General features: G+C 35.1%; 1 pseudogene; it reads left to right on the forward strand.

The window, feature by feature from the left end:
- The first annotated feature begins 14,891 nt into the window (after nucleotides 1-14,891).
- LOC149552154 (serine--tRNA ligase, chloroplastic/mitochondrial-like) lies at nucleotides 14,892-35,517 on the forward strand (annotated as a pseudogene).
- The last annotated feature ends 36,572 nt before the right edge of the window (nucleotides 35,518-72,089 follow it).

The following is a 72,089-nucleotide window of genomic DNA, read 5'->3' on the forward strand; positions in this document are numbered from 1 at the left end:
GTAGAAGTAAGTGTGATGATGAGAGGATAGGCCTACAAGGATGTAACATGCAAATTTATGTTGTAGAAAACATGTGCTAAAAAGAGAGTGTGAATAACTATGTTGTCTACATGACAACTTAGTGAATGATGCAAAATCCAGTGTTGTAGACATTGTGTGCTAAATTAGAGTTGTGTACTTCTGTGTTGTCAACATGACAACTCATAAAGGTACACAAACTCTTCAAGTGTCTCACAAAATAAATAATAAAATAATGCATTAACCTAAGTAAACTTAGTAAAGTGTAAATAGTAAATACATATTTACACCAGCACCCCCCCTTAAGTGCAACTTAGGGGAATTCCCTTAAGCTTACGAAAACTAGGATGAAATGCATGATGGGTCCCGGCTACTAGGCCATGTTAGGTACCCATGTACATAATGAAAATGTAATCTCTCATAAAGCAGAGAAAGAGGGAAAACCTCATGGAAAAAACCCTCCCCCAAAAAGAGAGATGAAAAATAAGATGCATGGATGGATGGAGTAATCAAGACCCCCCCATTACGACATACATCAAGTATATACAATAGTGAAGAATGAGAAGAACAAGACCTCATAAGAGGAAAAAGTTCCCCCTCCATAAGAAAGAAGAGGAAGAGAGACAAGGTAGTCCCCCCTAGTGAAGAATGCCAACCAGTGATTGCTACTCCAAGGAAGAAGTTGGTCCATGAGTGTTGAATGATGTTCCTCCCCTTTGGAAGAAACAATGGCAAAGGTGCAATCCTAAAGATGTATGTTGGTCCTGAAACTTGCTCAAGTATCCCTGTGTTGATGTTGATGGTCATCCCTTTCAATTGTGTTAAAAAGAATGAATGCAGATCTATCAAGGATGTCTATTGAACCTATCCCAATGAACCATTTGTCTCCTCAACTGATAAAGAGACCTCTAACAATTGTTGTTCATAAGGATCCACAATCATGCCAACCTATGAAGATTGATCATGTAGAGAATGGACATGAGGGTCAAAGTGAGCCATCACAACAACTATAGAAGGATCATCTTCATCAAAGAGAAGATGTAAATCATCAAGGCTATCTCCCAAATCTATGGTGTGTGACTCCATGAACAAACCTGCAATGTCTGCCAAGAAGTCATCAACTGGAGCTGCAACTAGAAGACAACATGTACCCTATTGTGTTGAACCTATCACTATGGAAATTTATGCATGTGGACTATACTAATGATGTGAGCTTTCATTGTAACTGTCAATAGAACCTCACGTGTCTGAGCCTATTAAAGCACTATCGCTTGTGTCACTATCAGTTTCCACTATGTATGAAGTGCGTAGAGGATTAGAGGATAAGCTAGGTGAACTTTCCTCAAAGTGTACATCCTTCTCCACAAAAATATCATGAGTCTCTGGATCCATAAGTCTATAAGCCTTAACACTATCTTCATACCCAATGAAAGTACAAGGCCTAGGTGCTTGTGCCTTGCATTCTCTCGAAGATAAGTTTGCCCATGCTAGACAACCAAAGACTCTAAAGTGACTCACAACTAGTTTTTTGTTGCACCATGCCTCAAAAGGTGTCTTCTCATCTAGGGCATTTGAGGAGACCTGTTAAGTATGTGAGTAGCACTGGTAATGGCTTCAACTTTAAGTGTTGGATCAAGAGACTTGGCTTTTATCATGCAACTTGCCATGGTTTTGAGAGTTGTAATCCTCATAGCTGCAACATTTATTTTGTGTGGACTAAATGCTAGTGGATTATGAAGATCAATCCCCTCAAGTTTGCAAAAGTTCTTAAGTCTTCTATCCACATTTCTATTTTCATTGTCCATCTGTAGAACCTTGATGGCTTTCCTTGATTTGTGTTAAACATGATTCTTAAAGGCTTGAAGCTTATGAACAACTTCACTCTTATGATGAAGGAAGTAGACCCATGTGAAGCATGAAAATTCATCAACAAAGGTAAGGATGTAGCAGCCTTGTCTGACTAATGTCACTGCAAAAGGTCCTGCTAAAACCATGCAAACCAACTGAAGAACCACTGGTGCTCATGAAGACTTCCCTTTATCATACTTCTCCTCGAGATGCATATCCATTGAACATGATGAACATTCACCCTTAGAAAATTTGATGTTAGGTAGACCTTTGACCATGTGTTTCGAGCAAAGTTGTTGAAGATAGTGAAAAGCAAGATGACCAAACCGCTCATGCCATAGATTGATGTGTGAATGTGAGTGAGTTAACAAGGCTTGAGAAAGAGACTTAGGCACAAAGTGGGAGAAGGAATAAATTCTCTTGTTATGATTTACTTTCCCCACTACAACCAATGAATCATCTCTAAGACTGTGCACCATCACTGAATCTGGAAGGAACTCAACTTTATGACTATCTCCAAGGTGAGTGATTTGGTAAATTGAGAGGAGATTGGAGCTAAGGTTTGGAACATAAAGAACATCTTTGAATTCCTCATTGTCCATTTCCACATGTTATTTCCCTTCAACTTCCATTTTAGTATCATCTGCCATGAAGATGTGTGGTACCTGTGACTATTTCAATGAAGAAAAGTCTCCCTTTGAAGAACCCATATGATAGGAGGCACCTGAGTCAAGAATCCATTCCAAAGAAGAACTTGTGTTGGCCATAAGTTCTTGTAATTTTCCCTTTGAAGAGGTTGGAGTTGAATCCTTAGAAGTACCTAGCACTTGAATTTTGTTCTTCTTGAGCAGGTTTTCCAACTCATCAATTCTTTTAGTCTTGCAATGATGCTCATCATGATTTGGCTTTTTTCAATATGGACAAAAAAGTTTGTCCTTATTTTCATTACTTCCCTTCTTGTTAGAAGAAGAATTTCCTTGCTGTGAGGAGGATTGTTGTGTCTCAGATTTTGATTTCTACTTCCACTGCTTCTTCTTCTTCTTCTTCTTGTTAGAACTTCTTCCTCCTTGACTTGATTGGTGCTCATCACTAGCCACCAATGCTTTGGTCTTTGATGTAGTGAGAAGTCCTAAATCTATCAAGTGAGATTGTTCAACAATCAACATCTTTGCAAATGCATCAAATGTAGGCTTCTGGTAAGCACTTCCCATGGTCAACCTATGAGTATTATAACTTGAAACAAATGAAGCATACTTTGAAGGTAACCTCTTCAGGATGTGATGAATCAACTTGTCATCCTTCATGGGATTTCCACAATCTTTAAGTAGTGCCCTATACTCATTGGCTTTGTTGATGTAATCTTGAATTGTGTCAAAGTTCTTTGGATCCAAAAGAAGTAGATTGTCCTCAATCTGAAAACCCTTTTTCTCATCCACCTTACCATACAATGCTTCAAGTTTGTCCCATGCAAGTTTGGATTCCTTGAAACTAGAAATGTGGAAGAAGAGATCTATATGTACACAACTCCTTATAATTCCTAAAGTCTGTCGGTCTTGTTTTTGCAAATCAACGAGTTCTTTAGCATCAGTGGTTTGGGTATTGTACCATCAACATAAAAACTATAACCTTTTTCCATTAATCTACTCCATGTAATATCTTTCCATGTAGAATAATTATGTGAAATTAGAAGTGGACATTTAGGTGAACCCATGATGTAAAAAATGAAGAGAGCACACAAGAGAGACATGAGAACATAGTACACATCCCCCCTTTCAATCAATCAAAAGACCCCCCCCAAAAAAGATGCTCTTGGCACTTTATATATAGTGCATGTACAATGGGCCACTTATCAAAATGAACAAAGTGGACTTCTAATTTTTCATTTTACAATTTCCTTTTGAGGCCCAAATTTGTTACTAAGCACTGTAACTTAGATGTTCAACAATTATGAAAAGTAATCAAAGCATTACAATGCAAAAAAAAAGCCCTAATTCTAAAAGTGAGATTTTTAACCACATAACCCTAGAATCTGACTACAGATCTTGAAAGTAGATGAAAAATAATGCACTTTTTTTTAAAATGGAACCTATTTTCATGTCCAACTAAGCCTGTATGGAGCGTTTGAAGTTGCAAAATGCAGGATTGAACAAGTACAATCACTAAAAAATGAAAATTCTAAAAAATCCTTGCACCAAAACTAGAAAAGACCACCACCACTAGAAAGTTCAAGAAATTCTATCCAATTTCAAAAAAAATTGTACTTAAATTGGAGTCTGGATGTCCGAGTTATGGCCTCGCAAATTCAAGTTGCCAAATCAAAAAGTAATCTGGAGAGGGGTCTAGAAGGAAATTTGTGTGCTTAAATTTGATGGTCAAATGACTATCATAGTAGTTATAAAAAGCCTAGTTTTGATGGTCAGACGACTGTCAAATTTAACCTCGTGAAATATTGACACAAGCAAAAATTTAATGCTCTTGGTATTGTGGCAGATGACTGAATCGTGCAGATGTGACATGTGGTAGTACAGATGTGTCTTCTCCAAGCTGGTATCTTGTGCTAACATGGGCCTTCTATGCTATGTGTGCAGAAAAAGTTTGTCTTTGTCGGGAAAAATAGATAGGTGTCGATAAAAGAAACATTGATCACTGGGAATGTCTAAAGACAGTGTCAGGAGTAGTAGATGCTACCAGAGATTTCGCTGAAATCTTTACATGGGCCGGAGATGTGGGATGGACCTTCACCATGTTTAAAATGCAAAGCAAGAGGAAAATAAAACAAAGCCCACCAGTGATGGAGATTGGCTGCCGATTGAGGGTTCATTCCTAGTTTCCCTTAGCCAGATTTTGAGTATGCTTGGCTGGTAATTGTTGGTCATGGTAATATAAAATGTGCCTGCTGGAAAGATAAGATGCCCGCTATGAAATGAATGAATATTCCTGCAAAATAATTATGAATATTCCTACTTGTAGGGCTGGGGTGTCACTGCTCGGTTCTGCAAAAAAAAATTCTCTACAAGGTCCCCTGGCCTAATTTTTTTTTGAAATTCTATTCGAAAAAAATAGAGAAATAATCAAATCTAAAAATTAAAATAGATCTAAAAGACCATACCTGAACTTGCAAATTGGGGACTCTAGGTGCCGATTTGCAAAAAAAAATGCCTCAGGATTGACTTTGGCTAGGGTAGCCGAATTTATAGTTGATTTGCACTGAATCAGTGTTCCAGATGCAATGACAAGGTTAGATATGGCTCTAGACACTCCCAATTTCTGCAATACTTTAGATTCAGGCTGAGGTGTTGAAGCAACAATGGTCTCGAACAGTTATGTGAAGAGAAATCCTCCAAGATCTAATACCATGTAAGAATTTGCCTTGGGGAAAAATTTACCCAAGAACTAGGAACTCAAACACAAGCACAACTATAGACCAGAAAGGAGTATGATCAGAATAACAATGTATTAAATTCAATATGCATAAAAGTACACTAGGAGTGCCTATATATAAAGGCCTCTGAGATGCATCTAGAATGCTTAAGAATCAACTACATGATAAGTCATACAACTAGGCACATATCCACCAGATATGGGTTATCCTCCATTAAGCACGAAAGTAAGTGCGATGATGAGAGGATAAGCCTACAAGGGTGTAACATGCAAATTTATGTTGTAGACAACATGTGCTAAAAAGGGAGTGTGAATAACTGTGTTGTCTACATGACAACTCAATGAATGATGCAAACTCTAGTGTTGTAGACACCATGTGTTGAATTAGAGTTGCATACTTCTATGTTGTCAACATAACAACTCATAAAGGTACGCAAACTACTAAGTGTCTCACAAAATAAATAAGAAAATAATGCAATATAATAAAATAATGCATTAAACTAAGTAAACTTAAGTAAAGTATAAATAGTAAATACATATTTACACCAACAGATATAAATGTAATATGAAATTTGTATGTGTTGAAATAAATATATTAATTCCACATAAATTTAATATTAAATTTGTATGTTTTTGAAATAAATATAAATTATTCCTACAACAATAATGAATCCAGTAAAGCAATCAACAGATCAAGTAGAGCCAAAGCATGAAAAAGTCACTAAAAGCTGATAAAGCTCAACATTTTAACACTTTTCATGTTTATATAGATCTCTAAAATTAGAAACATCTTCCTTTACTTCTGACATAAAAAAGTTAGACAATCCAGACCCCATATCAATCAAAGATTTAAATACCAAAAAAGCAAGAGCCACTTTCAAGGGTGACATGTTATATGTACAAAGTAGTGCTAGATAGAGCAAATGAGATGTGTAAAGTCCTATACGCAGACTTGATAGATGATAAAGGAAAAAATACTATAACACTAAATGTAAGTGGCAACCTTATATCCATCAACCTGAAAACAAAAAAAATCATAGGCATGGGACTAGAACTAAGAATCTTTAAAACTGCACCAAAATAGATTATGATCATAGAGATAATGGTGCTATTATGTTTTTAAAAGAATCCAACACAATTGAGACAACACCAACTCTTTTGCATGACTACAAGTTCATCTGGGGTACAACTACGAAACAACTTCTCACAAGCATAGTCGAATTCCCAATCAAAATAATTTTATTGTTGTAGAAACAAACAAAAAAGGCACTCAACACAAACTTGATATAACGGATGGGTTCACTCGTATGGACAAAGCATCAGTAAACATACTCACTTAAATTCTGAGCTCAACTATTTCAAACTTTTCTCTCTTTCTTTATTTATTATTTCAAGTTAAATTTTATGGTGTCCAATTCTAAACTAACTTTATTACTAAAATAGTTATACTTGCATCCAAAATTCCCTCAACAATACTTTTATATTCAACAACAGTTAGAAAAAATTAAAATTATGGCATTGTTCAAAATCATTGCTAAAAAGATTGATTACAAACATGCCCTTTAGACAAGTCTCTTGACACTTATTTACCAATTAAATGATATGAGAGTAGGGAAAGACTCTATGGAGTGTTGCAACATCATTTGAGGTGACTTATTCAAAATTACTTCTCTCTTTATTTCATTGTTAGTTTTCTTTCACTACACACTAATAATTACACATTTTCTATAGGTTCTTGGAATTTTAACAATGGAAAATGCATATTCTAATCCATTTTATGCATTTTTCCCTAAATGCAACTAAATATTTGAGAGCTATGGTGCACTAGATGATAAAATCACACATTGCAATAAATGTGATGAAGACATCTCATACACATACTCTCTGCATATGAAGATAATTATCATGAACAAATAATACATTATTCTGCATGAAAGAGTATTGTTCAACAATTGTTACTAGAACTCAAAAACATGATGTATCAATAATACATCAATAATAAATTAGTGTTATATCCATGCTATTAGATTTTATAATAAATAGTAGGTTCACTCTCAACCAAAACAACATTATATTGGAATACTTTAGAATAACTAAGAGGGGGGTGAGTTAGTTATCCAAGGTCCAAATGTACAAATAAAACTTTCTAGTACTGCAACTTATTCTTATGCATGCATTGACCATTCAATATCTTAAACATATGCATATTATTGTCCTATGTCAAAATAGCTTTGCAAAAATATAAACATGCAATACCACAAAATCAATCACACATTTTGACATAAGAATTTTACGTGGAAACCCAATTTGGGAAAAACCACTAGTAACATACTACCAATTTACACTCTTTTGAAGTGAGCCCTATGAGGAGCCAACCTTGTTAAAGGTTACAATGCACACTGTTAAATATGACTTGGTTAAAGGATTTCAATCACCATGTTAGGAGTGAGCCTTATTAAAGAACTTTAGAACATTCCATTAGAATGTCACCCTATTAAAGGATTTACTAATGAATGTTAGGTCAAACTTAGTCCAAAGGATTTATCCAAACTAATACAATTGTTAGAGAGTAACAACATGACTTGATCTGATAACAATAACAATTCATTTATAGATTACAAGTCTCACATTTAGTCCTCCATTCTGCTTGGCATTCATCCTCTTCATCTATGACAACTTTTTCATCCTTCAAGCCTTCATCACCTTAAGCCTTCCTACTTTGTATGCCAACTATAGACTCTTCTATTTGGTCACTATATGAAGCAACACCCTAGACTTGTTGTCTTCCTTAGGTTCTCGCACATGACAATAATTTCTTCTAGCCTGTTATCTCTATAAATAGAGAACTTAGATCTTTTTTCGCTTAACCATAATCGTTCATTCTAGGGTTAGGTAAGATTTAATGACTCTACCCATCTTTCCATTTTATTCCCTTCTAGAAACTTTCTCTAGAATCCTCTGTTGAATTTGCCTCAAAATGATTTATCTTGAATTATGTGCCACCAACTCATTGTAGTAATCTTTCACACACTTCACAAAATTCAAGAAACCAACTTTGTCAACTTAAATTTATAAATATTTGATCTAACTCATTTTACTGGCACTTGGTAATAAAACTTTGTTTTCTCAAGAAACACTAGGTTGCTCGACATCCACTAAGTCTATACCAGTGCTTGGAATATATTAACTTTCTTCATTCAGAACCAACTATATTTATCTTGCTCAACTCATACTAAACTTACTACTTGACTTCAACTAATTTTTTGTTTGGCCTATACTAACTTTTCTTAGCTTGCACTATTTGCTCGGTCAGGCTTGGTAGACACATTTCTTTACTTAGCCTTCTTCTAGTCTTCGCTCAAATATCCTTTCATTATAGCCTTAAGTAGATAAGGAATACACTATATCATCAATGTCTTACTTGGTCTTAGTGCTCCTTTTATACACCATATAACTCAACCTTTTTCTAGGTTCTCTTGTTATCCTTTCTTTTCAAATCCTCTTCATCAATCAATCAATTGATAGCATTCAGAGCAAAGTAAGTGCCTTACCAAAATGTAGTAGTTTTGACATTAGTGATAAAATAATGGTTGTTCCATGACAGATTTCATCAATCTTCTTCACTTCACCAATCTCCTTTCAACACATTATCACACATGTCATTCTAATAGAGGATTAAATATAAAAACTGCAACAACAAAGGTAACTACAAACTCATTTATAGTAATAGAATTAAAAATTGTGTTGTTGACATGGTAAGCAAGAGGGTGACTGGTGCTCATTTATGAACAATGTGATTGGAAGCATTGATATTTGTCGTCATTTCTATTTTTTATATTTTTTTGATATATTTTGGATGCTTTGGTATTTTGCAAATGATTTGGATGTTTGTGGAATTTTTGGGAATATTTGATGTTTTGGCATTTTTGAAGATATTTGGATTTTTTGGAATTTGTGCAAATATTTGGAAGGTTGTCAATATACCTCAAAGCAAGAATGAAGGGAGATTTAGAGAAAGATTAACCTTCACTTGTGTGTGGCAAGAAAATGTCAATGTGGGCTCTTAATGAAAGATGAGTACAAACTTGTGTAACATTTTAAGAGAAGTAGTGCACAAGGTGGAAAAAGCAGGAAGTGTTAAACCACAAATTGCAAAGCACAATGGAAGTGTAAAATTTTGTATATATTGATAGCCTTTATAGACAAGTTGAGGGCCAAAGTTGGCATTTTTCTCTAGTTGTGTTCTGAGACAAATATTCATGATGCCTATGAAAAGGCCTTTGAGCCTATACACTAGTACATTTGAGGTCATTTTTCGAACATTATTGGTCAAATTTTTGACCCAATTTTTGACCAAATCTTGACCAAGTTCGACCAACCCATTGGTCAAAAATTTTCTGATCAAAATTTTGACCAACCTACTAGTTGGTCAAAATTTTGACCAATATGTTGGTCGTAACCTTTCAAAAATATTGGCACAAGTTCTGCCAAGAATTGGTCGAAATTTTGACCAATGCTTGGTCAAAAACTGCCAAGTATTGGTCGAAATTTCAACCAATGATTGGTCAAAAATAGCCATGCATTGGTCAAAATTTTGACCAATGCTTGGTAGAAAACTGCTAGGCATTGGTCAAAATTTCAACCAATGCTTGGTCAAATTTTTTTTGAGGTTCACACTTGTTGAGGTCCACTTTAACAATGGCCCTTCCTATGAAATTGTTCTGTAAAACATTTCTAATGAAATAATATCCTATGAGCTCTTCATCAGTGGGATGGAACATGAATCCAGGAGGCAGTTGTGCATCACCCATATCATGACTGTAACTAAAGTTAAGAGCCTCTATTATTGAATTCTCTTAACTTTAGTTACAGTCATGATATGGGTGATGCACAACTGCCTCCTAGATTCACATTCCATCCCACTGATGAAGAGCTCATAACACATTATCTCATTAGAAAGGTTTTACACAACAATTCCACAAGAAGGGCCATTGCTGAAGTGGACCTCAACAAGTGTGAGCCTCAGTGAGGATTCAATTTCCTCCTTTATTATTCACTATGCGTATAATCCCACACACCCATTTGATCTCGAATGATGATATGTACTAAATGCTAAGTGTCTATGCTAAGTGCTCCAAAATGATCCATTTCATGCCTTCATCTGTACACAATGTCTTTCTAGTTTCTTTCTACTCGCACATCCATTTCATTTCATATGATCATCTAAAAATTGTGTCACTCTAAGCTCTCAATTGTTTCCTCTTGATTGATCATCTCATAATTTTTGAATGAGAGCTTTGGGATAAGCTATAGGCATCCATAAAAGAATAAAGGATTTTCTCAGATGATGTAGATGAAGTAGTAGCATTTTCCCTTGGGGACATGCTTGCAAAATGGAAGCATAGATAAGTCATGTGAACTATTTGACAGGATGCTTGAACGTAATGTGGTCATCAAAAGCCATGGTTGTTGGATATGCACAAAATAGATATATTGAGAGAATATATTTGTTTAAGTTGCAACTGCCCTGGTAGACATGCATGAAAAATGTGGAATCATAGGTAAGGCATTTGAACTATTTTATTGATTGCCTTCATGAAATATTGTCTAAGGCAAGCTCTCCATGTTCTCTACACCCTACAAGTAAATCTACTCTAATAAAAGAGGTAATCAAAAACTAGTTCACTTTGCATTTGTAACCTTGGGCAGGTTCTTAGCAACATGCTCGAATTGAACCTTTGACGTAAAGGAGAAATAGACAAGCTCACAACCCTCAGGAAGGCTTTCTTAGATAAGAAGTTTCTGAGCAAACACAAATCCTCACTAATAATGCTACTGCAATTTTCTTGTTTAAATCCAAACAAAGTTGTATTATCTTGGGCAGAGGAGACTATTGTTGTTTGTGGTTAAGGATCCTTTAGGTCAGTAGAATCACATGCAAACTAGATATGACATTACAGTAAGAAAACTGTAATAAGAGCTAGGAGCTTGCCTAGTGATTAGGGCTTGAGACTGGACACTGCATGAAGCATTTGTAGGCATTTGAGTCTGAAGCATCACTAGCATAAAATCAAACTGAAAAGGAAACTTGGCAAATAAAACTAAATAAAAATAGTCCTCTTGAGTAAATATCAACATTGTATGAACAATACCATTACAGTGCACTATAGTTGGTACAAATATATTGTTGGTTGAGTCCCATGACATAATGCCAATTCCTAGGTACATCAATATGCCTACTTATCCAGGTATATCATTTTCATATAGATAAAGGACAATCTACTGAAAAAATAAAAGACCACTCTTTACAAATTCACACAAGTATAAACCCATTCATCTCTGAAGGTAATGCTCTTACTACTATTTCACCCCCAATAAATTTGTTGTAAGTTCCCAAGTGACAATAGTTGTAGCATTAACAGGGAAAGCTCTCACCAATGTAGGCCCCAAGACAGCATATAATCCTCTAAAATCGAGTTCTCTATAAATTTGTCAAACATAGAATTGGGAAATGGTTTCATGTTCATTAATATGAGCACTTCTTGCTTTTAAATTCATCTATTGGTTATCTAAGACTAGTTAGTAGAATAGATCCTAGACGTAAAGGTAGAAGCTAAGTCCCATAGTATTTGAATATTTAAATTTTAATCTTTTAACCCAATTCAATAATCCAACCATCAATCCTAATAGATATCCTAATTGTTGTCATAAGAATCCAACAGCCTTGTAAAAGCCTAATCAAAATCTTTACTAAAAATTAATTTAAAAACCTTTTTTCTAGAGTGGAGTCCATGTAAAAATGAAATTTTATGTCCTACCATCCTAATTGTGTGTATAGGATTTCTGCTAGCATTAATATTTGGAGCTGTTTGAATATGGGTTTTTGCAACATCGAGAGGCAAAACAGCTGAGAAAAGGGAATTGTTACATTAAGTACCATGGTAGATTCAAAAAGAAAAACAACATCAAACATACCTTTCTTCTTGTGGCATTCCAGAATGAATGCAAATTGATGGAAGGTTTCACTCCACAGGAAGCTTGTTCAGCTCTACAACTCTGTTAACACTCTTGACAAATATCACAACTTGATTGAAGTCCAGTGCATCAAGCAGATCATTCAGCTTCCTGTTCTTCTCTAGCTCGCTCAGTTTGATGTAGTACTGGAAGAATCTGAAGACATAAATACCAAACACAACAAAAGAGAGAATTGTTACTATTTTATCAAACATTATTAAACTCAAATAAATTCAACATATATCTCCATAGGCTGTAAATAGAAACAAATGTGTGTAACATTAGGTGGTGTGATCGCCATCAAGAGCCAACAGTGCTATAATAATCCACCTCATATTTGTACCACGAAAAAGAACTAAACATAGCTAGTGCAATTATCATCAAAACTTCCATAGTTCAAGACATGATTTGTGCCCTCAACGAATGGTTTATCTAGTGAACCTATCAAGATAATTATAGAGAAACTAAAGAGGGCACTTATATCTTCAACAAATGAGGTTTCCATATGACACTTTATTCACAAAGCTAAAGAAAATCTAGTTAGAAGATGCAAATATGAGTTAAGTCGTGACTATCCATTTGAGTTAGGTGACAATGAGATGCTGCAAAACATACCAAATTAGAGTTACCAATAAATAATGTTTTCAATTCACACAAGTATATTTATTATTTACAATTTATAGACTTATTTTGCCAAAAGTATTAAATAAGAGAAACCAGTGAGCAATATTGTGTTGTCTCTTGCACATAATATTAAGTTCTAGCTAAATTGATAATATTTTTTTGTTTAAATTTATTTACTACTAATCTGAGCATTCCATTTATCTATCTCAATTCCAAACCTTAAAGTAGATGGTCATTTAGCTCTTCCAACTCATATTTATTGTGCCCAGGTGGCTGTGTACCTAATTACTATTATTTTTTTAGAAATAGACTTTCCCAACTCTTGCAATGCAGTCACCCATGCAAGGGAAACTCTGGACTTCTAATCCTGCATCATATCTTAAGGATGGATCTCATACATAGTGTTGTCCAAGAACATTTTTTCAAAATGTTATGAACCATGGAAACTAAATATCTTTAAAAGTAGGCATTGTATGACTGGAAAACAAAATAGCCAAAAGGATATTGAGAATAAAATTTGGCACAAAGTGCAAGCTTTTTCAATCTTCGTTGTTCTTCTGCAGACTTCAAATTTTTACTGTCCTCCAGGCTATCATTAGCTTCATCTCCATATTTCTCTCCCATCTCCAACTCTTCAAAATCTCCATAGGTAGAGTCATTATCTTCATCACTCTCATCCATTGCTTCACCTCGGCGAGCAACCTTTGACCAGTCACTAGTAACAAAGTGGTCATGAATGCTTTCAATTACATCTTGATTTAACCAATCACTTAATTGTGAATCATCTACCTATGGCTTAGTATAGTCATTAGCATTAGGATCTTCAACATTGAGATGCACATCATGTTTTTTCTGTCAAAGTACAAGCAGAAAAATATTAAGTCTGTGATGTAAATAATTGCTTACAGAATAGAAAACATGCAAAAAAAATAGCAAATGGTTTTCCATCGCAAAATTTGCTTGCTCCATAGTAATTGTGACCTAATTGGAGGAAAAGAATGAATGTGGACAGGTTTCAATAAACAATAAAGAATTACAATACATATAAATATCATATCAGTCAACACAGTGTCTGAGGTGGGAATACCGATAAATCATCAAACACTTCCAAGCTGAACCTAGCTTATATCTGCACACCAAAACCTTGAATCTAGTAGCCATGAGAACAAGTTTGGGAGGGTAGAGAAAACTAAGACAAGCTACAACTTCCAAAAAATTGTAGGAACATAAGTTTTAAGCGAGTGCATCCCCTTTTTGATTTTTCTACATCAAACCTTTTCTCTGCTACAATGCCTATTTTTGTATCTTGAATATTCACCAAAATGCTCTACATAAAAATTAGGGAAGCAATAACATGATATTAGTATCAATACTGTTAAGGAACAAGATAGCTAAATATCATCACCTAAAAGGTTAGGTATCTAAATATCATCACCTAAAACTTATGCAACTTTGATGGTTATTAATTAGGTTTTCCACTTGTTAGTTGTGCTTGTTATATATTATGTACTTTAAGCTCTTCTCATTGCCTCTTCACTTCTTATTCTTTGGTTTCTTATTTGAGATTTGATAAGAGATCCCATGTAATAGGGAAGCATCCATATGGGAAACTTTTTCATTGCAAAATCCAAAATCCAAAGATGTTACTATTTTTTAACCTTAAGCTTTGTAACTTGATGTTTTATTGTTTCAAATTGCATTTATGTGCTACCCTGCATCCTTAGTAATGGGGGTTTCATTTTAATTTTTGAATAAGATTAGGCTGAGACTCGTTAAGATCTTTGAGTAATTTCATAGCAGATATCAATATAACTAAAGATGAATTCTATTCTTGATTAGTGTAAGAAATTGTTTTAGATTGTTCATTGTAGTTTGTGTTTTCTATTGCTATGGTTACTCATTGATGTGTGAATGTTCATATTCTTTTTGTCATGGTTTGTATTAATTACTCAAAGAATGAGCATTGTGAATTGTCCAACACTAATTTAGCATTAATTTATAATAGAATGCTCCATGTGCAGGGAATTATAGTTTTTGCTTCAGTTATGGTTACATTGGAACTGCAGATCGTGTTAGAGTCTATTCGACAACTTGTTTCAAAGGTAAATTCTCCATTCAAGGATATACCTTTAAGAACAAGATATCTATTTCACCCTAATGGTTCTCATGATGATTTGAACATGGAAGATATATTATATGCTTTTTTGGTCACTTGTTTAGCTTTGTATCCTATTACTACAAATACAGTATATTTTATTGGACATAATTACAACCATAGATACAATTTTGTGCTCATGATTTAAATCCTTTAAACAACATGGTTTTGCTAAGTTAAAATAATATTCAAGTGTTGGAGGCCATATGTATGTTCTTAAATACAACATCATCAGGTGAGTGTTAATATTTTGGATTAGTAAACCCCCTTCACCATTTTTGAAGGAATTGCATGGTATAAGTGGCTTGAGCTCTGGCTTTCTATTTTTTCCAAAAAAATTTAAGTGGCTACAAATGAAAATACTCATAGAAATCCTTGATGTTGAGTTTTACTTGGCCTGATTTACATGGTTTGCCAGTGATGCAAAAGTGAACAAAATGAAGGCATACTTCCTTGTCCTAAAAGTTGAGTTTTATACTTGTTTATTCTGAACATTATTTTGGAGCTGTAAAATATTGAGCTTAAATGTGATATGGAGTATGCTTTTGTTCTGCACCAAATATTCTACTTTTTTTCTACTCTTTTCCATCCATTCCATCATTAGTGTATTGTCTTTTAAATGAGCTACTTTTTCATATTACATATAAGTAATACTCTTACACCAACTCCATTCCTAAATTATGCAGAATCGAGGTGTATTGTTTGAAGGAGATAGGTGGTTCTAGGTTGTTAGAATTATGGTTTCAGTTACTGTTATGAAGTTGATCCTTGTAATCTATTGCTAGACTTTTACAAATGAGATAGTAAAGGCATATGCCCAAGATCATTTCTTTGATGTCATCATCAATTCAATTGGTCTCACCACTACAGTTCTTGGAAGTAAATTTTATTGGTGGATTGATTCAGCTGGAGAAATAGTGGTAAGCACTTCTATGACCTTTTACTTTACACCGTAACATAGGATACATCACATTTTGATTTTCTACAATAATGCCTACGTAGTTAATAAAGCCAAATAATGTCTATATATGTGCTCCTAGCTAACTTGTATAACCCATATCAAACATAGAATATTTATCCACTTTCCACTAATTAGTAGTTGTTTTAAAGAGTTCAAGTAGATGTGACCATTTGCATTACTTGATTCTAGAGATCTTATTTGTTTAGAACAGTATTGGGGTTTCATTTCCTCACAGACGATAGTAACGACTACTGCAAGGCATATGTATGTATACAATATATTTAGAACACATGACTACAAATAATACCAGTTGGTTCCTTCAGGATTACCATATCTAACCTCTCTTTGTATGTACATATAGGGATACAGACTTTTGTCTTTATAGATGGTAACATTGATAACAATCATTTAGAATGCTAGTGAGTAATAACAGCCGCAGGCATGCACAATAACGAAGAGGACGTATTCTTTTTTATTTAAACGTGATCATTAGTGTCTATCAAGTTATTTGTGTGGTGGTGGTAGCAAGAAGGATGTATAATCTTATAATCTTATTTTAGGTGATCACATTTTCCCCTCTTTGACTAATGTGTGATCGATCTGGGAACACATTATGTCAAAGAAAATAGAAAGCCAAGTAGGTGGTGATAGATATAGATATCTAATTTTGAAGAACGAAATGTAGAAAAAGATAGCAAGTCCTAAATGTATAGCCTGATAGTGGTAGTACTGAACACTAGGAAAAGATGATGTTAGAATTCAAGAAGAATGCTAACACTTAGAAAAGAAGATAGAGTGAGAGCAAGTGAGAAGATCAAACAAATGCTCCTAAGCAGTGATGGAGTATTTCTGCCCCCTCAGGATCAAAATCAAAATGAGGTAAGGGGACGTAGAAACAAGCTAGATATGAGAAAATCAGAATATAGAAATTTCCAAGATGATAGATAGATGATTAGAACCCAAGAATGAATATTAAAGAGACTAGTAAAATGCCCCAGTTTGACTAGAATTGACCATGAAGGATATAGTGTAAAATTAGGTCAAATCTAGTAGAAAGATGATTTTAGACATGAAAAGGTTGAATTTAAGTAGATATGAAGTATGGAAATGATGAATACATGAAGAAATGAAGATGCCCCAGTGATGATTTGGAGATTGGACCTCAAAAGGTCAGCTAACTGCTCAGAAGAAAGTAGAATTTTAAAAGACAATTTTGACCATCAAGATGAACTCGAATTTGGATTTCGATCCCAAAAATGAATCCAAGACGTTGAAATTATTTAAGAGGTCAAAACTTTATATAATGTGATGGTAAGATAGAAAAGAGATGAAGCAAAATATTAAGAAGGTGAAAAGACATGAACAAGAAGAAAGTAAAGAATATATGAAAGGAGTTAGCTGATATGTCTGCGAAAAGATGAAGAGGGAGCTCTCCCCATATGCAAGAATGCAAGAATAAGCTAGAAAATGAACCTAAAATGCAAGCTAATATGAAAAGTGGTTTACCAAAAAGAAGTGCATAACATTTAGACTCTTAATTTCATCATTGAGCATTTATTAGGGACATCATGAGATCATACAACCATCACTAGTATAACTATGAGGATATGAATATGATCGATATCAGATAGGTATGTGGAAATCCAATCTAAGCATCAAAGACATGTAAGTCAAGATAACTACGCGATTAGATTCCCTAAGCTTAATTTAGCAAGATTACACCTGTATCAAGGCATAAGCGCCAGGATAAACTCAAAGTGTGGTCTTGCGAAACAGTCAAGGATGATACATTTGTAAGTCAAAATGTTGAATAGGTCAAGCATAAATGCTTACAACACTATATACAAACAAAGTATACCCACAAGAAGAAATCAAGAAAACATGCTCCATGCCCCCAATCTTCTAGTCAATGACATCTTTGAAAGACTATTAGTGATGGAACATATAGTAAAAAATTCATCATAGACAACACACAAAGTAGTTAAAGATCAGCATAGCTCAATTGTATGAGTTTTCAAAGAAAACCTAATGCACAAGAATACCTCAATAGGCTAAGTAGCTATGCCCCTAAGACGAGGACAAGAAACAATTCCAAGCTAGGAAATGTGTAGTGAAATGGATGATTGAGATTGATAGACATAGGTTCAAGGGTTTCAAGTAGTGTCTGTTTCTAGGTTTTCACCACTTGATAGATTTTTTCAGGACTTTTTTTCAATTTTTTTTGTATTTTTTTATTTTTGATTTTTTTAGTGATACATCAAAGCACCTATTGCTAGGTTTTAACTAAGATGATCATTTTTTCAGGACATTTTCTGATTTTTAAGATTTTTTCAGCATCATTTATTATTTTTTAGATTTTTTAGAAGGTTTTAGAGATCACTAGTTCTCAAGCAAGATCACATCATTTTCTCCCAATGTCTAGCAAGGTATAGGACACGATGGAGAAACAAGCTAGTGGATAAGCAGAGATGGATAAGAAAGGAGTATGAAGCAAGTGAAAGTGATCCTCAAGGACTGATTCCTCAAGAGTACCCAAGCTAGGGAAAGAGGTGAAATAGTCATATGAAGCATGTTTTGGATAAGCAATGGAAGTAATGAGCAAGATAGTATGTAGGATAAACGGTGAAGCCAACAAGTGTGATAGCATATAAGATAAGCGATGGAAGCCAATGAGTAAGATATCATGAAAGAATGCAATCCAAGAGAGTAGACATGTCAAGAGGCCTATGAGAACCATGTTTTATTTATTGTGATCAAGACTCGGGAGTCAACTAGATAGAATAGTAATGGGATAGAGCAATAAAAATAAAGCTCAAGATGGAGGCTATGAGGGAATGAGAAAGCACAAATAAAGAATCTCATGGATAAGATAACCAATATGCAAAGATAGCTTAGCATTGTGAAGATCAAAGAGAGAAGAGGGGATAGATGGATGGTGGAAGAATTATGCATGATGCTTGTTTACCAGGTTTTCATCATGGTACTTATCCAAGGTACCACAAGATGTAGTTTTCACCATAGGATAAATTTATTTCTCTTTACTTTTGCTACCAAGGTGCCACAAGAAGTGGTTTTCACCAAGACACATTTTCATTTTTTCTATTTTTTCTTTTTTTTTGAATTTTTAGAAAGAGCTCAACCTTTTTGAATGTAGATAGTGCTCCTATAGGAAAGATAAGTCATGATAAGACAAGACCATAGAAAGGTATGCTCAAAGATGTTGATAGGGTGATGAAAGAGAAATGGTAGTAGGAAGAATATATTGAGGATAAGAGTTCATGTATAGGAAGTAAGTGTAAGCTTTAGAGGATTTCATGAGGGTAGTTGAAATATTGGACAAGATCAACGTTGACACACACCTTGAAGGGTATTGGAATGATGGAGGAATCATAGATAAAATAGCTTGAGAGTTAGATGTATGAGGTGGTAGAAGAGATTTGGAAAAAAGTGGAGTGGAAGGCTTTGGAATATTTTTAGGAACATTTTTGGAAGAAGATGGAATGGAAGCCTTTGGAAGCTTGAATGTCAACTTTGAAGTATTTTCAATATTCAAGTCTTCTAAAATAGACTTGGGAATCCATATAGCTTTAGATTTTCCTTTGGATACTTCAAAACACATTTCTTCAATAATGGGTTTAGGAACCCATATTTTCTTTGATTTAGTTTTTTTAATAGTGGACCTTTGCGATCTCTTTTGTGCATTCTCCTTCTTAGCATTCACATGTCGATTAGATGGGACATAGTAATCTTTCTTTTTCAATGGATTCTTATGTTTATTCTCACTTCCAAAGGACTTGGGATTTGTGGATGAATAAGGATGATATGATTGGTTCAGATGTATAGATGGGTGAAAATTCATCAAGGATGAGTGTGTTTGTTGATCTTGAGGTATTATAGGAGAGCTAGAGAATGAGCTAGGAGCGAATGTAGGAGATGGAGGAACATAAGGCCCCAATATGGATGGAAGGTTTGAATGCTTTAGCTTAGATGGATAAGGACCAAGGATAGATTTAGAAGATGCAAAGAGATAGTGGGAAGGGATATCAACATATTTAGAGTGAGCAACATGGTCAAAGCCATCAATAGACTCATGAGTACCTTTCATAGGAACAACATTTTTAATGAAGCACTTGAAGCTTGATCACAATTTTGAAGTGGATGTGGAGAAGTAGAACATGAGGGGATGCTTTGATCTTGACAAGTAGCTTTGGATAGCATATGAAGAGAACTTTTATCATAATTTTCAGTAAGCTCAAGTGAGATAATAGAAGTGGTATATTCATCATACTTAGGAGGTGGAAAAGATATAGGATATGGAGGGGGGAAATCTTGAAAGAGATGAAAGGGTGCTTGATCTTGATCTTTCTTGACATTTATAGATTTTTCTTTTTGAGAGTCCTCTTGACATGGAGCCACTTCTAAGGACAAGGGAGAATGAAGAGTGAATGGAGTAGTACTTGGATTAGGAATAGTAGTGCATGAAGGTTGAGGATGTTTAGGATTAGTATCATGGAAAAGGTTTGTAGCCAAGTGAAGGTTAGCTTGAGTTTCTTTTAGAGGTAGCCCTTGAGGATACATATAGTCAATGTGGAAAGCATTAGGTTCTTTATTTGATGGAGGCATGTTGGAAAGCTTTGAAGTGTTGGGAGATGCACGAGTGTTAGAAGAAGTGGAGGTATCAAGGAAACCATCACTAGACATAGGTTCATTAATATGATCTTTCTCAAGAAAAGAATCCTCATCACATGAATCATTAGAGGTATCAATAATTCCATTATCAATAAGATCTTGGATTTTATGTTTTAGCTCAATGAAATCCAAAGTACTATGCTCATTATGTTGATGATAAGCACAATAGATATCCAAGAATGGGTTTCCATATGAGCTAGACTTAGGTAACATGATGATCTTATTGCCAAGAAGTTTTTGCAAAGTGTCATCATAAGAATCTTCCAAGGGAGCAAAAGTTCTATTAGAAGTATGTCTAGAGTCCTTTTGTTGTTTCTCAAGTGAATGGTATGCATCCATGTCTTCATCATTATATTGGTCAAATATAGGTCCATCATGAAATTTTAGCATAGGCTCAAAGGAGGTATCACTTGCTTGTTCTCTAAAGAGGTCTTTAGATCTAGAAGATGAAGACATTTGATGTCTTGAAGTAGAGCATGTAGACCTAGAAGAAGAGGATGACCTCAAAGAAGGTGACTCACATGCATGTAAAGACCTTAATTAAGATTCATGTAATGATGCAATCTTCTCTTCTAACCTTTTCTCAAGTTTAGACTTCATTTATGCCATGCGCTTAGAGAGATGAAGGTAAGAAAGATCATTTGTCTCTTCTAGTTCATTGTATTGCACATATAGATCTTGAAACTCTTTAGTGACATGGAGGATATCATGATCATCTAGATTTGGTTGAGGTTTGGTAGCACAAGCTTTGAATTCCATAGTGGTAGATAGATAATCAAGCATGAAGGAGACTAGAGGAAGCTAATAAGGTGACACAAGATAACTTGATGTCCAAACTAGAGAGGTAGATTATTCACGTGCTAATATAGTCAAGATAGAGCAAAGTGACTTGTCAAGAAAGTGTCCAAGTTACTTATGACACTAGTGACTCAAGTCAAGAGCTAGGCAAGAAGCCAATAGCCAAGTAGATAGAGCAAGTGAGGTGACAAGTGAACAACTTTCCCAACCTAAGAGTGTAGTCAAGAAATCAAGGTACCCATTTTAGCAAAAGGATAACTAGCAAGCAAACATAGACCATGAAGACAAAAAGACCAAGAGCACTAAGACCAAAGAGCCACTTTAAGCATGTTTAAGCACTAGAGACATAACAAATCATAGCCAAATGATGAAACCCCCTTAGTAAGTAACACAAGAAATTTTTTTCCCTTGATGTTTTGACTTGGTTGACAAAGTTTGGCAATAATTGATAGCATAGAAAATTTGATGTTCAAAAGCAATTTCTTTCCAAGCAAGATAGTGACACGTGGAGTAGTCTTCAAAAAAGCAAGCAAGGGACAAAGCAACCTTGCATGATACAAGCATATGTGAGGTCTTAAAAGAAATACCTAGAACTATCGTCATGTGTATGTTCAAAAGATCTTCATAGGTCTAGCACATTCGAGAACACGTCAAACAATATCTACCTAGAAGACATGGTTCATTACTCAACAACTTGGCCCACGCTTGATTCTCCTTCACCTCAGACCAAGTGGTTGCCCACAAGAGATATTGACTTTGTCATGGAAATTCCATAAGCATAACCAAGGGAACAGAGATGGTGAGTGTAAAATCTTGGGGTGATCTGGGTAGTCCACTAGGATCCATCCTTGCACCAAGAAGTTGAGCGGCTAAAAAAGGTAGTTACTAACTTAGGGTGTTTAGATAAGGCTTTTGTTCATAGTGTTCATCTTTCTCTCAATTACGGGACACCTCACCTTGCAATGAGTAACCGATCTCGCGACCACAAGAGTACCTGAAGCATTCTTGCCTAGTGATCTCCCTATGGTCGAAATCCCATAAGCGATCACACTAGGCAAAGAAAAATACTATATCTACTGAGTTTTTGTGTCCTTGATAGCCTTGAGTTTATAATGAGTTGGAAGAGCCAGGTAATCTGCTTGTCCTCACTTGGGTCATTCCTCTCAGGTTGTCCGAGAGCAAGCCTGCTAAAAGGATCCTAACTAAACATGGAGCATATCAACTCTTGGAGGTCAAGATTTATGATTCACCTCAAGGGTGAAGAGCATACTCTCCTATTCTAATCATGTCACACAAACACACCAAGAAGAGTAAATTAGCCACTTGCTTTCAAAATTCAAAGGTGGGTCAAGATTTATGATTCACCACAAGGGTGAAGAGCATACTCTCCTATCACCAATGGACCCCAATTAAAAGTTTTAATGTGCCTAAAAAAAAAATGAACTATTATATGCCACACATAAAATAAAAAGAACAAGAAAGTTTTGGTTTTTATGCTTTGGGCAGCCCTGCAAACAATTATTAATAGCCCTTATGCATTTGAAGCTTTGACATGCATTCTTTTTATGCAATGTTTCAATTTTTTCACAAGGATGGCAACCTGAAATCACAACTTGTTAGCACCAAAAGTTAGTGTAAAATAACATATCTACAATAAAAATTGGTTAGTTTCCTCAAAGATCTAATTTATCTTCCAATCAAATGTATGCAAAGAAAGTGCAAACTAATCACAAATGCTCTCATTTTTACCCTTTGCTTTTGACCTAGTCAACACAATTAGACTTTTTTGCTATGATTTTGGATCCAAAAATAGAAATGAAAAGAAAATACCCATACTAAAAACTAGAGAGCTTTCCAAAAATGCAAGAAATTCAAAAAAATCTCTTCATTTGTGCCCTAGAGACCCATTTTGTCAAAATAGACTAGATTTATTAATTCGGATTTTTGATCCTTAATATGACCTCAAAAGTCAAAACACAAAGAAGTTACCCCCCTCAAAATTCAAAAAAAATTCTGAAAATATAAGTTTTTTCGAAAAATACACTGATTTGTGATGAGAAACAACCTTTTATAAAAAAAATAAAGAAAAAATCATAACTCCCAAAAATTACGTCAAAATTTTCTAAAAATTGGACTAAGACATTTTGGACACATACCCAACCTGAAAAAAAAATTCAGAACCAAAATCCAAGCGGTTTAAAAGATATGATCAAATCTTTAAACCAACTAGATTTTTGGCCTTCAAACCAATCTACTTATGAGGTGGCCTTAAAACCAACGTGATAATTCTACAAAAGCACTTGATTAGATCCAATATGCTGCTATAAAAAGCCAAAGCTGAAAAATAAAAGCAAATGGAGCTAGAAACTTGATTCAAGCCCCACGGTGGGCACCAAAAATGTACACTCGAATTGTGTCACACTCTAAACCCTTCTATCCAAATGATTTCATGAGTTCGGAATGTTTGAATGACGGCTTAGAGCTCCCTATCCATGGAGTGTAAGAAGGTATGTTTCAAGTTTGAAGGCTCTCAGATGAACCTTAGAGATACTCTTCTTGCTAGTAAACCATGCAATGGGAGGTTCCAAAGACAAGATTCAAAAATGCAAATGTCCCAAGGAGTTCCTCAAGGATGCAATGCAAATAAAGATTAAGCTAGAATGAATATGAAAAGTGTAGCTATTTTAAGCATGGATGAGAGTATTACAATTCAACTATTAGACTATATGATTTAAGCTATATGTAAAAATGAAAGCTAAGCTAAGCTAGAATGCCATGGATGAGAGAATGTAGACAAGAAAGAGAAGTTCTCCACAAAGCTCTAAAGAAACATGTTAGAAAACCTAGAGCATTTAACAATACTCAAAAGATGGATGCTTTGAGGGGGAAAGTTCTCTCCCTTTTAAATTCGTACGGACGATAGAGATCAAGATGAAGATGGTGGATGATCAACGGTGGAATTTGAAAAGAGGAGTGATCCATGTGCACACATAAGTCAACCAATAGAATATAAGTTGACTTGTCATATAAGACAAAAGTCACAAAGCCTTTACTTTTAATTGCAAAATAGAAAAAGGACTTTATGTGTGCACTTTAAGTGGGTTAGAAGAATGGGGTCTTTTTATTTAATTAAAAGGGGACATGTTCTTTTAATCAAATAATGAACTTAGGATAGCATAGTCAAACTATAGGTTATAATCAAATAAATTGATTATTAGCAATTTGGTCTAGGTAAATGATTAAATTAATTTAGCCAAAATGTTGAAAAGGGAGCTAATAGTCTAGATGACCATTTTTAGGTGAATACAGGTACACCCACTCAAATGGATGGTAAAGGGCCACATGAGGCCACAAGGGATGGTATCCACTCTTGGGCCTTAGGTAGAGGAATGATTGGATATGGATTTTTCACTAGGTACACCGACTTGTATGGATGGCAACGGCCATAGGAAACCAAGAGTGATGGCATTTTCTCTTGGACCTAGGGTAGATGATTGATTAAGGCGCCCTAATATGCCCCTTATCCTAACTCTCTTATAGTTGAACTCCACTAACAAATTTAGTATTCCATATAATTAAATTAACCGTCCTAATCCCATTTGGAATGATATATGCTTTAATATCACAAATAAGGAAGATCTATTTGTGGATTGTGTGTCAAAGATTTCCTAAAATGTTGCAGGACCAAGTACATGATGTTACGCATTCTATTCCACTTCTTGTTCTACTTGGAATCTTTGATTTAGAGCAAATACTCAAGCATTTACAGAAAGGGTACATTACATACAACAACCATATAAATCAAAGTCTTCCTAAGAAAGTAGCACTATGAAAAGTATATGAAAGCTTTCTGTATAACATTAGCTACATGTGTAGTATAAAATATTTTAACTAGTCATTACAATAAATGTAAACAAGAAAAGATCATTTTTCATAAGGATTTGATACCTCTCAGAACATATTAGATCCAGAAGATGGATATGTGCAAGTTACTTGTTTTGTGACTAGCAGTCATACATAATTTGAAAGCCTACCAAACAACCCAATCATAATATATCTACACACCACTACAAAAAGCACATTTATAACAAAATAAATGTAGCATATCTGATTCATAAAAATGTATCGCACCTGTTCCTTAAAGTAGGCAACAACATATTTTGTGCACATTTCAAGGCTTTCACCATTTGGGGGAGGAATGTCATAACTGCGACACCATTCATGAACTTTCTCCTTTCCATATCTATCAGTTGTTTCCTGTTTGTTGAGGCCTTACAATTCTCCATACCTACATTATAGTAAACATTTATGGAGTAATCATTATAAACTTATATTATACACAGTGTGAAACTATTAATATCCAAGAATTGTTAACATTAAGCTTTTAAATGCGCTCATTGAGTTGCCAAGCTATTATGATTGGAATAGAGTGTTTTTGAGTATCTTCACTGAATATCCTGCTTTATGCCTTAGCCTACTCACTCTCGTTATGAATTATTATTGGTACCTGCATCACACAGAATTCAACTTCAAGCTTTAGTCCTATTTAACAAGTCATTATATAAATGTTGACATCCAAACCTAATCACTCATATTATAGATGTGCTACTGAAACCACAATAATAAATTTGAATTTAAGAACTAGAATGACATCCTAAACACCTTAGCCTACTTGGGATAGTCATTTCACAATTGCCTCCAAAGAAATGAATCTAATATTTTATTCTTGGTTTCATTAAAAGGACCTTTAAATTTATACAAATTGTATAATCATCATTTTTTTAAACAATAAACACACAGCTTTGAGATGATACTCAAGATCAAGTCTATCATGGCAATTGACCAGCAAATTGTGAACATAGGGTGATTATAGAAGGATGTAATTATATTAACCAAATGCATATTCCAAATAAAATGGGAAAATCTTGACATTATTCAAGAAATTTTAAGATGAACAAATCACATTGAACCAGGTGTTGGGTGAATCCCATGTAAGCACACAGTTTTCTAGCTTCCATAAATGAGGTGTCATTCTTCGTGGCCTTGATGATGTCTCTTCTTTCCCATTGAAAAGATGTTTTTCGACAATTTGATACCTATGATTATTGTGGAGAAAGTGTCTAAACTCATCAAACACCTACTTTCCTAAACTTCTCGAATGAAGAAATTTCATCTTCGGACCACAAACTGGACATGCAAATTTTCCCTTTGTTTGAAGACCTAAAAGATCATATATAATTGGATCATGTACAATTATCATGCACAACTTAAGCATTTGATAGTAATGTGTAAGCACTATAACAGACCAAAAATATGTGATCTTAACAATATAATATACCGCAAAAATGAGTTAGCCCAGGGGCATCATGTATTGTCCATACAAGCATTGCATGGAATTGAAATTATCGATGTCCTATCGGTCTAGAGATGTCATACATAGTGATGCCATTCCATAACTTCAACAACTCGTCAATTAGGGGCTCAATATACATGTTCATATCTTTAACTTGGTATTTACCTAGCAATTGAATGAATATAAACATTATGTAATTATTATAACCATTTTCATGCACTATTTATAAATTAATTTAGATAACTATAAAATAAAAAAATACCTAGCACAATCATTGACAACATTATGTGCTCCCTCTTTATGGACATCCAAGGAGGAATGTTATTGTTAATAACAAAAATAGGCCATACTAAGTAAACAGATCTCATATCTCCATATGGATTGACACCGTTCACCACCAATGAAAGTTTCAGATTACGAGGTTCTTCTTTTAAAGTGTGACCATGTTTCTTCTGTCTCTTTAAATGTAGAACCATCGACAGGCATTCGCATAATGTCATCCTGACCTCTATTGCGTGTATGGTAATCCATAAATTGTACCAAGCTAGCGCACCTGAATAACCATTCAAGATGTGGAATAATGGGAATGTACCGAAGAACCTTTTGAAGCACTTTTTTTTTTATTTGATCTGATCGATATTTACTAACATAATAATCAGGGCATTCTATTGCAAATTCATGTTGTTTATGATATAGAATGTGATCATTGGGACATGCATGTATTGTCTGATACTTCATTCCAATCTGATCCATAATGTTAGATAATTTTCAGTATGAACAAGGCAAAATGTTTGATGGTGGTAACAAAAACTCACTAATCAACCTACAACAACAAATATACATTGTTAATATAATGAATAGTAATTGTATGCTAACATTGAAGATGAAAAAAAAGCCATACCTTAGCATACGTGACATTGCTACATTAGATATACTATTCATAACCTTTAAGTTCACCAACAACACTATAGTTGAGAGTAGAGTTGTTTGGGAGCCTTTTTATAAGGGCTCATGTGCCTTCTCAAGTAAAGGTATATCAAGACCATCATCATCATTATTATCAAATTCGCTAGTACCATCATTGTGAGCATCTTCATCACCTGCCCCTATACCATCTTCTTCAATCATGTCCTCTGGCACATTATCATCTTCTTCCATGGGAGTGTTATCCTCAGCTTGGATATTCACACCTCCATGTTCCTCTAGTAGGAAATCCACATTCAGCAATGGACGAAAATCGTGGCCCCCTTCAACATGACCATATTGCCTACAATGACTCTGGGCTATTGTGATTAGAATTCTTTGATTCTTTAAGCCCTTACACTTTTTGCAAGGAAAATAACATTTATTAGATTTTCTTCAGAACTGAGCCCACAATGCAGCCATTGTCTCATTATTTTGTTCTGGGTTCATATTGTCATGTGTGGTCTTTCTTCACAAGAAAATATACCTGCGAATAAATTGGACATGTTGTAGTTAATTTTTATATCTACGCATATGGAAATTGTTGATTAATGTTTTCAAATGTAACTAAAATGATCCTATAATTTCTAGAAGGCCTAGATGTTTGCAAAATGTGGATTTATAGACAATGTATTTTAGTTATTTGCAAAATGCCTCAAAGAGATGTCACAAGCTGAAAGTTACTTAGGTGCTAACAGCGGCATGCCATGACTAATCCCGATAGCAATGACTAGTTTGATTAATGCATCAACTAATGAAGATGACTAAAAGATTGAAACATATTAATGCAATCTTCAATCAAGAACATATGATCTCAAAAGATGGGTAAATCTCAAAAACTTATGAGCCTGAGATCATTACAATTTCAGCCATGAAATAATTGCAATTGAAATTTGTTAAAAAATAGGCCTAAGTGGGTTGGCCTAAGGTCAAAAGAAGAATTCAGAATTCACTTAATTACAAATCAATTAGCTTATGCAAGTTTGGCCTCATGGTGGTTGTACAATTTTTAAAAACTTTAAAAGTTTGGCCTCATGGTGGTTGCACACAATCATATCAAATAGGTGCATAATAAATTAGCAACCCCTCTTCCATGAGTTACATATACAATAGAGCAGTGGGAGGGGTCGAATTCATTAAGTTTGCCTCAGACAATCAAGTTCTATCACCGTTGTTAGGGATAATCAGATAACCGTTGTTCTTTATAGTTATACTTGGAGAGCATTGATAGGATTGAATGGCAATGAACATATAGACCCTGCTCAGTTGAGTATTATAAACATTAACCGCCACCATGAGAATTCAAATAGGGCATCTTGAGTTTTGAAGCCTTCTTTGTTAATTTCATTCATTAAGATTCTGAATGAGAAAATTTTCAATAAAGCAATAGAGTCTAACAATCTTGCTTGTTAGGCATGTAGGTAGGTAGTTAAATCAGCAATAGAAGAGGAAAAGCAATCTAGATAGTACATAAATGGTTAGAAAAGCTATTAAATTATCAAATAAAACCAAAATATATGTTCTTTCAAATCTTGAGAGTGATACAATTTGTATAACTTGTAGATAACATGCAAGATAAAGTTATTCATATTTTAGATTCTGCACATCTGTTTTTATCTTTCTTTTATCCCATATATCCTACGCACTCTTTAGATTCTGATGTTGATTGAATTATTTTCAAATATCCATTGATGGATTCATTGATGATGGGCTTACAAACAAGAGTTTTTTCCATGTTCACAGGAAACAAATGATGAATCCTCAATACCTAATGAGGATGATCAAGGAGTCTCATTTGAAAACAGTGATTATGAGTCTCAAGAAAAGAAAGCAAAGGAAAATGTTGATGAAACTGAGACAAGTGAATCAGCAAATGGTAAAAAGAGCAACTAAGGCAGCATTCCTGATAAAGTGATGCCCAGAAAACCTGACAAGCTTCTCCCATGTCCAAGGTGTGATAGTTTGGAGACCAAGTTTTGTTATTACAACAACTACAATGTCAATCAACCAAGGCATTTTTGTAAGAATTGACAAAGGTATTGGACTGCTGGAGGAAATCTAAGAAATGTTCCTGTAGGGGTAGGTAGGAGGAAGAACAAGCACAGCACAAATAACACTACTGCTACATAAACCTTGATCAACTCTCATGGCTCTTTGTTAGTAGGTAAACACTAAAACATTAATTATTTTAAGCAAACCTTATAAAAAATTTACAATATGGGTTAGTATGTTCCCAGTACACAAGTCCAAATATGTACCGACTCTATATGTTTACCAGATTTTCTATTCAAGTCTAATACACTTCACATTAAATGTAAGTAAAGTGTGAGATGTCAAAAATGAAATCACTTTCTATTAAGGATGAAAACTTCAAAAGTGTGTGTATATATATCATTTTGCACTTGTTGGAATCTCAAACCATCTTCCAATCTACCTTAACCTTTTAATTGGAATGAAATCACCTTCCCCATTTTCCATTGTGACCAATCCATTGAATTGACTAAAATTTGTAAGGCTTAATTTAGTCAGTAACAATTCTACATCCTCTTGTACAACAAGGAACTCTATAGAAGGATATACTTTCACACTATTTTATATATTCAATGTATGAACAAACCATTTAAAAGTTGATCTTATCAGACAAATTAAATATTCATACATTTCTATAAGCTCAATATGTCACCCAATATATAGATAAACTAGAGAGCATTAAAATAGAGATGAGATTGTGAACATAAGCTTATAATAAGTTCACATCAATGATCATTCTTCTAAATGGATCAATCTGCAATTTGGTATTAAACTTTGATGAATGAAAAGAAGACATTCAATATCATCAAAGAAAACTTATTCCCTTGTGAAGTTAATCAGTTATCAGGAAATTTGTATCGATAAATGAAAGCCTCTGCTATGGATCTTGCTTTAAGCCATGTCTTCTAAGATTTTTGAAAGCCCTCTTTGTACTTATGCTCTACTGTATGGTCTTAACTTTTTGAATAGAAATAATAATCTTGGTAGTTTCTCCTTTGGCTAGTGTGAAACTTTAACAAAATTATGCTCATTGTGCAAGTTCTTTAGAAAACATCATCCTCTTTTCCTAATCCTCTGGGTGGCTCTCTTGACTCATTGCATTTTGTACCATTTTGGAGGTTTGGAGGTTTTTGAGGTGTTATTGTCACTGAAAAAATAACTTGTTGCCCCATTGAACTAGATTCTAAGCGACCAAATTTGAGTTAGGTAGGGTACACTGGTATGTCTGTATGATAAATGTAAAAGTTATAAATACATACTAATATTATAGTAATACAAATAAATAATATGAATGTAGTAAAATGTTAACAATTGAATATTGTTTTATTCTGTGAAATAATAAATGTAACTAAATAGTAAATATACACATTTAACCATTATTTAGTGATTCTATTAATATTAATCTATATTAAAATATAATAATATAAAGAAATTGTAAATATTTGCAGACTTTGGAATAACAAGACGTATGGTGAAGATTTACCATCCTAAAGCCATGCTTTTGGTGATTCAAATTTGGTTTATTAAATCTTATACTCTTTCTTCTCCAGTCATGATTCAAAGGTGGTATATTATGTATTTTTGTTCGTTGTTGTTAAAATAAAGCTCCATGGTCGATTGCTTGCCACAACTAGTTTGGATTGTTAAATAATGAATATTTCTTAAAATAGATTAAGTTTTCAGAAAAATTTTGGTGTTGAATACTGGAACTTTCTTTGGGGAAAGTGATTGTTGGTGTGGTACAGAAGATTTGTGTATCAATTGTGGAGTGGTGTAATGGGCCATGCCGCTATAGGATATGGCATCATTCTATACTAGAGGTGAATCAAAGTTTAGATAAGGTGGCATATATGCTATTTGAGTTGGTGATATTTATTATTTTCCATATGTTATCCTTCACTATTAAAGAAAAACAAAAAATAGAAAACAATGTTGTTGTTAGGGTTTTGCAAGGGTCAAAGACTCAAAAAGTCAAACAAACATGCTTCTAAATCATTAAACTCTTGAATTCTGTGCTCTAGATTTGTCTAATTTTGTTATGCAATGATTCCAAATTTTTCAAAGGAGAAAACTCCAAACCTTCTTTGGATCTGTAGACAATTCAAATCAGATTCTGAATTTGGACAAATTGTACCTAAAATCAACATGAAAACTTGCTAATTTGGCAACCTAGGTTAGGTTTAAAACTGTAATAAGGGTTCTGAAAAGATTGCTTGAACCAACATGTAATTATGTGATGTTTTATCAAGATTTTTAATCATGTAGTTTCGAATATGAGTGGTTAAGAATACCCATCTCTCACAAGCCTGAATAATCCACTTAGCACTCACTGCATCTAGGTGATGCTCACAGAAATGAAACATTATAACTTCTTGAGAGCTCAACTATGATAGTGCTACTCTGATTCAAGTGCAATTAACAAGCCAACTTAGCTTGTTTCCTCATTTGCTAAACCTTCATAAAGTGTTGTGTCCTATGAAACATTGATTTTAGAGTTTCTCAGATCATACATTAACAAGTAGGTGGGTTTTTAAGCTTGTAATTTTCAAATCCCTCAAATATCTAGCAATAGCTCAGAAAGAAAATGGAACTTTTGTTGACCATGTATTTATGGTGCAGGTTAGTGGCTCAAAGTTCTATTACCTAAAAAATGAGGCTATTTTATTGGAGATGGGACTCATTAACTGGGCTCTATCAGAACTCACAAGAAGAGGATATGTACCTTTGAGTACCCCTGATATTGTTCGGGGATCTGTTCTTGAAAAGTGTGGCTTTCAACCCCAAGCAAAGAATACCTAGGTGTTAAGTCCTTTTATGATACAAAATTTGATTGACAGAACAATTTCTATCATTAATAATTTATTGTCTTAGTTGTCCTTTTTATATGTTCCAAGGTTCAAGTCATAAATCATTGGAGTTACAAGAAGATCAAAAGTTTAAAGATAAGATGGTGCATTTGAAAATTTGAACCACCATGATATAGATATACTAATTTTGTTTTGAACAGGTATATTCTATATATGGAACGGACCAGTGTCTAGCAGGAACCTCAGAGATCCCAGTAGAGGGAATGTACATGGATTGCAATTGTAGCTAACATGCTCTTGCCAATAAAACATGTTGCTTTTTCACATTGCTTTCACATAGAGGTTGGTGTTGCAGGCTATGCAACAAGGTATGATTGCATTTTTTTTATGGAAGTGTCACTCTCTTGAGTAAATGGAAGTGCACATTTTTTTTGCTATATTAATTTTTATTGCATTACATCAACATTGGAAACTATGATTGCATTAAATAAAAGGTAATCTATTCCATCCAACATACGTTTCTTGAAATATGAAAAAATTGTTCAACTGAACAAAATGTCTGTAACTTGTATGCACTCCATACTAATAAAAAATGTGGTTTGAGGTTCTTGAAAGGGCCAATGTTTAGATTTAGTATGTTACAAGATACTCATTAATGCTGCTTAGGATTGATAATGCTATGTGGAATGGTGTGCAAAATATTTGGTAAAATCATTATTATCTACATAATGGAGACCATTAAACATGTAAAATCAACAATTTCTTAAGTACTTTGATTTGTATAATACCACATAAAATGTATGGTCAGATTATATTCTACTAATATCTTGCAACTATGTCAACTTGAAAACAAATGCATGCTCAAAAGAAACTATATTTCATGTTGGAAAATAGAACATGCTTTCAAGTTAGTAAATGTAATAAAACTCCATAGCTGAAGGTCTGATCTCTCTTCGCAGGATAGGTTGAGGTCCCTAGTTCTTGTAAGGGACTTGATTGCCTCCTCATGAACCCTTACATGTATACTTTAATGGAGGTTGGTAGTACTTTTGGATGAGTGTCAATAATCTTTGTTTTCAAGTTAAGCTTTGGGCTCATTATTTGGGGAGTATATCCCTCTGATGTGTGTATTTCATTGGTCATTAAGGTTGTCAAAAATATTCACTCAATTTCAAAAGTGACCTTTGTTATGTTATTACATGTTGTGCTGACTAGTTTTATTATTTTAATTGTTGGCTAAGGTATTTTATCAAATGACTATACATTTTTAAATGCAATGGTTAGATTTTAATTGACAACTATTGGTCCTTAAAAAGGTACTAATGTTGTCACAGAAAGGGCACATTTATGAAAGACCCTCCCTGTATCACTTCCATTGTAAATGGAAACTTCTGGAATAAGGCATTAATTGTTATATACTAATGCAATCATTTTGGTCTAAATTGTTATTCTTTTTTTTCTACCATGACTTATTATCTTGTAGTGGGGTAGGATTTTTTATGGTTACATCATTGTGTGCATGTCATTGTGAGCTCATCCCCCATACATGGTTCCCCCCGTAGCTTCTTTAATGTGTGGAAAAAGGAAATGGAAATGGATTCTTAGCCTGTGAAGTGAAACTTCTTGATTCCATTCACTTGCCTCTACTCCACTAGACTAAAATAGTAGTGCTTGGAGGAGAGCACCAATGTGTTCCAACTCTCTTATAGCTACATGGAAGGTGCATTCATTGAGTTTGAACCCGATCCTCTCTTGTAATTATAGCTAGTTAAAAGTGCAAGAGGATTTCTTCATTCATCACTTTCCCTTAACCTGTTTGGATATATGAGTCATTCAATTTTAGGGAAAATAATTATTTTTGCAATCCGACATACCTATGTTTTATGCCTTCATTCTTATTTCTTTATATACTAAGTTGTGCCCACTATCCACAAATAGAATATTGGTGACAGATGATTGAGACTCCAAGCCATAATGATGAAAAGATACCATGGCTGCACACTGCTTTGTTGTTTGAAATGCTTCATAACTGACAATAATGGATTTATGTTATATAGATTCCTCAGCTCCTTCTGGTGAGTGCTTAGTGAACTAAGTTTTTTTTGAATTTCTATTGCCTAAAGTATAGCTATTTTTTCTGGGTTGTTGGGCAAGGGTTTGTACCATGTCCATCAGTTCAGTAAGGTTGAAACGTATGTGATATGTCATCCAAAGGAAAGTGAATTATTCCTTGAGGAGCTAATTAGCATTGAGGAAGATATCTTTTCTTCACTTGGATTACACTTCAAGTGAGTTGGAAATCTTTGGCTATTTAATTGATTATACAGCATAATTTTTTTGTTTTTTTGTTTTACAATTTTTGATTTTTTGCAGGAGTCTAGACATGCCTTCTGAAGACTTGGGTGCACCATTATACCACAAGTATGATGTGGAGGCATGGATTCTAAGTCTAGGGTGGTATGGTGAGGTATACCCTGAACTGTAATGCCATTCAGCAAGGATAATATTTGATTGGTAGATAGGGAAAAAATATATGCCTCTACAAATATCTGTGTAATAATTATACAAATTTTCTTATTTTCAGATATCCAGTGCATCAAACTACACAAATTACCAAAGTCGTTGACTTAATATTTGATTTCGACCTGTAAGTGCAGAATCAACTCTTTCAGTGGCTATCAAGCCCAAGAAAGGGAAAACCCCATTGCCACCATTGTAGTTTGTACATACGTTAAATGCAATAGCTTGTGTTGTACCTAGAATGATTATATCCATACTTGAAAATTTTTAGCAGGAAGATGGGTCTATAATTGTTCCAGAAGTTTTGAAACCATTCATGGGTGGTGTTGAAGTCATATATCCGAAGTTGAAATAATAAAGCATTTTCCTAGATGTGAAGATAATTTTGTGACAGTTTTTTTAACCATAGTTTTTGAGCAGGACCTCAGATTTAGCTACTAAGTGTATGAAATTTTTTCCACCTCATACATTTTAGTACTCATCTTTCTTGACCTTAGTAATCCTCAAATGGTAGGTTGACTACACATTTATTGGGATAAGTTGTAGGTAGGTGTCTTAAATGCATTTCTGAATCGCTTACTTGATCCCTTGGTAACTTAAAGATCCAAAAAAGTATAAAACAATTTTCTTTGAACATTCATTTTGTTCTAATGAAATTTAGAGGGGATATTATCCCAATACTACAGACTATAAATAAGAGAAGATGTAAATACAATATGTTGTCTACTACATCACACTTTGCAAAGGGAGGGAATTCTTCTTCAAAAGGTCATGTTGATAATGATATAGCAAATCACACAGACAACATGAGGATATTTAACAGTAGCAAGTTGTCATTTTTTTATTTTTTTATTTTACATGGGGGTGTCCTTGTGACCTTAGCCCAATGATGACCAGTGGCCGGTGCGAGCTTAGGGTGAGACTAGTCCCCCATGGGTGCAGACCAACCACAGGCAAGCCACTCTTGCCATTTGAACCTAGAGGCAGAATCAAACTCAATACCATGAGGGTGACCTATGACTTCAAGCCTATCCATCTACCATGTGTGCTAGGGGTCACCCCCTACAAGTTCTCATTTATTATGAAGAAAGTTAGCAGATTGCTTCCATAAATATTCTTGATTCATATGGAAGGAAAAATACTTTGAGGAGGCCATCTTACTGCAATAGTTGTTTGTTGGGTAAGAAATAATTATAGTTTGAGACAAAATAATTTGAAACAAGATCAAGGGAGAGTTGGTAGTATTTTTGTTAAAGAGTCTTGTGACAATGCCAAGAATCCTAATAATGTCAAAATGATGGAAGTGAAAGACAACAAAATGTCCAAAGGTGCAATCAAATAATGTCAAATCAAAATAGAAAATTGCTCCTGGAATAAGAGGCAATCCTGTGAATAACACTATATTTGCAAGAATAATGCAAGTGCACATATGTTAAATTCACATTGGAATGGTTAGGATTTTATTTGTGATCTTGATAGTAATTTTTAACAATGGAGTTTAAGAGATTGGACTATCCATTCTCTATTTAGTATGCACTATTCTCAAGAACTGGTCAAGTTATTTATCAAGGAAGCTTACAAAAAGTCCATTTCTTGTTAAATGTTCAAAGAATGACTGTTGAGTGACCTTAATAGTTAATTTCTTTCATGTTTGCTAACTGCAAAAAGGGTGATTATCAATACCAACACATGTTATCAGAGGGTCTAGAAGAACAATATGATAAGAATATGTTTGAAATGAGCTAGATACGTATTTGAAACATTGATAAAAGCAACTAACAACTATTTGGTATAATGCTAGTGTTTAGGAAATGTATAAAAAAGTATATTTACAAACTATGTTATAGGATGGTATGTTCACTTGATTATGCAGTTGTAATTAATATGGATGACTGAAGGAAATCATAAATCAGAAAGTATAAAAAGAGCTCCTTGTCTTCCAATGGTACATACCTTATCCAACAAGCCCATGCCGAAGCCTCGCTTGTTTTATGTTGAATAATGATCTTTGATGGCTCACGAATGCTTAACTAGGTCAGTAAGAGTCGTGTACCCTGAAAATGCAAAATTTCTCCTTTAAGACAAAGGACCCACTTTTCAATATCACCTGGTAAACCCTATAATAATCAATTTACAAACACCCATTAAGTTATGCTCTATTCAACTATTGTTCTAGACTGCTACTTCCAATTTGGGAAAATAATTTTGTTTGTTTGCATATGATTCAAGAACTTATTGACCGGCTCAACTTTATGAATTATGTTTATACTCTTTGAACTATCTTGAAGAAACTTATCCAGCTTTATATACAATATTGGAAGAGTTTATGTCAAATCTTCTTTAAGCTAAATAGACTTCTTCCAAACAAGGATTTTGCCCATTAAATGGATGATGAAAACACAACAACTATACTATTTTACCTTTTAATAAAAGCATAAGCAAATGCAATACTTCTGTATGCGGATAGGCAAGGGCCTCTATATGAGAAAAGAATGCCCAATGGCCTGATTCATTCTCATTTGAAAGCAAATGCACTGCAGCTTGAGGACCAGTTATCCTAATCTCATGTGTGTCATGTTGATGAGAATGAGAAACAAGTATCTGACGTAGGCTATGGTCAACCACCCGAATGCTATTCACTCTCACCAGTCGATCGTAGCAGCTATTGAAAGAATGGTTCCACACTGGACCAAGTCGACATAGGGCACCTACAAGAAAATTTGTTCATTGGCAAACCCTATGAGAAATGCCAATCTGATATTTGCACTCACCAAAGTTCAAAAAATACGAGTGAAAAAGACACACAATTTCATCCTGCCTTCCCAACCATACCTGAGTTCAAAAAATGCGAGCAAACATATTTGATGTGCACTCACCAAAGTTCAAAAAATGTGGGCAAATATTTGGCATTTCTAGTATTTGCATCGACTTTGTGTAATTTGATGTTGGTCAAGTTTTTGACCAAAGGGGGGGAAAAAAAATTTTGACCAACGCGGGAATGAAAACAAAAAATAAAGAGGATTCATAGCGTTGGTCAAAAATTTTGGTAAAAAAATGGATGCAAATGCACTAGTGATAGGAGGCTTTGATGGCCGAAAAAGGAACTAGAGGGGCCTTGAAAAAGGTGTTTGGACCTAAAAAGGTGAAACAAGGCCTTGAAAAAGGTGTTTTAGGCTTGAAAAGGCGAAACTAGGCCTTGGAAAAGGCATTTGGGCCTGAAAAGGTGTTGGAGGTCGTTGTGGTCCCTCAAGCGCACACTTACTTATTATGTGCCACTATTGAGTGGCAATGAAAGGGTATGAAAAATATGTGTGGCAATCTAAATGGTGTCCAGATTACTATCATGTCCTTAAATTGTAAAGATGAGTCATGAGATCTTAAGGACATTTCAGGATAACATTGATATATTTGTTGAAAGGTGTTGAATCAATCGTGGTCTTCACAACATAAATAAGGTTTGAAAACCCATTTGGTATTGTTGTGAGAGAGACAGAGGCAAGAATGCTTTAGCGATCCGTGTTGTGCCAGATTTTCCAAAGCCCTGAGATATGTTTCAAGACATAACAATGTTGCTTCTTAAGTAATTGACGTGCCCATTTATCGTCTTTGCTAAAAGTAATAGGGCAAGAAATAGGCCATAAAATATTTAAATATGTTTCAATGTATGAGGCCTCACCATTAATTTCATATAAAACTGGTCAAGGTATGCAAACTTGTCCTGAAGGAGTAACAATTATAGACAGACACCAGCTCGACATGAAATCATTGGATCATCGGATTGAAAAATACAAAAATAAATTATGTCAAATTGAAGACAATATTTTTGGCATGTGTGTGATTGCTCCTATGATTTAGTTATGATTGATTTTGTTGAATTTTTACTATTTATGATGATTTTGGAGTTTTTTTGATTATTTTTGATGATTTTTGAAAATTTTCAACTGTTTTTTATGATTTTTTATATTTTTTGACTATTTTTGATGATTTTATTTTATTTTTTATAGTTTTTGATATTTTTTATATTCTTTGACTATTTTTATGATTTTTTGATCCGATGGTAGTAAAAAGAGGACGAGAGTGAGATTTGTTGGAATATAAAGATCACCAAGACCATTTTGGAGCACATAAAGAGTTAACAAGACCAAAAAGTAGGTTGTGAAGGCTAAAAGTGAGCTCAGGGAGCTACATTTGTGATAATGGAGGCAAAAAGGATTATTGGGGCTTCAAATGGATTTTATGAAGGCTAAAAAGGACATTGGGAAATATTGGTTGTAACAGATATTTAAGATGTGCACTGATTTTCCTGTAATTCATGCCTGTGATATCTTAAAACATAAAATAGACATTATGTTTCCTCTGAGTTTCTTATCGTCCCTTTATTTCTATTTTGTTGGCTATTTCTAATATGAACTATTACTAATGCCAAGAAACAACTGAACTGTAACCCATAAGTGTTTCTCAATTGGGTATGTGTAAAGTTAACTCAGTTGTGCTAGGTAGTGTGGCGATATGAAATGAAAAGGCCACAAACAAGAAAAATTCAGCTCAGAGAGTGTTTTTTGAGCCATGTCCTCTTATATTTTCACATTGAAGGACTTGTGTTTTTTAGAGAAGGCCAAAGGTGTTATCTCTCACTCCTCTCAAACCAAAGGTGGTATCTCTCAAACCTTTTATACCAGATTTTTTTATTTTGAATGTTTTCTAGTTTTGTCATTGGTTTTTGATATTTTCAACAATGAGGTGCTTCCTTAAAGCTTTAGACATGGAACCATTTGAGATGAATTTTGTTGATGGGTTTTGCTACTTCTTCTATGTCACAGTCTAAAAGTTTGTAAGTATTGATTAGTATCAAAGGATTCTATGATAAGGTAAGGACCAATCCAATTAGCCTCCCATTTTCCTTTCTTTTCCTTGGCTGCCTAATTTTTGCAGTTCTCACATAGAACTAAATCTCCAATTCAAAAGACATAGGGTTTGACCTTCTTTTTGTAGGGTTTGGACAACCTATTCTAATACACTTTAAGATGTTTGTGTGTTGTGCATTGACATTCTTCTAGGAATTGTAACTATTCTAAATGGGCCACTCTATAGTCTTCATCTAAAAGGATATCATGGAGGGTGACTCTCAGAGATGGGATTTCAACCTCTAAAGGGAGAATTGTTTCACTATCATAGACCAAAGAGAAAGGAGTGGCACCCATAGGCATTCACACACTTTTCATATAGACCCATAAGGCAAGATTTAGTTGCAAATGTCAATCTCTTCCAGTATCATTGACAATTTTTTAAAGGATTTTTATGATGTTTTTATTGGTGGCCTTTGCTTGGCCATTGCCTTGGGGATAATAAATGGATTATGAATGGTGTATATCATGAAACTTTTCAAATAGGTCATCAACTATCTAATTTTTGAAATACAAAGCGTTATTCATTAAGATGGCATGAGGTTTGTCGAAGTAACAAATGATATGGTTTAGGGTGAATGAGGATATTTGTTTACTGGTGGAGTCTATAAGTGGTGTTGCTTCAACCCATTTGGTAAAATATTTAGTTGTTGTAATAATCCATTTATGTGCGTTAGAGGAAGGTGGGTGGATTGCACCAATAAAATCAATACTCCAATGATAAAAAAGCCATGGCATAGCCAACGGGTTCAGTTCTTGTACTAGTGCAGGAATGAGGTTGCCATGGATTTGACATTTTTTACAAGTTTTAACATAGTCAATAGAATCATTTTCCATGGTGGGCTAGAAATAACCCATTCTAAGAATTTCCTCTACTAATGTGAATCCACTGGAACATGACTCATAGATACCTGCATGGAATTCTTGTAGAGTAACCCTAGACTCATTCTTTTCAAGACATCTAAATAAAGTTTCATCAAAACCTTTCCTATACAATGTATCAGCCACCAAAGTGTAATGCGAGGTATGTTAGATGAAGTTACATTTTTGGTTTCATGAGAGGTCAGAAGGGACAACATTATCATAAATGTAGGTGGTAATGGATTCATACCAAGGGGAGGTAGGGGTGTTTAAGTGGAAAATGATGTGGGATTTAGGTTGAGTAAATGCAACTTGAACCACCTCTTCTACTAAGAACTCATATCATTCATGTTGATTTGGTAGTTGAATCAAGGAGGCTAGGATAGCCATGACATCCACAGCCCTATTCTCTTCTTTGGGAATTTGTTCAAAAGTAATGTGAACAAAGCATTCCTTAAGTGTATCATCCATATGCTTATAAGGTAACAATATCTCATCTTTGGTTCGGTACATGTCTGTAACTTGATTCATGACCAATTAAGAATCCCTATAGACTTCAAGTGTTATTAACTTCCATTCCAAGCTAAATTGAGACCCAAAACTAATGCTTCATATTTTGTCATATTTTTTGTGCACAGGAAGAGTAGTTTGTAAGACTTGGGGATGGTGACTCCTAAAGGTGTGATGAACAATATGTCGACCCCTAAACCATGACGTGTGTATGAACTGTTGAAGTAGAACTTAAATGTGACCAACTTTTTTTGGAGGATGTGTGTGTCTAGAAAGTCTTATAGGATAGGTTTTGAACTCTCTATGGGTGCATCCACCAATTGATTGGCAATGGCTTGTCCTTTTACAGCTTTTATATCAATGTACTAAATGTCAAACTCACTCAGGATCATCACCCATTTGGCCAATCTGTCTGTTAATCTCGTTTTGTTGAGAAGATATTTGAGAGGTTCAACTTTGGATATGAGCTTGCCTTTGTGTGTCAAGAGGTAGTGACATAGCTTTTGTGAAGCAAAAACTACTACCAAACAAGCCCTTTTAATGAAAGTGTAATTTAGCTCATAATTGACCAATGTGTGACTGATGTAGTAGATAGATCTTTCCTTGCCTTGATCATTTTCTTGCACCAAAAGGGGTCCTATGGATTTTTTTTTTTAGAGAGATATAGAGAAATAAAGGTTTGTGTGGCATAAGAGGCACTAGAACCAGTGGGTTCATCAGGTAGTTCTTGAGAAGATCAAACGCCATTTGACACTAAATGTCCCATTTAAAAACTATATCCTTGTGAAGGAGATGTGTGAAGGTTACACACTTCTTTGCTAGTTGAGATATAAATCTATGAACTAACTAAAGTCTCCCCTAGAGGGAGCATAACTGGCTCATGTTTTTAAGGGGTTGCATGTTGACAATAGCTTACAACTTTTCAAGTCCAATCTCAATTCCTTTGGTAGAGACAATATAACCTAGGAGCTTTCCAGATTGTATACCAAAGGCACATTTGTTAGGATTTAGCCTGACTTTGAAAGCTTCAATGCATGTGAATATCTTATCCAAAATTGGCAAATGGTCTTGACGTGTATGAGATTTGGCGAGAAGGCCATGTACATAATCCTCCATAAAGGTATGCATCATGTCATAAAAAATGGTAATCATAGCCCTCTAATATGTAGCCCATGCATTGTTAAGACCGAAAGGCATGACATTCTGGCAAAAATTTCCCCATGCACAAGTGAACATTGCCTTCTCTAGGTCTTCAGGTACTATCCTTATTTGGTTATAACCCGAAAAACCATCCATGAGTGAGAACATAGAATGCCTTGTTGTCAAGTCCACAATGGTATCAATATTTGGGAGGGGTAAGTCATTTTCTGGGCATGCTTTGTTGACATCATGGAAGTCAATGTAGATCTTTATGCTACCATCTTTCTTTCAGATGGGTACAATGTTTGAGATCCATGATGCATAAGCTAATGACTAGTGAAGTTGGTAGGAAGCAATTTCTCCAATTCTGCTTTGACCAATAACACTATATGAGGATGCATTTTCCTAAGTTTCTATTTAACTAGCTTGGCATCTAGAGAAATGTTGAAATGATGAAGGATTAAATTTGGATCTAACCCTAGCATGTCAGTGTAGGACCATGCAAAATTTATTTGTGTGTCTTTGAAGAAGCGAATAAATTCCCTTCTTTCCTCTAGAGTTAATGACTATGCCAAATGAATTATTTTGGATTCTTGCTTTGTCCCAATGTTAACCTTTTCTATCAATTCAACTAGCATTGATGACCTTTCCTTTGAATACTCAAGTAAGGGATCGATCATCTCATCTTTGGGTGCTACAATTAGGTTTTTATCAATAGATGTGTCACTTCTTTTTGTTTCTATTTTTTTGTCAAGACTAGCCAAAGCGTGCTTTGCTTTTATACATGGTATAATCACATATTCATGAGACTTTAATGTAGAATGTAGGTAAAATGACAATGAACTCTATAGAGTAAACCCAAGAAATCATTATCAAAATGTAAACTCTACGAATGTCTTATGTTTCCCTAAATACAACCGCTAAGAAAGCTCTTAGACAAGCATCTCAGTGATAGTTCTAGAATGAGAGTATGCTAAAATATAGATCTACAAGAATGCATGCAAGATCTATGACTATAATGCAGATTATATGTGGGTAACAACTCTTAAAATTTTATCAAAATAGACATGCAATGAGCTAACATGTAGTAAACGACACTAAATAACATAAAAACAATGCTAAAATGCTATGAACTCACTAGAATGATAATGTTAAAATGATAACTCAAAATGTGCCTATAGTGCAGATGTCTAAAACTTGGGTCCTTTAGCTCTTGGATTTCCCACCTATTTATAAGATTTCAGAAGGGATTGGGGTAAGAATCAGGATTTTCACCTTTGATTGGTGGATGAAGATGAAATTGAAAATATCTCATAAGAGACCAGGAGGAAGAGTCCAACAGACTTGGTTTTGAGGATAAATGAGGATTTTTCTAATTCTTTTAAATGAAAAAAGAGGATTTTCACTTTTGTGAGGATAAATGACTTTATTGATTTAATAAATGTTCTATTTATTCTCAAAAGTTTGTCTTTTTATTTCTTCCTTTTTGAATTTCATTTTATGATTTTGAATTATTTTTCTCCTCTTTTTAAAGTTGATTTAAGTCTTGTTGATTTGATATCATCATTAATGATCTGATGTGATTTTTGATTTGGAAGTCTATTGTGTTCTTATGATTTCCTCCTTAATTTGCATTGATTGATCAAAATTGCATAATTCAGGTCTTTGCCAATTTTTGGGTGTCTATAAATGCCCCTCTTTGAGCTAATGTGCAAAACATATTAGTTCAAAGACTATCTTGCTTTTCTAATTTTAAGTCAAATTCTGATGATTGGATGTCTATTCGATGATATTCTATCATTTCATAGTTGTCATGGTGTCTAATTGTTACTGGCTTGATGCCTGATCGTTGATGATTTGATGTTTTGATTGTCATTGATTTTGTTGATTGATGTTGTGATGTTTTTACTTGGATACCCTAGTTTTGGTTGATTTGATGTTTGAATTTTTTGGTTGGCGTAGAACATTTTTTATTTCGTAGAAAATTTTGATGCCCTGGTTTGGATGCCCCAGTTTGATATGGATATACTACCCCCTCAGAAATGAAATTGGAAAAAATGAATGTGCAAAAATTAAGGAGGTTCCAATTTTATTTCTAAAATGTTTCATAATTGATGGATAAAGATGATCAAGTTGGGTTAATACAATACCCAATTCGTAAAAGTGAGCAAAAAGATTCCAATGTTGGGTAAATAGGGTGAAAAGTGATATAAATGCCCCTAAGGAGGGTTAAATAGTGCAAAAGGACTTTTACCCTTGTCATTTTCACACTCTCTTTTGACATTTGGCAATTTTGGAGCTCTGAGCTAGTGAGGATGGTGGTCCCTTTATAAAATCAGAGATTCGAGAGGGGTTATAGGTACGAGTGTCTAATGGACTAAAATGCCCTGATAAGTCATTGAGATCCTCCCTTTTAAAATTTTTGCATTTTTACATGGGATTTTGTGAATTTCACTTGAAGTTTTGTGGTAAATGTGGCTTTTAGGTGTTTTAGCACATTCAATGTTTCTTTTAGCACATTAAAATAATTTTTTAGCGTATACGTGGGATGAAACAGCGCATACAAAAACCTAGGTTTTAGGAAAATTAGCACATATAGTAAACAAAATAGCATATATAGTGGTTTTAATGGTGCATTTGAAAGTTTTAGCACATTTGATTCACCTTATAGTGCATACATGTAAGGTTTTAATGTTTTTGTGTTAAATAGCGATTATGCACTCTGAAATAGTGCATATGATCATTTTGATATCACTTACATATGTTATAGCACATTTGATCCAAGAAATAGCACATTCAAATGTTATAAGAGTACATTTGGATGTCTTAGCACATTTTATTGATCTTATAGTGTGTATGTCCTAGGAAATAGCACAAATGAACTTTGAAGGGCAGAAACAGATTGTAAAGCCTTAATTGAGCATAAGATAATGCAAAAGGCTAGATTCTAGGTCTATCGATTAGGGATTTGTCATAATGAGTAAATAATAGTAGTAAGGTAGTCATGAAGTGATGTTCTAGAATCAGTCTAATGATAGGTAGGTAAAGAATGATGCCCCAACTTAGGATACAAAGCAAGGAAAATAAACAGGTCTAACTCAGGATAGAGAAGGATGAGTAACAGGTCCAAGATAGAACCAGTAGTTGAGTAATGAGAGATAGATAGTAGACTGGTGTATGATGATCACTTGGGATGAAAATTGACATTGTTGGTTTGTTTGATGAAAAATAGGTACATGGGAAAAAACTCATGGTATGAGTACTGTATCCATGGCCCCTAGAGGGGGTAGGCAGATTGTTAGTCGTAAAATACTAGGTGATAGGTAGATGTGGGTTTACTTATTTACTACAGATGCCCCAGTTTTGAGTGAATGAAGGATTATTGATAGTTGTGGTCAAGTGATGGCACTCAAACCACAACACCTTTCATTTGCCTATGGGTGAGATGACGGTGACTCCAGAGGATGTATATCGATTATTGTGGATCCTAACAATGAGAGATTTGGCATACTATGATCAAACTACCGATGGCACTGCCTTCATAAATTTGTTTGGGGATGATAGCATATCATGATTCTAGATGTTGTAGTATGATCCATTGCTGATAGTTTTGGCTGGACTAATAGGAGAGTTTTTGTTGCTAGACCAATGAGGGTGAGGATGTCTAGTTGGATGGGGTTGTTTGGTATAGGATATGATTGATCAACCATAGAGATTTGCATGGGGTAGTTGCATCCACTTATATCATGACTTACATCAGGTGGTATGTTATGGAGCCTCATTTCTATCAGTAGGGGTGATTTTGTTACAACTATGGACATGGGAGAATCTACCCATTACTCGTCCGATATGTGTGAAACAACATCCACAGGGTATGCCTTACATATATACTTACTTTGGTGTGATCATGCAATCCCATTTGGGAAAGACAGAGTATTGGTAGCATATTTTGGATGATATTGACGAGGTTGTGGACCATACAGGTTCACTGATCCATGGGTCAAGGATTATGAGATGATATACTTATTTGGTCTAAGATATTTGCTTGGTCAAGTACCCACAGTGATAGAGAGGTTTTGTTTTAGGCAGATGGTGAGACAGTTTGGTCAGCGACAGGGCATGCCACATGGGTCAACACAATATGCGTTCAGTCAGAGAGGGTTGTGTGGGGGCTGACCTTGGAGTATGAGGCTTGTCTAGAGGCCTTCTTGTAGATGATAGATATTCCATAGCCATGGGCATTGTGATATCAAGAGGCAGATGCAGGGATGGAGGGGGACTATGCACGATGGTTTCATGAGCATCCAATCCCAAGATACGTAGATCCAATAGAGCCTATTCTTGGGATTGATGAGGTGTCAAGTGGGGGAGATGATGAGGTTGGTTTGGGGAGAGGTAGAGGGAGGCAATGGGCCAAAGGGAGAGTGAGAAGTGTGGTTAGAGCATGGGGGAGATATGAAGGGTGAGGCCAAGTAGATATGGTACTACCGTAAAGGGGTGTGGCAAAAGGTCCAGTGTAGAGACCAAGGGATGTAGGTGTAGGGAAGGTTGGAGGGATCCAAGGCTATGGAGGTGTGAGGGTGAGAGGAGGGAATGATGCAGGGATGCAGGAAAAGTAGTCATGGTCTAAGAGGTTGCAGGAATCTAAAAAGATAGTGCATTTGGGTTTAGAGATTGTGTAAAATGAGCTAGTGTTATTGCAGTCACAGTCTCAGTCATTTAGGGAAGTGATTACAAAATCAAACTCCCTGTAATTGAAACTACAAAAGTGGTTAGCATTAAATGACGTGAAGGTGAGAAAATTACAGTAGTAGTTGGGTGAGGAAAAAGTAGATGTGGAGCATTGGTAAATGGTGACTGATCAAATTCCATAGGAGTGGGATGTGGCCCAACGAGTGATCACTACACTAGGAGTAAACAAGCTGGTGGAGAATGTGTTTGTGGAAATGCACTAGACAATGAAGGTACAATAGGAGACTAGTTATTATATGGGATGTTATTATTAGGCATTCTCGAACAAAGATCGATAAGAGACATAGTTCGTGGATAGGGAATTTACACAACTGTTGAATGCATAGTTACGTGGTGGGAGGTTTCCAATTCCCATGGATGCAGTGTGGGTACATAGAGGACTAACGCTAGGAGCTTCCTCTTCTAGATTTGGGTTAGAAGAAACACCATTGGTTGGAAACCTTGTCTTGCCACCTCCCCCAGGGAGGCTAGAATAAATAAATCGCTAGATGTTTGAATGTAATGTTGTTGTTGTCATTGTAGTAACATAAAAGTTTGTGTTTGTTGTTGTGGCAAACAAAGGGACAACTGATGTTGATTGTGATGTATTGTCATGTTTTTTTTTGGTATTTTTGGAATATATTTGGATGTTTTTAGCATTTTGAGGAATATGTGAATGTTTTGGGGATTTTCGATAGATATTTGAATGTTTTTGTGATTTTTGACAAATGTTGGAAAGGTTTCAATCTTCGTAAAAGTGGGAACAATATGATCTGTAGAGTAAGGAAAACCTTTACTTGTATGTGGGGAAGTCAATGTTTGTGTGGGCTAGTAATGAAAGACAAGTGTAGATTTGCATAACATTTGGAGAGTTATGGCTTTTAAGGAATAATTCTACATATATTAATAGCCTTTACCGACAATTATAAGACCAAAATTGGGATTGTTCTCTAGGTGTGTGTCGAGATGGACATTCACGAGGCCTATAAAAAGTTGTTTGGGGCCCAAAAGAACATTTGGGATTTGAAAAAGGCAAAATAGGACCTTGAAAAAGGCACTTTAGCCTAAAAAGGCATTTTGGAGGCCCAAAAAGGTGCTGGAGGGGCCTAAAAAAGGTGTCTAGGCCTAAAAAGGCACTTGAGGGGCTTGAAAAAGGTGTTTGGGCCTTAAAAGGTGCTTAAGGGGCCTAAACATAAGTGTTTGGGCCTAAAAAGGAGCTTGAGGGGCTTGAAAAAGGCATTTGGGTCTAAAAAGTCGCTTGAGTGGGGTGGCAAGCTCTCACACTTACACTTGCTTATTTTGTGCCCATTGTTAGGTGATGATGAAAGAGTTTAATGGATATCTGGGCTTCTAGGATAGCATTGATATATTTGTTGAAGGATTTTAGATCAATCATGGTCATTGCAACATAAATAAGACTAATAATTTGTTCAGAATCATTGTTCTTGACAAGAGGAAGGAAAAGGGGACTCTGCTGGCACCTCTTGCCTTATTCGCGTTGTGCCAAATTTTCCAAAGCCTAGCGAAATGTTTCAAGACATAACTACACTACTTCTTGATATCGTTGAGGCACTTTGTATTGTTTTACTAGAGGTAATGGAGCTATATAACATGTCAGAAAATGTTTGAATATTTTTCAATATAGTGGGCCTCACCATTGATTTCATGTAAAACTGGTCAAGGTGCGCAAACTTGTCCTGAATGAGTAGCAATTATAGACGAACACCAGTTTAACATGGAATGAATGGATCATTGGTTTGAAAAATGCATCAATAATTTATGCATAGTTAAATAGCCTATTTGAGCTGAAGTGATCCACGTTTGACGAGAATTTTGGGGTGTTGTTAATTTTTTGAGATTTTACGACTATGTTTGGCAATTATTACCCCCTTTTGAATGTTTTTGGTAATTTGTGACAATTTTTGAACTTTTTAAATTATTTTTTTAACAATTTTTGGATTTTTTTTTGTAATTTGTGACAATTTTTGAAAAAAAAATTGATAATTTTTTGATAATTTTTGACAATTTTTTAATTTTTTTGATAATTTTTGAATGGGAAGGAGTGGAATGAGGATGTGAGTGAGATTTTTTGGACTATTGGGAAAACCAAAACCATGTGCAAGCACCTAAAGAACCATGGAGACCAAAAGTGGGCCAAAAGGTGAAAAGTAGGCTTAGATAGCTATATTTAAGACATGGGAGGCAAAAGGAAATTGGGGACATCAAATGGGTTTGAATGAGGGCTAAGATGGTCATTGGGGATCATTGGTCATGGCAGATTGCTGAAATGTGCATTGATTTTCCTTCAATTCATGTCTATGGTATCTCAATACATAATCTCACTCCATGTTTCTCCTAATTTGTTGTTCTCCCCTTTGTTGTTGTGTTATTGACTGCCTCTACTATTGTGAACTATGTTGGATGCTAAGGGACAATGAAGCTATAACCCACAATTGTTTCTCAATTGGGTATGTGTAAAATTAACTCGACTGTGCTAGATAAGCCTCAAACAAGCAAAATTTGTCACAGAGGTAGTTGCTCAGGTACTGTCTTGATTGTTTTTCAACATTGAAGGACTTGTGTTGTTTAGTGAAGTCCAAAGGCACTATCTCTCACTCCTTTTCAAACCAAAAGGTGGCATTTCTCACTTTCTTTGTGTTTTTGACATTTTTGATGTGTTTTTCAAAGCTCTAGACATAAAACCTTTTGAGATGGATGTTATTGATGGGCTCTGCTAGGTCTATACCATCACAATCTGAGAGCCTATAAGTGCCAATCCCAAAGGACTCTATGATAATGTAAGGACCAATCCAATTGGCTTCCCATTTTCCTTTCTTTTTCCTAGCAGCTTGGTTCTTAGGGTTTTCTCGAAGCACTAGGTCACCAATCTAAAAAATATGGGGTTTGACCTTTTTGTTGTAATTTTTTGATAACCTAATATGATACACTTTGAGGTGTTCATGTGTTGTACACTAATGCTCTTCTAACAATTCTAGTTGCTCTAGACGGGCCACTCTATAGTCCTCATTGGATAAGATGTCACAAAGACTAACTCTTAAGGATGGGATCTCAACTTCTAAAGGAAGAATAGCTTCACAACCATAAACCAGGGACAAGGTGTTGCACCTATAGGTGTCATAACACTCATCCTATAGGCCCAAAGGATAGGGTTCAGCTATAAATGCCAATCTCTACCAATATTGTTGACAGTTCTTTTGAGAATGTTGATAATGGTTTTGTTGGTGGCCTCTACTTGGCCATTTCCTTGGGGATAATAAATTGATGAGTGTTGTATGATGTAAAATTTTTCACATAATTCATCAATTACTTGGTTTTCAAAGTACAAGGTGTTGTCAATGAGAATGGCATGGGGTATGCCAAACTAGCAAATGATATGATTTAGAATGAAAGAAGAGATCTATTTTCCTGCACAGTCAGCAAGTGGTGCTGCTTTGACCCACTTGGTGAAGTATTCTATGGTAGTGATAATCTATTTATGTCCATTAGAGGAATGTGGGTGGATGGCTTCAATCACATCAAAACCCCACTGATAAAAAGGCCATGGTGTGGCCAAAGGCTTAAGTTCTTGGGCTGGTCCATGAACAAGGTTACCATAGATTTGACATTTTTTGCAAGTTTTAACATGGTTGATAGAATCCTTTTCCATGGTTGGCCAAAAATAACCCATCCTAAGAATCTTCTTTTCTAGTGTAAACCCATTGGAGTGTGACCCACAAATCCCTACATGGACTTCCTACAGAGCGACTCTAGACTCATCCTTTTCAAGACATCTAAACAAAGTACCATCAAGATGCTTCCTAAACAGTATATTAGCCACCAAAGTGTAGTGTGAGTTATGTTGAAAGAAATTACATTTTTGGTTGTGTGAGAGGTCAGAGGGGATGGTGTTATCATGGAGGTAAATGATGATGGGATTATACCAAAGGGAATTGAGAGCATCTAAGTGGTAAATAATAAGGAAATCACGTTGAGTAAATGCAGGTTGAACCACCTCTTCTACTAAGACCTCATACCGCTTGTGTTGCTCTGGTAATAGGAGTAAGGAGGCCAAGGTGGCCATAGCATCTGATAGTCTATTCTTATCTCTGGGAATTTTTTTCAAAACTAATATGAACAAAACATGCCTTAAGTGTGTCAACCATATGTTTGTAAGGCAATAACTTTTCATCCTTTTATATGTGTTGGTGACTTGATTGATGATCAACTGGGAGTCTCCATAAACCTCTAGTGTTGTTAGTTTCCATTCTAGAGCTAGTTTGAGACCTAAGACCAAAGCTTCATATCCTGTCATGTTGTTGGTGTAGGGGAAAAGTAGTTTTTACAACTTGGGGATGGTAACACCTAGCGGCATGACGAACAAAATACTAACACCTAATCCATGGTGTGTGTAAGAACCATCAAAGTAGAATTTCCAAGTTATCAACTCTATCTAAAGAATGTGCATATCGAGGAAATTAGATAAGATAGGGTTTGAGATTTCTATAGGTGCATCTACCAATTGATCAATAATGGCCTATCCTTTTATTGCTTTCTTATCAACATAATCAATGTCAAACTCACTTAGGATCATCACCCACGTAGCCAATCCACCTGTTAATGTTATTTTGCTAAGAAGATATTTGAGGGGATCAATCTTGGAGATGAGCTTGATCTTATGTGTTAGAAGGTAATGACATAGATTTTGGGAAGCAAAAACCATGGCTAAGCAGGCCTTTTCAATAAAAGAGTAATTGAGCTCATAGTTGACCAAGCTATGACTGATGTAATAGATGGCACTTTCTTTTCCTTGGTCATTTTCTTGAGCTAAGAGGGCTCCAATTGATTTATCCATTAAAGAAATGTATAACAACAATGGTTTGTGTGATACTGGAGGTACCAACATGGGCAGATTCATCAAGTAGGTTTTGAGTAAGTCAAAGGCCTTCTAACACTAATCATCCATTAAAAATTATGTCTTTGTGTAGTAAATGAGTGAAGGGCACACACTTTTTTGGTAATTGGGAAATAAAATGATAGACTGATTGAAGTTTTCCTTGAAGGGAGCATAACTGACTCAGGTTCTTTAGAGGTTGCATGCTAACAATGGCTTGTACCTTTTCAAGATCAACTTCTATCCCTTTGGCCAAGACAATATATCCTAGAAGCTTGCTCAATTTGATGCCAAAGTGCATTTCTTTGGATTGAGCCTGACTTTGAATGCTTCTAGTTAGGCAATTATTTTGTCCAAGATGTGGAGATGTTTTTCTTGAGTATGTGATTTGGCAAGAATATCATCCACATAATCTTCCATAAAGACGTGCATCATATCATGGAAGATGGCGGTCATGGCCCACTGATAGGTGGCCCCTGCATTCTTTAGCCCAAAGGGATTCACATTCGAACGAAATGCACCCCATGCACAAGTAAAGGTTGTTTTCTCTTGATCCTTTGGCACTTTCCTAATTTGATTATACCCTAAAAACCCATCCATGAGTGAAAACATGGAATGGCCCACCAAATATACAATAGTTTCAATGTTGGGAAGAGGGAAATAATCTTTAGGACATGCTTTGTTCACATCTCAAAAATCAATTTAGATGTTTATGCTTCCATTTTTCTTTGATTTGGGAACAATGTTGGGTATCCATGATGTGTAAGCCAAGGGCTGAATGAAGTTGGTGTTCATCAATTTCTCTAATTCTACTTTAACTATTAGGGCTATATGGGGATGCATTTTTTTAAGCTTTTGCTTGACCGGCTTGATCTCTGGAGAAATGTTGAGGTGGTGGAGGATTAAAGTCAGGTCTAACCCTAGCATGTATGAATAAGACCATGCAAAGTTTATTTTTTGCTCTTTAAAGAAGCAAGTGAATGCACTTCTTTCTTCTATGCTTAAGGACTGTTCCAAATAGATGATCCTTGGTTCTTGCTATGTACCAATGTTGACTAGTTTTGTCAGTTCAATCAAGATGGATGATCTTTCCTTGGAGTGCTTGAGTAAGGTATCAATCATTGATGGGTACCATAGTTGAGTTTTCACCTTGGAATGTGTCACTTCTATTTGTTTCTATTTTTTCTCAAGATCAACTACAACTTGGTAATGATTGTCAAGGATATGAAATGTTCGACTTGTTCTAGTGTGACTAAGATGATTGATATCAAACCTAACTATGTGTCTTTCTTCCTTTCTTTGTGGATGAGATGGTTTAGCCATGTTAAGGTAGATGAAGACATCGTGGTCAGTGTCAAAATGGGGAATATGGTGAGGTTTGTTATATCCCAACTAATGAGTTCGAGATGGACTAGGGAGAGTGATTCATAATGTGGAAAGGGTTCAACAGGGTTTAAAGACATGATCTCATTAGATGGATCATATGCTATATTAGTTAGATCTATGACATGTGCTTCCTCTAAAGTGTCAAAGAAAGTAGAGCTTGTGAGCGGCTCATAAAAGTCATCTTTGATTTCTATTGGAAAGAAGTTAGGAAATAGGGTCTAAAACTAAAATCATTCAATATGTTTATCAGTCTCTGAGCTGCTCTATGGTACCCTGAGATTTGGTGAAGTAAAATCTGGACAAGAGGTTGATCCTTATGTAGTGAAACTATCAGATGTGGGCATGTAAACAACATCACATTCTTTATCGTGAAGAGACTCCTAGGATAGTGATTCAAATTCCCACTTAGTGGAATCATCATCATCTTCATTATTAGACGTGTCTACAAGTGGCTCCCTTGTGTGATGTGAACCTAGGAGGGATAAATTTACATTTATTATGTCTGTTGTTTTCTAGCTATCACCATACCTTTTTTAGGTACCCATACCAAGGTGGAAGAGGAAGAATTAGTATGCTCAGAATGATTAGGAAGAGATTTGTGTCTTATCTAGTTCATCATACCCGACCCCTATTTTGGATCTGTTGGACCTGAATTGTGTTGTTAGAGGTTTGATGATACTTGTCCCTTTCCCTAAGGGACCATCTCCTATATATACCATCTTTTTCATTAAATCAAAGTCTTTACCATGTAGATGAGGGGAGATATCAATGTTTTGTTGATTGATTTCTTCTACTAAGCCTGGAGTTATTCTACTTGCTTTAACAAAATGTGCATGATAAGGTCTAGTGGTGGATGATGGTTTTCCATGAGATTTTGAAGAAAATAGGGGATCAATAATGAAACTGTGTACTCACCTACACCTTTGCATTACAATTTACACTTTCTATCAAATTCTTTCATCAATCTATCCATTTCTTCATAGTGTGACAATTTAGGGTCTTTGGATGACAATGGTGAAGGAAGGAGAACTTAAACAACCAACTTTCTCTTTTCCCTTAGTCGATGTTGATGAGCGGGTGTCATCTCGACTGGTGGTGCATGAGATGTTAGTGGATGTGGACTAGCTAATGTCATATGTTGGGGTGCCAATTTCTTTCCTATTATGGGGAATAATGGAGTTACAATATTGGGCAAAGTGTTGATCCCCAAGTATGGTCACCTCTTGACCCGTGTAGGGAAATTTAAGACATTGATGGTAAGTGGAGGGAATGACCTGCATGTCATAAATCCATGATCTTCCTAACAAGATGTTATAAGTTAATTACAAGTCTAAGACCTGACAAATGGTTTCTTTCACAACTAGACCTACTCTGATTAGCAGAATAACCATGCCTTTGGAGGATCTCTCCTCATCATCATAAGCTTTGATGGTGATTTTCTTCCTTGGGTCAATAACATCCTCTGTATATCCTAGGGCCTTCACTAAATTTAGTGTGCAAATGTTAAGACCTGCCCCACCATCAACCAATGCTCTCTTGACTCTGTTTCTATGGATAAAGACTTCAATATGCAAGGGAGAGTTTTGTGGTTGGATGAAGAACATGTCATCTTGGGATAAAAAGATATGTAGTGAGGAGCAACTAGGTTTCTGACCATGTTTTGAAATTTACTCACATCTAGGTCATTTGGCACTAAGGCTTTTGTGAGTATTTCCTTATGCTCTGGGGAAATTTGCAATAGTTCAAAAATGGAGATATGGGCCAGAGTTTAAGTAATTGGTTGACCAGGCTGTACTTGGGCAAGGAGAAACTCGCAATTGTATGATTAGGATTTGTTGCACGTCCTGGTAAAATAACTTTAGAGGCTTGGCCTCAAGTAACAACATTTGATGATTATTTTTTGTTTTTATCTTTAATTATGATGATATTTGCATTGTCATCAAAGCCAGAGATCATATTGATGGTGTTGTCATAATGATGCATGTAATTAACCTTAGTACGAGGAGGTGCATTCTGATTGGCTCTAGAGGATTTTCCTTTTTCATGACTCATGAAAGGGTTCTTAAAGGTCATATGGTCTTCATTATTACTAAGGTTATTCACTTCGATGGTTCCATCATTGATTAATTTTTGAATGGCCCCCTTAAGGGCAAAACAATTATTTATTAAATGCTCCCTATTGCAGTGGTAGGCACAAATGTGCTTGTCATTCCACCACTTTGGTTTGACTTGAGGTTTTTAGGGTTTGGCTTTAGGGAGTATAACGAGTTCATCCATCAAGAGGGCTTGCAAAGCACTCTCATAAGACACACCAACAGGTGTATATTCTTTAGGTATATTGAAAGACTAATATCAGTGTGGAGGAGGAGCTTGGTTGTAAGTGACTTGTTGATTTGACATTGAGGGAGTTGCCACATTAGGTCAATAAAATGGACACGCATTGTCTTGCAAAGGTGTGTTTGGATTGGTGTTGTTGACAATAGGGTATGACTGATTTGGATGGGATTGGATTTTTGGTTTAACATGGTTAGCTTCAATCATCCCATCATTGACAGTGTTTTTATTGTTGTTTCTCCACCATGACTTTTGTTTATCGGTGACCCAATCAGAGGAAATAGGAGTCTATGTTGAATTGTTTGAAAAATCCTTACCATCTTTTGATAATTTAATAATGTCATTATTTAGTAGGGTCTTCTCTACCCTAGCAGTGTTCTCTAAGGTAGTTTTGAAATCTTTAGGCCCTTGAAGTTAGAGCCAATAATTTATTAGTTTAGAGAGACTATTGAAAAAGATGTCAGTCTTCTCTTTATCCAATATATCTCTATGATACTTGGTGAACATGTGTCTCTACTGTTGGAGGAATATCTTGAATGACTTTTTGGGAAGCTGTTTTGTGTTACACAAATCGATCATTATAACTTCCCTCTCGATGTTATAGGAATATTGAGTGATGTACACAGATGCCAATCGGTCAAAGGTTTTGATGTTGGAAGGTAGTTTTGAGAACCACTCCATGGCTTGCCCTCCGAGGTTCCTAGGAAATAGACGTATTAGGTAAGTCATGTCATGGACAAACTCCATACTTAGGGTATCAAATTGTCTGAGGTGATCTTATGGATCTATTGTGACAAAATATTTATCATATTTTGGTATTTGCAGATTTTGAGGGAAAGGTGTGAAGGTAATGCTCTTATCAAAAGGAAGAGGACACACCTTTTTGAGGCTAAATTATGCGGGTTGTATCTTTCCTCTCTTCATTCACTCCATTTCCAATCGCAGGTCTTGTAGTTTTGTGTCACTACATCTAAGGGCGACTCTTCTTAATCTCATTTCAGATTGGTCATGCCAAAATCAGATAACAATTTTGCACCTTGTTGTGCTAATGCTAGTATGTATCATTCTTTGTGCTTCTCGGGTATCTTGTCCATGATGTCAACAAATTTGAGATTTTGTTGAAAATCTTCAATTTTGGTTTCAATGCTCTTGTCATCCCATATGTTAGATGAGCCCATTTTGGAAAAGGATTCTAAATTTTAGTTGAACAAGGGTGACTTGTGGGTAACTACGTTTGTGAGAAATCTGTTGGTGTGACAAGTTCAACAATATTCAAAGGTTTCATGCATTTGATGGTCATGCTGGCTATTCTAGTACTCACTCATATAGGTGATCGCTTTGACTTCATGGTTGTACTAGTTTTACATGGTGGCATGAAATGTGAGTAGGATTCCTTTAGTTCTTATGCATTTTTGCAATATGAGAGTTTTTGTTGACTATGATTCGTTTGGAGCAACAAAGCTAGGTTGGACAAGGTGTTGGGCAATGTTGACAGGGCGAGTTACTTTTGTGAAGTCAGGTAGGCAACGAATGTGTGTCTCCGAACATTTCTAGCTTGATGTAAAAAAGGAAGCAATGATGACTATTGGATTAATAATTTTTTTTGAAGCTTTGCTGATTTCAAAAATGGTTTTGGTCAATTTTAGGATCTCTTAGCCTTGGAAAATACTAGTGAGAAAAAGGGTATCCAAAATTGTTGTTGGTTTGCAAGTGTCGCATACAGATAGCCTCTATTTTAGATTTTTTCTTAGATGCATCACAAGAATGGTCAAATTCATTGTTTCATTGATTATATGTACTATTTAAATCTTCATATGCATTGTTTTATCTACCATATACATTATTTTAGGTTCAGATACATTTTTATGCAAGGCAAATGCATTGTTTAAAGCTTCTAATGCACTGCTTTGCAATCAAATGCATTATAACAGAGTACAAATGCATTACAAGATGAGCCAAATGTGTTATTTCATACAATATATGTGCTATTTTAGAGTCTTTTAGCAATGCTCTTTTTGGAACTTGGTTTCTCGTATCAGTTTATAGTTGTGTCTTTTGGAAGGACTATGATCCACACTAGTGTTTGTTATTAAGTTTTAAAACACATCCACACACAATAGTAATAGAAACCAAGAATAAAATATAAAACCACACACACCTAGAAAATGGAAGAAAAGGGGCTTCCTAACAAGGTTATCTAAAGCCAATGACTGAAGGGTTTTAGTTTTTAACCAACTATGTTCGAATTTACCTCTCTTGTGATAGAGAGCTTCCCACCAATGCTAAGGAGGTTTGGCACAATCCCTCATGAAACTACTAGAGGAATGTTATATTTTGAACATGGGTGGCTTGCATTCAATTGAGAATACAAGATTGGGAGGCATTCCCTCTCACCGGCCCTGCTAAGGCAACTCGAGAGGTAGCCTTTCTATGGCTAGATAATCCTACCTAGTGGAAAGCAGAAAAATGGAAATCCCAAACAGGTTTGGGAATTTGATCACTTGAGAAAAGTGAGAGCATATCTCTACTATCCTGACTTCCAAAACATGACAGACACAAATGTTCAATTACCAACCCTTATACTACTAAAGACAATGGGGCTCCTAGTTAAATTATGTGTGGGTTCTTTCCTCGTTCAATTATAACCGATCTTCACAGAAGGTTGGGCATTCTGATCAACCCAGGAGAGTTAAGACTATAGGCCTACTTCCATTTAGATTAGCAAGATTGAACACTTTCATTAAACTAGGTTTGGAACTTAGAACTACTGCACTTTGAATTAAAAAGGGCCTAGGTCCACTTACTTGATTTAGAGCTAACAAAGGCTAGGTGCATTTATGAGGGTCTTCATTCCTGCCATGTTTTGTCTATGATCTGAGAGTTTCTATTAGCTTGGAAGAGACCTATAAACAACTGATATTTAGATTTGGAAGTTAGATTCAAAAAATTATAACTTTCATCAAATGTGCTATAGGAATGCTCATATGCATTACAGAATAAATCATATGCACTATTTAAATTGGTAAGTGTGCTATAAGAAATAGAAAATGCATTGTAAAACACTTTTTTGCATTACAAAAATGATTGAATGCATTACAAAACTCTTTAAAAGTGCTACAAAACATTTTGAATGCATTACAAAACTCTTAAAAGTGTTAAATGCATTAAAACAGAGTTTAGAAGTGTTAGAAGATTGCTCAAAAGCGTTAAAATAGAGCTTAGAAGCATAAAAAAAATTAGATCCGGCCCTTGTGTGTTCAAAGAATACTTTTAGAGTTTATTGTCACTGTTACAAAGCCTCCAGAATGTTGTAGAACCTTCAACCAATCAGATCTACACAAAAAACCAACAAGAAACACAAATCTATGCTAAAAATGAAAGATTGGACTGAAAGATTGAAAAGTAGAGAGGCTTTGAGTTCAAGCCCCACGGTGGGTGCCAATTTTGTACACAGTATAATCGCGTATTCATGAGACATTAATGTACAACGTAGGTAAAATGACAATGAACTAGATTGAACCCAAAAAATCATTATCAAAATGTGAACTCTACGAACATCCCATGTTTCCCTAACTACAACCGCTAAGAAATCTCTCATACTAGCATCTCAATGACAATTCTAGAATGGGAGTATGCTAAAATGTAGATCTACAAGAATGCATACAAGATATATGACTATAATATGGATTATATGCAGGTAATAACTCATAAAATGTTATCAAAATAGACATGCAATGAGTTAACATGTAGAAAATGATAGTAAATAACATAAAAACAATGCTAATGCTATGAACTCACTAGAATGATAATGTTAAAATGATAACTTAGAATGTGCCTATAGTGAAAATATCTAAAACTTGGGTCCTTTAGCTCTTGGATTTCCCTCCTATTTATAGGATTTCAGAAGGGGTGGGGGTAAGAATTAGGATTTTCACCTTTGACTGCTGGATGAAGGTGAAATTGAAAATATCTCATAAGAGACCAGGAGGAAGAGTCCAACAGACTTGGTTTTGAAGATAACTGAGGATTTTTCTAATTATTTTAAATGAAACGGGGGGATTTTCACTTTTGTGAGGATAAATGACTTTATTGATTTAATAAATGTTCTATTTATTTTCAAAAGTTTGTCTTTTTCTTTCTTCCTTTTTGAATTTCATTTTATGATTTTGAATTGTTTTTCTCCTCTTTTTAAAGTTGATTTAGGTCTTGTTGATTTGGTAGATGATTAATGACCTGATGTGATTTTTGATTTGGAGGTCTATTTTGTTCTTATGATTTCCTCCTTAATTTACATTGATTAATTGAAATTGCGTAATTCGGGTCTTTGCCAATTTTTGGGTGTCTACAGGTTCATTAGTTTTTTAATGTGTTCGACCTTTCCTCATGTGACTGAGGTGATTGATACTTGACCCAACCATAGGTGTTTCTCCTTGTCTAGGAGATGCTTCAACCGCATTAAGGTACATGAAAATGTCTTGGTCATTGTCAAAATTTGGGATATTATGTAGTTTGATTGTATCTTGATTAATAAGATCAAGATGGAATAGGGATAATGATTTGGGACATAGATAGTGTTTGGTGAGGTTCAAAGAGATGACCTCATTTGGTGACTCATACATCATATAAATTAAGTCTATGACATGTGCTTCTTCCAGATTATCTAGAGAACTAGAGGCATAGAATTGTCGCTAAACTCATCTTCAACTTCTTCTGGGAAGAAGTCTGGAACTCAAATCTGTCATTATGTTCATCATTATTTTATGGAAAGGAATTAGAATTTTCATCATCTTCATCATTAGTTGTGTCTATGCATTGTTCTCTTATATGGTGTAGATCAGAGAAAGATAGGTTCACACTCTTTGGGCTAGCTATTTTAATATCCTTTTCTTTTGGCACCCACACCAAAGTAGAGGAAGAAGAATCTTCACATGTAGAGTGAGATTTATAATAGGGTGTGGAATTGTCATTGTCTTGTTCTGAGTAGCTCAACCATGTTTTTAACTTGTTGGGTCTGAAATGTGCTAATAGTGGTTCCACAATACCTTTTCCTTTTCCCAAGGGACCTTCTCCTAGATAACCCATTGGCTTTATTAGATCATAACCCTTATTAAAAAGGTGTGGTGAGATATCAATATTTTGTATCTTTTTTTCTTTCTTCTTCTGGAGTGTTTGGAGATATGCCCCTTTCTTTATCAAAGTGTCCCTGATAAGTGTTCTTTGTGTTTGGCTTACCATGAGATTTAGGGGATAGTGGTGGGTCAAATAAAAAAATAGAATATTTGCCTACCCCTTACATTGTAGTTTGCACTTTTTGTCAAATTATTTTACTAAACAATCCATTTTTTCATAATGGGTTTATTTAGAGTCACTAGTTGGTTGTGGTGATGAAGTAGAAGAGCTAGAACAACCTACTTTCTCTTTGCCCTTAGTCGATGTGGATAAGCAATTGCTATCTTGGCTGATGTCATTTGTCAGAATGTTGGTTTCTTCCTCTTTATGAGAAACAAGGGAGTTACAATATTGGATATAATTTTGATCCCCAGGTATGGTCACCTCTTGACCCATATATGGAAATTTGAGACACTGATGGTAAGTGGAAGGGATTGCATGCATATCATGGATCCATGGCTTGCCTAACATAATATTGTAAGTTGATTTCAAGTCCAAGACTTGACATAGTTTCTTTTACAACTGGGCCAACCCTACTTGGTAGTTTAACCATGCCTTTAGAGGATCTCTCCTCATCATCATTGTTAGTTTGTGGTGACTGATCAGGGAAGTGATTTACATACTTCATAATTTTGGGCCAACATGTTGTAATTAATTATAACCCTAGAGCGGAAAAAGTACTTGTAAAAAAGTGCTCAGGGTTAGGAATTTTTCATTATGTGTAATGCGATAATTATTTCTTGTGGCAGTATTGAGTTGTAAAAGATTACGAATTGTAATCAAGTTGTAATCACTAGATCATAATAATATTGGACTTATTGTTTGGTGGACATAGCCCAAGGATTGGGTGAACCACATTAGATCTTGGTGTCTTGTGTTCTCTTTTGCACAGTTTAATATTTTCTTATATTGTTTATATTTGCATGTAATTTTTATTTATGTCTGTGGTTTTATCCTAACAAGTGGTATCAGAGCGAGTTTATTTTTCAGTTATCTTCTATAGGAAAGTCTCACAAATGAGTGGGAGTCTCACAATTTAGTAGACAAGGGTAAGCTGAAGGTGGAGAAGTTTAATGGGTAGAACTTTTGGTTATGGAAATGCAAATGCAGGACTATCTTTATCAGGACTTGTGGAAGCCATTGAAAGGAAAAATTTAAAAACAGGGAACTATGACACATGAGGATTGAGAGCTTTTAGATGGAAAGGCACTTGGAAACATTCAATTATGTTTGGAACCATCGGTGACATTTAGCATTATAAAAGCAATGACGACAAAATAGTTGATGGAAACCTAACGAAATTGTATAAAAAGCCCTCCGCTTCAAATAAGGTATTTCTAATTATGTGTTTATTTAATATGATGATGGTAGAAGGTGGATTTGTTGTAGATCATTTAAATGAGTTTGATGTTGTTACTAGTCAATTATCTTCTGTGGGTATTAATTTTGATGAATAAGTTAGGGCTCTCTTGATTTTGTGGTCTTTGCCTGAAAGATGGAATGGCTTGGTAATGGTTGTGAGTAATTTTATTTCTAGATCTAATACCCTAAAATATTATGATGTGATTGGTGTTATTTTGAGTAAGGAAACTTATAGGAAAACCTCAGGTGGATCTACACTAGGAAGTGCTTTAAACACACAAAGAAGAGGGAGAATGACTAAGAGAGGAAACAAATCTAGAAATCATGGGAAATCAAGAGGAAAGTCCAAGGGAAAGAGGTCTCAATCTAGAGGACTAAGAGATTGTTGGTATTGTGGTAAACCAGGGCATAAGAAGAAAGATTGTTGGACTCGAAAGAACAATAAAGGAGATAAACTAGGGCATAAGAAGAAAAATTGTTGGACTGAATAGAATAATGAAGGAGATAAACTGGAAGGGAACAAGGAGGCAAATGTGGTAAGTAAAAAATCTGAGAAAGATGCTTTGCTTCTTTCTTCAAATAGTGTTGATGATTCATGGGTTTTAGATTATGGGGCTTCATTTCATGCTACACCTTATAAAGGTTATTTTATTGATTATGTCCAAGGGGATTTTGGGCTTGATTATTTTGGGAATAATGAACCCTATGAGATTGTTGGAAAGGGAAAAGTTAAGATTAAGATGTAGAATGGGAACATTGGCTACTACATGAGGTAAGACATGTTCCAAGGTTGAGTAGGAATTTAATTTCACTAGGGCAACTCAGTGATGATGTTTGTGTAGTTACTTTTAATGATAAAAACTAGAAGGTTTTAAAAGGTTCTTTGTAGTAGCAAAAGGTGTGAAAGTAGGCACTTTATATTTTTGTTTAGGTCATACTATTCCTTCTACTTTAATTATTTTAGAGAAAAATGATTGTTCACAAACAGTTGCTGCAATTGAGCAGGGAGAACAAATAGTTGTAGATTTTGATATAATGTTATGACACAACAGACTTGGGCACATGAGAGAGAAAGTTATGAAATTATTTCATTCAAAGAAAGTACTACCAGGTCTGAAATGTGTTAATATGGATTGATGTGAAAGCTGTGTGTATGGAAAACAAAAGAGAGTGAGTTTTGTGAAGAGTGGGGAGGAAAAGAAAAGTAAGAGATTAGAGCTTGTGCATACAGATGTATGGGGACTAACTCGAGTATCTTTCCTTGGTGGTTCTCATTATTATGTTACATTCATTGATGATGCAACTAGAAAAGTATGGATTTATTTCCTTAGAAATCTGATGTATTTCAAATTTTTAAGAAATGGAAATGCTTGATTGAAAATGAGACTGGTAAGAAATTAAAATGTCTTAGATCTGATAATGGTAGTGAGTATTGTAGTCATGAATTGAACATTACTACTCCACCAATGGTATTCATAGATAGAAAACTATTCCAAGGACTCCAGAAGAAAATGAAGTGATTAAATACATGAACATGACTATAATGGAGCGTGCAAGGAGCATGAGGTTGCATGCAGGGTCTCCCTTAAACATGTGGGCGGAGGCTGTCAATACTATTGTATATTTGATTGATAGAGGTCCCTCTACTCCTTTGGGTTGTGGTATTCTAGAGGAAGCATGGACTAGTAAGAAGGTCAGTTATTATTTTTCTAAAAACCTTTGGTTGTAAAGCATTTACTCATATAGATTCTAAAAAATAGAACCAAGTTGGAAGCTAAGTCAAAGAAATGTGTATTTGTTGGATATGGCATTGATGAATTTGGTTATAATCTTTGGGATTTTGAAAATTGTAAAATTATAAGAAGCGGGAATGTCATATTCAATGAGAAAGTGTTGTATAAAGATCTGTTGCAACAACATGAGAAAAAAGAAGATGATTATGTAGTGTTGGATGATACTCCGAAAGATGATGTTCCAACAATTCCTCATGATCTGCAACAACTATAACAACAAATACCACACACCCCAATGAATGTTAGGTGGTCAACAAGGCTAAGTAGACCTCTAGAAAGATTTTCTCCTTCTTTGTACTCTATTTTACTAATAGATGCTAACCTAATTGTTATGATAAAACTGTATAGGTGGATACTAAGATTTAGTGGGAGTCTACAATGGCAAATGAAATGGACTCCTTGCTAGAAAATAAGACTTGGAATTTATGCAAGTTGCCTGCAGGTAAACGAGATTTATAGAATAAATGGGTTTACAGGTTGAAAGAAGAGGATGGAGGTAAGAAAAGATTTAAATCTAGGTTAGTTGTAAAAGGATTTACATAGAAAAAGGGCATTGATTTTGATGAGATATTCTCTCCTATTGTTAAAATGACTTCTATTCATACTGTTTTAAGTATTGTGGCTACTGAAGATTTACATTTGGAGAAACTTGATGTTAATATAACCTTTCTTCATGGTGATTTGGATGAAGAGATATATATGGCACAACCATAGGGATTTGAGGTCAAAAGTAAGGAGAAATTAGTGTGCAGATTGAAGAAAAGTGTATATGACTTAAAGCAAGCACCTCAGCAATAGTATCTAAAATTTGGTAGTTTTATGCATGAGCATGGATATAGTAGGTGTCATTTGAATCATTGGATTTATTTTAAGAGGTTGGATGATGAAAGCTACATTATTTTATGTTTACATGTTGATGATATGCTTGTAGCTAGGTCTAACATGGATCACATTAAGGTTTAAAAGAACAGTTAGTAGGTTCATTTTTTATGAAGGATTTGGGAGTAGCAAAACAAATCCTTGGTATGAAGATTTGTAGAGATAGGAAAAATAGAAAATTGACATTATCTCTGGCTAATTATATTGTGAAGGTGTTGCAACGTTTCTCTATGGAGAATGCTAAAGCTATCAACACACCTTTACCTAGTCATTTGAAGTTGACTAAGGAGATGTGTCCAAAGACACAAGAAGAGGAGCATAAGATGTCGAAGGTATCTTATGCTTCAATTGCAGGAAGCTTGATGTATGTTATGGTATGTACAAGGCCAGATATTGCCCATGCAGTAGGAGTCATTAGGAGGTATATGAGTCATCCAAGAATTGAGCACTGGAATGTAGTAAAATGGATTCTTAGATATTTGAGAGGAACATCTAGTAAGTGTCTACATTTTAGGGGCTCTAATACTGATTTACAAGGATATGTTGACTCAGATTTGGTAGGGGATATTGATACCAGGCGAAGTACTCTAGGTTATGTATGTACTATTGGTGGGGCAACAATGAGTTGAGTTTCTCAATTGCAAAAGGTTAATGATTTATCCATTACAGAGGTAGAGTATGTTGCTGCTACAAAGGTAGCCAAGGAGATGATATGGCTTCAGTTCTTCTTGGAAGAATTGGGACACCCACAGAGGGATAATTATTTGTTTATAGAGGCAGAGTGTCATTCATCTTGTGAACAATTCTTCTTTGCTTTCAAAGACAAACACATTCAATTGTGGTACCATTTCGTTCAGTAAGTTTTGGATGATGGATAGTTAAAGCTAGACAAGATACATACAGATGACAATCCAACATATATGTTTACCAAGGTAGTGACAAGGGAGAAGTTGAAATCCTCTTCAACTTTAGTTGGCCTTCTAGACTAAGTAGAATAAACAAACAACAAAGTCCAAGGTGGTTTGATCTAGTGGGAGCCCCATGTGGTGGCAATATTGCTACAAGATTAGTCTCCAAGTTGGAGATTATTGTTTAGTGTGGAGCTTGATCAATCCCCAAGTGGGAGATTGTTAGTTTGTGGTGACTGATCAAGGAATTACTGCACATACTTCATAATTCTTTGAAAAAATAATTTGGGCCCTATTTTATCAAGAATTTTGGGCCAACATGTTGTAATTCATTATAACCCTAAAATGGAAAAAATACTTGCATAAAAGTGTTTAGGGTTAGGGATTTTTCATAATGTATGATGTGATAATTGTTTCTTGTGACGGTATTGAGCTGTAAGGGATTATAGATCGTAATCAGGTTGTAATCACTAGATCGTAATAATATTAGACTTGTTGTTTGGTTGACGTAGCCTAGGGATTAGGTGAACCATGTTAAATAATGGTATTTTGTGTTCTCTTTTGTGCGATTTAATATTTTCTAATATTGTTTATATTTTCATGTAATTTCTATTTCTATCTATGATTTAATCCTAACAATTAGAAGCTTTTATGGTAATATTTTTCTTCGGATCCACAACATCCTTTGTATACCCTAGTGCTTTTACTAGGCTCAAGGTGAAAATGTTTACACCCTCCCCTCCATCAACCAAAGCTCTTTTTACTCTATTGCGGTGGATGAAGACTTCAATATGCAACGAAGATTTTTGCAAATGTGTGAAGGACATGTCATCTTGTGTCGAGAATGGCACACAATGAGGGGCAACTAGGTTACTTATCATATTTTTAAATCTATTGACATCCAATTTATTTGGCAGTAAGGCATTAGTGAGGATCTCTTTATGCTTAAGATATATTTGTAACAATTCAAAAATAGAGATATGGGTGGGATTTTTCAATAACTAGTTGACCAAACTATATTTGGATATGGGGATGCTTGTAGTGGCTTGCTCTAGACTAGTGGTTGGCCCCGATAGGGCTACTTTGGAGTCTTGACCTTAGGTAATAGTGTTTAACAATTGCTTCTTATGTTTTTCTTTGACAATGATGACATTAATAACATCATCAAACTCGAAGATCGTGTTAATCATTGTTATGGGCATAGTTGACTTTATCGTTTGAGGATAAGGCTTGGTTGTTTTTAGATGATTCTCCCTTCTCATGACTAATGAAGGCTGTGGTCTTCATTATTACAAAGACTACTTACTTCAATAGTGTCATTGTTAATTAATTTTTGGATGGATCCTTTCAGGGCATAACAATTGTTGGTAAAATGCCCCTAGTTGTGGTGGTAGGCACAAAAAAAATTTCACTCCACTACTTGGGTTTGACCTATGGTTCATAGGACTTGGCTTCCAGTAGTACAATGAGCTCATCTTCTAAGCGTGTTTGCAATGCTCTTTCATAAGTCTCCCCAATGGGAGTGTAGACTCTAGGTTGATCAATAGATTTGTATCCTCTTGGTGGAGGAGCTTGATTATAAGCCACCTGTAGCTTGAAGATATTTTGGTTTAAATGAGTGTTTGCATTAATGTGATAAAAAGGATGAGCATGATCTCACTTTGGTGTTTCCTATCAAGCAGTCACATTGGTGTTGTTGATAGCTAGATATTGTTGATTGGGAGAGGGGGAGTTGTGGTTTAACATGATTAGCTTCTAGCACCCCTTCATTTGTCATGTGTTTATTATTATTCCTCCAACATAATGTTTGTTTATCACTTGATCAGTTAGACAGATTATGAGACTGGGAGGAATTGTTTGAGAAACCCTTGCCATCTTTTGATAGCTTGATGATGTCATTATTTATCAAGGTTTCTTGTACTCTGGCTGTATTTTCTAATGTGGTTTTAAAGTCCTTAGGACCTTGAAGCTGTAGACAATAGTTCATCAGCTTGGAGAGGCTATTAATGAATATATTCATCTTTTCTTTATTTGGGATGTCTCGATGATATTTGGCAAAAGTATGCCTCCATCTTTGTAGGAACACCTTTAAGGATTCTCTTGGGAGTTGTTTTGTATTGCACAGGTTGATCATGGTGGTCTCCCTTTAGATGTTATAGGAATATTATGTGATGAACACAACAGATAGTTGATCAAACAATTTGATGTTGGAGGGGAGCTTCGAGAACCACTCCATGGCATGTCCCCCCAAACTCTCAAGGAGTAGTTGCATGAGGTAGGTTGTTTCATGGATAAATTCCATACCCAAAGTATAGAATTGTAAGAGATGATCTTGTGGATCAGTTGTGCCAAAATATTTATGATATTTCAATAATTGCATGTTTTGTGGAAATCGTGTCAAGGTAATGCTTCAATCAAACAAGATGGGACATACTTTCTCAAGACTGAATTCAGCTAGTTAAACTTTTCCTCTTTTCATCCTTTCCATCTCTAGTTGTACGTCTTGAAGTTTTTGTTTGACAACATCTAGGGGTGATTTTTCTTGATCCCTCTTAAGGTTGGATGTGTCAAAGTCTTAAGGTAACATTGCACCTTGTTGTGCTAATGATAGAAAATAACATTCTTTATTCATTCGAGTATCTTTTCCATTATGTCCATAAGCTCTAGATTTTGTTGAAAATCTTCAATCTTTGTCTCAAGGTCATTTTTGCCCCATATGTTAGATGAACCCATTTTGTTGGAAGGTTGTGAGTTTTTTCATTTGAACAAGGGTGATTCATTGGCAATGGTGGTTGATAGATGATCAACAGTTGTAACATACTCAACGATATTTGGGGATTGTGTAAATTTGGTAGTTCATTTCGTTGTTCTAGCACTTACCCATATGGGAAATTGTTTAGGTTCCTTTAGTTTTGTAGCTACACTGGTTTTACGTAGTGCCATGAGACATGGATGAGACTCCCTTAATTCTTTTGCATTTTGATGGTGTGAGGATTTTTTCTAGACCAAAATGTGTTGGAACATCAAGTTATGTTTCAAAAAGGTGTTTGATGACGTTGGTGATGATAAGCCTCAATTCCATGAAGTTAGGTAGGGGACAGATATATGTTTCCTCTCATTTTTGGCTTGATGTACGAAGTTGAGATAATGATGGCTATTGGGTAGGAAACCCAATGTCGAGTTGGAACATTGCTTACTTTAAAGATGGTGGTCAATTTTAGGATTCCTCCATCTTGAAAAATGTCAATGAAGGAAAAGGGTATCCAAATCTATTGTTTGTTTATGAATATTACATGCGCAGATAGCCTCTATTTTAATATTTCTCTCAGATGTACTGTAAGAACCTTCAAATGCATTATTTTAGTGCTTATATGAACTATTTTATGGTGTGCTCAGCACTATTCTACAGGGTGTAAGCGCTATTACATGTGTGTGTGTGCGCTATTTAATTCTTCAAATGTGTTGTTTGTTCAGTCAAATGCGCTAATACAAGATGCAAATGCATTTCAAAAATGATCAAATGCACTATTTTAGGTATTGGATGCATTATTTTAGGGTATTTCGCAACATCTGTGTTTAATTTAGTGTTGATTTGTTGTTGCATTTGAATTGGCTTGTAGTTTGAAGTTCATTAACATGTTTTAAGAGTAGATACATTCAAGCATAGTCAATAGTATAAATGACAATGAAATAAACTTGCACGTACCTAGAAAATGAAAGAAAATGGCTTCCTAAGAAGGCTTGCTAAAGCTGGTGACTACAAGGTTTTAGTGTTTGAATTTAATTCTATTGTAATAGAGAGTTTCCCACCAATGCAAAGGAGGTTTGGCACAATCTCTTGCAAGACTACTAGAGGAAGGCTATGTTTTAAACACAATTGACTTGCATTCAATTAGGAATGCAAGATGGAAGGTGTTCCCTCTCATCGGCCCTACTAAGACAAATCTTGGGAGGTAGCCTTTATATAGTTAAATAATCCACCTAGTCAAAAATAGGAAGAAAACAAAATCAAGAGCAGGCTTGGGAGTTTGATCACCCAAAAAAGAGTGAGAGCATATCCCTACTACTCCATCCTTTACCTATGGAAGACAAGAGGCTCCTATTTATTCTACATGTTTGTTCATTCCTAGCTTGATCACTACTGACCCTTACAAAAGGTTTGGCATTCTGATCAACTCAGTGGGTTGAGAGCATAGGCCTACTTCTGAATAGATCAGCGAAATCAAACTTCCTACTTAAGCTAGGTTATGAATTTAGAAATGTTGTAATCTAATGGACAAGGGCTCAAGCTTACCTAATTCGATGCTAGCAAAGGCTAGGTGCATTTTTTATTATCTTCTTTCCTTTCTCATGATTTTAGTAGCCTAGGAGTTCGTGTTTAGTCCAGAAGAGACCTATAAACAACCAACAATCAAATCTACAAGTTAGATATGGAAATTTATAGCTCTAATTAGATGTGCTACAAAAAAATTCATATGCATTATAGAAATGTGCAAAAGCGCTATAACACCAGTAAAAAGTGCTAATTAAATATGTAAATGCTCTACAAAATCTAGTAAATGCGGTATAAAACAATGCAGATGTGTTACAAAATATTTCAAATGTGTTACAAAACACTTCAAATGCATTAAAAGACAATGCAAAAGCGTTAAAACAATGTTTAGAAGCATCAAAATATCAAATAAGTCTCAGATCTTGTGTTTGCAAGCTTGGGAATGTCTTTGAAAGGTTTTTGCTCCTATTATGGGTCTTCCCAAATATCGTTAAGCCTATAACAAGTCAGATCTTCACAAGAACCTAGAGAAATACATAGATTTGCAACAAAAATAGAAAATTAGAAAGAAAAGTTAATGAACAAAGAGGCTTTAAGACAAAGCCCCATGGTGGGCACCAATTTGTACATGGTGGAATTTTGTATTCATGAGACATTAGTGCAGAGTGCAATCAAAATAAAAATACACTAATCTAGACCCAAGAAATCACTGTTGAACAAAGACTCCGTGAACATCTCATGTTTCCCTAACTACAACTACTAAAATTGCTCTCAGCCCAGCATCTTAGTGACATTTCTAGAATGGGAGCATGTTATGAATGTGGATCTATCAAAATCTATGGTAGATGTATATGAAAATGCAGATTATGTGAAGATAAGAACACTATAATGCTAGAATAATGTGCATGTGTAAGCCTAGATGATATTAAATGACACTAAATGAATGCTAAAATGATATGAATTCTCTATAATAACAATGTTAAAAAGGATGATAACTCTAAATGTGCCTATAGTGTAGATGCCTAAAACTTGGGCCCTTCTGCTCTTGAATTTCCCTCCTATTTATAGGATTTTAGGAGGGGGTTGTTGTAAGGATCAGGATTTTACTTTTCACTAGAGGGTAATGGTGAAACTGTAAATATCTCATAAGGCATCAAGACAAAGAGTCCAACAGACTTAGTTTGTGAGGATAAATGAGGATTTTTCAATTCTTTTAATTGTAATAAGGAGGGTTTTAACTTTTGCGAGGATAAATTACTTTTATTGATTTATTAAAAGTTCCATTTATTTTCAATTTTTGTCTTTTCCTTTTTCCTTTTTTATTTCATTTTATGATTTTATGAATTTTTTTTCCTCTTTTTAAAGTGATTTAGATTCTTTTTTATTTGATAGGTGATTGATTGATTAATGACTTGATGTTACCATTGATTTGAAAGTCTATTGTTTTCCTCTGTTATCTAATTTTGTCCTTAATTTGTGTTGTTTGATCGAAGTTTGTGTTGTTTTAGGTCTTTTCTAATTGTACGGTGTCTACATCTACCTTTTGATATCATCATTTTCTAACATAGATCTCCTATATACTGGCTCATTAAGCAATGATGTCCCTAGAATCTAATCAATAGAATGTCTAACTTGGCAGTATGAGGGTACTCCTACTGGTAGCTCAAACACATTTTGATATTTTGTTAAAATATGATCCATTGATCTTTGTTGTTTTGTTGTGATGGACATGGTGGTATGAAAATTACATACCATTTTTTTCCTTCCTCGAGATGAATCATTAATA

This window comes from Cupressus sempervirens, chromosome 6 (assembly GCF_028749045.1).
Source record: "Cupressus sempervirens isolate cs-2001-9-10 chromosome 6, ASM2874904v1, whole genome shotgun sequence".
In the NCBI taxonomy this organism is placed as follows: Eukaryota; Viridiplantae; Streptophyta; class Pinopsida; order Cupressales; family Cupressaceae; genus Cupressus; species Cupressus sempervirens.